Consider the following 72,089-nt stretch of genomic DNA (forward strand, 5'->3'; position numbering starts at 1 on the left):
CACGTTTTAGAATAAAAATAATAGGTAATATGGCACCCACTGTGATCCAGATCTTTAAATATTGGAGATATTTCACATACGTCAACATGACAGCAGCCGAACGATAAAAAACCTCTGAGGTATATTTTGTGATAAAATTAACAACACACGGAATTTTTCGATGGATGAAGCTATACAAAATGTATTAAACTATATACCGTACCCTCTCAGTAGCGGATCCGAGGGAGAGGGGGGGTGTTCCGGAGGTTGGAACCCCATTTTTTTAACGATCAATGCATTTGAATGTAGACATATACCCCACACCTACCATTATTCATATACAAAATAAATTAATAAGTGTTTTCTTTGTAGGCTAGTTCATTGTGATTAAATTTGTTTATGCTTGAATGTGCAATAAGGATAAGTCAGTAAAATTGTTTAATATATATATTCAGAACTGAAAGAGACATATTATATTGTATTATATGTCTCTGGAACTTCTCAATCAAACTTTCTCCGAAACACAAATTTCTAAATTAGTATCATTGAGGCTTTATATGATGTGTTGCTTATAAAATTTAACCAACTGACTATAGCCTGTTCTAGCATGAGACTGAAGATAACATTAAAGTCATGAACTCTGTTGTACCATGAGAATTAAGATAACTTTAAAGTCATGAACTCTGTTGTAGCATGAGACTGAAGATAACTTAAAAGCCATGAACACTGTTGTAACATGAGAATTAAAATAACTTTAAAGTTATGAACACTGTTGTAGCATGAGACTGAAGATAACTTAAAAGCCATGAACACTGTTGTAACATGAGAATTAAAATAACTTTAAAGTTATGAACACTGTTGTAGCATGAGACTGAAGATAACTTAAAAGACATGAACACTGTTGTAACATGAGAATTAAAATAACTTAAAAGTCATGAATTCTGATGTAACATGAGACTGAAGATAACTTAAAAGTCATAAACTATGTTGTAGCACGAGACTGAAGATAAATTTAAAGTCATGAACTCTGATGTAGCACAAGACTGAAGATAACTTAAAATTCATGAACTCTGTTGTAGCATGAGAATGAAGATAACTTAAAAGTCATGAACTCTGTTGTAGCACAAGACTGAAGATAACTTAAAATTCATGAACTCTGTTGTAGCATGAGAATGAAGATAACTTAAAAGTCATGAACTCTGTTGTAGCACGAGACTGAAGATAACTTAAAAGTCATGAACACTGTTGTAGCACGAGACTGAAGATAACTTAAAAGTCATGAACTCTATTGTAGAATGAGAATGAAGATAACTTAAAAGCCATGAACTCTGTTGTAGCATGAGAATGAAGATAACTTAAAAGTCATGAACACTGTTGTAGCTTGAGAATGAAGATAACTTAAAAGCCATGAACACTGTTGTCTAATAGACCACCTTCGAGTTCATCTGTCACTGGAAAAAACTCGTCAATTAGGCACGCCTTAATGACATCATTTACCAGATAGAGGGGATCACCTGTATCCCTGCACCATATTCTGTTTACCAAGCGTCTAAGTGATCGTCATTGTGTAGGATAAACTAGAAATGAAATTTGTTTTGTGGGTGCTTTAGTTACAATTCCCAAATGACAACAGCGCTGATTGTCAATTATGAGAATTTAATTTGTTGAATTATTCGTGCAATATAACATTATAGTTTCTCAACCACTCGCTCAACATTGGATGGAAGTTACCATGCCCCTAAACACAAGAATGATGTTCACTAAAACCAGATTTTTTGAAGGAAATGCATCAAACTCGAAAGTTGTCTATTGTTGAAGACTGTATTATTTTGTTTTACTGTACTGTTGGATTCCTGTCGAACTGAAAGACATAAATTGTCCAAACATTTTATTCATATAGATACTAGAAACACCATATAAAGAAGTTGTGTGGAACTATTTTGTAGGTACCAGCAGTGAGGTCACTTAAATGGCATGAAATTCAAACACCGTACACAGAATCATATTTATTTTGAACTGTAAATAAATACAAGCACATACATGTAGATGAATTCTTCCCTATGCAGCGGTGAATGAGAGTTTATTTAATATGACACATTGTAAATTATCATTCAACATGCAATGAAACCAGTCTCAACCAAACCCTGAGTAAACATACAATGAAACCGGTTTCAGCCAAACCCCGAGTAATTTTGCTGAAAAGTCTGGACTGGTTAAATGATCATTATTGAATTCATGTTGAAAGTCTTAAAGATAAAAGTTTTAGCACATATTAGTATCACATAAACTTAAGATTATCAATCACACATCAAAATGAGGTCAAGGGTCAGATGAACCGAGCATGTGGACATTTACACCTACTAATCATTCCATAAATCAAATATAGTTGACCACCTACTTTCAGTATCTGAGAATGAATCTACTATAAAAAGTTAAATTTGATCACTGACCTATGAAATGAAATTGAAGTTAGATGAATCTTTTCAGACAGACATAAACAGTCTCCATATTCCAAATAAAAAAAGTAAGTAATTAACATGATATATATTGTTGGCTCTAATCAATGTACATAGGTCATGAACAATCAACATATATCAGAAAGAAACTTTCAAACAAAAGGCATATTATTCTAGGTTTAAAAGCATTAGGTTCCTCTATATACTAAAATACAACAGTTTGTACAAATACAGGGGTGGATCCAGCCATTTCAAAAGGGGGGTTCCCAACCCAGGATAAAGAGGGTGGGGGTCCAACTATATGTCCCCATTCAAATGCATTGATCGGCCAAAAAAAGGGGGTGTTCCAACCCCAAGACCCCCCTGGATCGCCATTGAAATACTTTAAACCACTTGACACAGGATTGGAATTCTACTGTTAATCGGTCTGAGACTCCTTTGTTACAAGGGAGATAACTATTAAAAGGGGAGATAACTATATACCTATATAATCATTGCAGTTTTACTTAATAATCCAACCTATGAAAAGGGCAGATAACTTGATATCAACTTGAAGACTCACAAGGGTTTAGTTTACATAGGTTTCACTGTAAAGATAGCTTTTAATTGACATAATTTAAGGTTGAAGATTTTAACCTTTACCTCAAGTTGGAGGCAAACTGATTGAATAATTGATTTGGCTAACTAAATTGAAACATTGAACAATTTGTGATAAAATTTATGTTGTCAATGCAAAACAGCCCATTAGTAATTAATGCTATAATTTTTCCTTTGGATTAATTGATTGTCAATAACACTACATACACAGTATTTATTTATCTGAACATGCACATTTTCTATGTTCCATTTATAATTACCAAACACACACACACTTATAAAAATTTTGCTGTGTTATTTAAATTTTAATCTTCTTCATTGAATTTAAGATGAATGTGCAGTTTATTTCATAAGATAATTGTGCTTTCTACACAAAGAATGTAAAACAAAAAACATAATAATGGTGCAAATTAAAAAAAAATTCTATCCAAATGTTGTCAAAATTCAAATCATATAAAAACAAGATAATGTGGGCATATGCCAATGAGACAGCAATACAAAAGGTTGGATTCTCTAATTGTTTGAATGCCATGATGAAAATACAAAACTTTTATATCATTATTCAAATGATTTTCATTTTTTTTATTGCAATGATTTTTCAAAGTAAGATGTTTTGTTTAATGGATTTCCCCCCGAAAAACAAAATAGCAAATTCACTTAATTTTTATACATAACATATTAGTTATCATAACTGATTTCAAGAAAATACTACAAACACTGTCCTATATAAAATGTGAAATTTCCTAGGCATGTTTACAGAGTGAGGTATGATGATAATATAAGTAAAATATTTACCGGTACACATTGAAGCAGATGAATATTGCACCTTCTGGATTCAATACCAAATATATTTACAAGTAAATATTTTCGTTTTTTGTTTAGAAATACACTAAATGCACATTTTAAAAGAACACAATTCAGTAGAGAAGAATAAAGTGACCAATCACAAAGTACCTTGGAAAGTCAAACGGGATACGACTATGAAAATTATTAATTCACACAGAAGACTAATGAATTATTTCATACAAAAAGTTGTATTTGTCACAAAAAAATAAACATGATATGAAGTTTAAGCCTTTTTTTTTTTTTTTTAGCTAGTAGTCAATTTCATTATTAGAAACATATGTTTTGAAATTTACATCATTAAACTCATGGGCTTTTGAAACATTTTTGGTGCTACCAGATTTAAAAAAGTGTTTCTAAGTTGTAAATTTGTGACTAGGTTATATCTTAACCATTTAAACAGAAAAGCCCATAGTTTTAAAATCAGAGCAAATAATGATTTGAATGCATTTTTTTATTATAAAATTCTATGAAAAACTAAAATATAAACATAATAAAATTTGATTTTTTGTACATAAATTTATGAGGTAATACATTGAGTTAATGGCCTGGCCTGTCTTCCATCATTTTAAACAATTCATTATATTTTTGATAGAGGCATTCTACATGATGCTATTTTTTTCAAAACAAATTATTAAAATGATTACAAATCACGTTGTAAAATTAAAAATATTGCATCGTAGAAATAAAAAAGAAAATTATTCACATTAAATATTACAAATAAGACTGATCTGTTAAATGAAACTATTTTTTAAATAGAAATTGAACTGCATGAAAAAAAGTAGAATTTTTATTTCATCTTACTTCATAGCTGATATTGTCATATTTGACATTTTATTTACCTTTTCAATTTCTCATCTTGAATTGAGAAATTTAAGTAAAATGAGGAAAAAATTATCCTATTTGTGTCATATATATGAAATACCTGGATTTTTTAATGTGGCTTACAATACCTACACCCCTAAGTAGATATATATATATATATAAAAAAAGGATTTAGGGTAATAATACAATTATAAACACCAATTAAAAGTATGCAGTCATATCAACATCAACAGTTTGAAAAAAAACCATTATAAGTACCCAAATTTTCATGCCAATATATCTTTAACCAACATCTCCCTATAAAAAGAAAATACAAAAAAAAAAGTCATAAGTCCACAATTTATACCCATACATTTAAAATATGTAAACCTGCTTTAAAGGTTCAATGTTAGGTCACCCTTTCCTTGTCCAATTGTAGTAATACACCTCTGACTTCAACCCACAGGTCATCTCTCTTACAAGATCAGAAATATTTTGGTAATGACGGTGACCTTTAAATACAGGTATGTGTCTAACTTTCAATCCCAATTAAAAAGAAATTACCAAAACAATTTTATAAAGACCATTTGATGATACTCAAATTATGATTTGAACACTATATCAGAATAAAATGAAGAAAGCCTCATTATAACTTAAATATTTTAAGTCTTGTTTTTATACACCTACTTGCCCAGAAGTAAACTTCAACCCTTAACAATAAATTGATAGATTGTTTTCTGTAAAACTTCCAGTGGCCAATATTTCATGCTAATTTTGGACATCAATGAACAACAAGTAATTAAAATACTATAACTATGGATTCAGAGGTTATAGTGATCAACAAATACAGATGACAACAACCTATCAATAATACTCAGTCACTGAATATCTCATGATAAAATGAAAATCGCCTAGATGAAATGATACAACAATTAATATCGAGTATTTTTGGATTAGAAGACAAGACAATGAAACAAATCAGAAAAAAATCTACTGATACTAAAATTTCTCAATGGATTTTAAGAGTCTTATTTATTGAAAATTATCTCCCCTTTGTAGAGATCTTAGAAAATGTAATGCTACCTATTTGTCTACTTAAGACTGTAAAAAGTCATTTTTAGCTCACCTGGCCCGAAGGGCCAAGTGAGCTTTTCTCATCACTTGGCGTCCGGCGTCCGTCGTCGTCGTCGTCGTCCGTCGTCCGTCGTCGTCCGTCGTCGTCCGTCGTCGTTAACTTTTACAAAAATCTTCTCCTCTGAAACTACTGGGCCAAATCAAACCAAACTTGGCCACAATCATCATTGGGGTATCTAGTTTAAAAAATGTGTGGCGTGACCCGGTCAACCAACCAAGATGGCCGCCACGGCTAAAAATAGAACATAGGGGTAAAATGCAGTTTTTGGCTTATAACTCAAAAACCAAAGCATAAAGAGCAAATCTGACAAGGGATAAAAATGTTTATCAGGTCAAGATCTATCTGCCCTGAAATTTTCAGATGAATCGGTCAATCGGTTGTTGGGTTGCTGCCCCTGAATTGGTAATTTTGAAGAAATTTTGCTGTTTTTGGTTATTATCTTGAATATTATTATAGATAGAGATAAACTGTAAACAGCAATAATGTTCAGCAAAGTAAGATCTACAAATAAGTCAGCATGACCAAAATGGTCAGTTGACCCGTTTAGGAGTTATTGCCCTTTATAGTCAATTTTTAACCATTTTTCGAAAATTAAAGTAATCTTTTACAAAAATCTTCTCCTCTGAAACTACTTGGCCAAATTAATCCAAACTTGGCCACAATCATCTTTGGGGTATCTAGTTTAAAAAATGTGTGGCGTGACCTGGTCAACCAACCAAGATGGCCGCCACCGCTAAAAATAGAACATAGGGGTAAAATGCAGTTTTTGGCTTATAACTCAAAAACCAAAGCATTTTGAGGAAATCTGACATGGGATAAAAATGTTTATCAGGTCAAGAACTATCTGCCCTGAAATTTTCAGATGAATCGGTCAATCGGTTGTTGGGTTGCTGCCCCTGAATTGGTAATTTTGAGGAAATTTTGCTGTTTTTGGTTATTATCTTGAATATTATTATAGATAGAGATAAATTGTAAACAGCAATAATGTTCAGCAAAGTAAGATCTACAAATAAGTCAGCATGACCAAAATGGTCAGTTGACCCCTTTAGGAGTTATTGCCCTTTATAGTCAATTTTTAACAATTTTCATTAATTTGGTAAATTTATGTAAATTTTTACCAAATATAGTTCTCTGTTACTAATGGGCAAAGTTCATGATAGATATAATTGTAAGAAGCAAAATCGTTCAGTAAAGTAAGAACTTCAAACACATCACCATCACCAAAATACAATTTTGTCATGAATCCATTTGTGTCCTTTGTTTAATATGCACATAGACCAAGGTGAGCGACACAGGCTCTTTAGAGCCTCTAGTTTCATAATATATCACTGTTAACAATGGTCAAGCTCATTCCCAACAGATCAATATTTTTTCATAATTATTTGAATAAGAATTTATGCCAAATAATTAACAAAACATCACAGACAGTATCGGTTGCCATTTGAAAATAAAAATGTTTTAAGAGTATTGACATTTACTATCAATTCTGGCAATTTATGCTTATAATATTTTTTTTATCAAAAATTGTAACCTACAAAAAAAGTAAATGAAAAATACCCAATATTTTAAAAACATTTAGTAGGGTCTTAATTCTGAAAATTCAGATACACTTAAACCATATCATAGTGATAAACATCCGCAAAACTTCAATTTGTTTTTAAAATTTACACATATACATATAATATACACAATTAGCAAATATCTAAACCAATCATATGATCACAAGTTCTTTCATTACTGAAAATGATAAAAAAATGTACACCCATAATAAATAACGATAAAATATGAAGCATTCACCTCTTCTGGACCCCCATTCATATCACATGTACCTTCAGGATAAAACATTCATAAAACTAGTAACAAATATTGCTATATATTTCTAAAACAAATTACAAAATTGATCTAAAATCTTCTAAAATTTAGTTGAAAATGGTGTTACGTATTTGTGGCCCTGTCGAGAATGAGTCCCCTCAGTGTTAATTTCTCTCTCAGTGTATTATATATCTGAATCTGTTCCTCTGTTGTCAGTAACCAAATACTCTGTAAGATCTTCTGGGGGTTAGGTGCTCTGAAAAAAAAAATCATTAGATATTATTACAAATGAAATACATATACATGTACAATATTCATAGTGTAGGAAAATATATTTAACAAGCTTTAATTTCGAAATTCCTGTTTCATAGTGAGTACAAATAAATTTCATATTTTCCTACACTGTCTGAACATTGTATTTATCCTGCAATTTAATATGGAGCTTAAATATTTAGTTTGTTTCATCCCAATCATTGAATTTGTTTCTTAAACGACCAACATGATATAAACCCTGAGCTGTGACAAATACCAGGATTTGAAAATGGCTCACAGCAGAAGGGGCTTACAAGGAGGTTATAAACTTAAACTATAATACATTATTCTTTTTGTTTTACTTATCAATCAGTATATGTATAGTGAAAGATAAACTCTTAATGTGTTATTTTTGAGTACATTGTATTTAGTTTTTACAGCTGATATTTGATGATTTCTACTTTATTCATAATTTTTATGAATAGGAGACAACAAAAAATGTGTTACATATGTATATTTGATTTGTCTTTTGTTTTGATTTGAGACCTCTAATGAGCAGGGTTTCAGCTAGGATTTTGAGGGCTTTAGTCACTTTTGCGCGTGATAAAAATCAGCCTTATTTTTTATAATAGCAAGGGGTCTTGGACGTTTATCAAACTAGCTATACATGTATGTCCTAGTCCTTCAAGAACTAGTCTAGGATCTCTGAAGACTTAAGGATTGCTAATGTAGGCAGTTATTGGTAATATTGAATGAATTGACTGATGTGGTGCTAAGATATGAAGATAAGAACAGGGATCTGGTAATATGGTTCACAGCTTCACTTCAGTTATTTTCAGGGCACACCCCTGATCAACAAAAGTTGGGTGCCTCTATTTTTTAAACCACTGCACAAATGAACTTGTAACGACTTTTTCACTTCACAATCAAACGAAGTTTTCCTAAGGGAAATATTGAAATTAAAATAAAGTTGAAATGTCCGGGAAGATTATCAATTTTGTTCAAATGACGAAAATTGAGAGAAATGATAAAAATGAAATGCTGAAGACTGATTTAACTTTAACAGATTATTATAATGGTCATTTATGAGGTTTTATAATAATATTTGAGAGATTAGTGACCCATCTGATTGGCGGAGCATTACGTTTGCGCGCAAAAATCATTACGTTTGCGCGCAGCTTTCCATTACATTTGCGCGCATTTTTTTGGCAGGTAAACTCAGGTAAAATACAGGTAATAATTCTTATTTATCTATTAATTTGTTCAATTATTTATAAGTATCAGTACCCCTTCCGCTAGTCTTAACATGTTGTCTCTATGAAACATTCCCCCTTTCCATTCTTAATGTTATCATAAGGCACATATTTTGAAAGTATTCAATAAGTAATTTTCTAGGGAAAATACAGGTAATAAAATAATGCTTATTTATCTATTAATTTGTTCAATTATTTTACAGGTATCAGTACCCCTTCCTTTAGTATAAGTTTCATAAGGCAGGGGAAAAAGAGATAAAACCGCAGATTTTTTTCGATTTTCAAACACATTTCAATACATGTATGCAAAATTTTAAGAAAATCTGTGACATAGCCCATTCTTATATTAACGTTGCGCACGATGTTCCTACAACACGACGTTACACCACCACGACGTCAAAGAGAGTTTTCTGAAACTTTTGACGTACATTTATTCTCAATTTACAAGTTTCATTTGCTTTTTTTTTATGTAGTTGGTTGATTCTAAATCTGTCTCTATTAATTTTGTGATGTCTATTTACCATGAATTTATTTACCTCAAGTTGTGGAAATCGATTAAACAATTTTACCCTTAATTCAACTTAAAATGTTGCATTGTTGTAAGTAATGAACTTGAAGGAAGGAAAAATGGGACAGAAGAATATGGTTTTCAATAATTAAATGAATTATAACAAAACTTTAATCGCAGGCTGCTAAAATTGCATGGTGCATATCATCTGTCATTGTAAATTTTTCATATCTTGATCCAACCCTAATACAAATATATCTGACACTCTGCAATAAATAAAAACATATTTACCCTTGATTAATTTGAATTGAATTGTATTAAAAATTTGCTTGACACAACCCTTAAATAAAGTCATTATAACCCGATCTTGAAAATTATTTTCCCAGTCATTTGAAGTTGCTTGCTTTTAAAATGTACTAATCTTCTCCTGAATGGTCCGTATAATACGGGGTTGCATTAATTCGATGAAACTATTTTTGGCGCTGTTTCCGACAAGTCTTTCAGTTACATCCGTTTCATGCACGTTTTTTTTTCGACAACCAGCAATGTCTTTTTAAATTTCACCACGCGATCCGTATCAGGAATATACAATGGAACAAATTTTGCACATGTAACATCGAAAAAAAAGCATTTGTTTGGATTTTTACGACGTTTTTCGACGTTTGGACAAAATGGCTACCGTTTTGTAATGTTTCGTAGCATTTTATTCCTGTAAGACCCAAACATGCAGGTAATAAAACAAGAATCTAGACTTTATGTTCTGTTCGTGTATCTAACTTTTGTTTTGTTAAATTATAAATTACTTATTGAAATATCAGGTTAAAAACCCGCATTAATTGCTTGGACAAATGAAATATCAACTTGGACAATATGGCTACCGCTTGAAAAACGACTGTGTAGAGATGGTTTTATGGAATCTACAATTTTTGATTTCACACACAATGAGGCAAATGTTTGTTCTTTCTGAAGATGTTACAATTATCTCACATTTTTTAGACATTTTTAGCTATGTCTACTTATAAAACTAGTTTTCAGCCGTTTAGTCAACGAAAAACGTCATTGGACATTTTTCTTATTCCAACTTAATATGCAACCACCGAGTCAAACGAAATTCAACAAAAGAAAGGCTTTAATTTAACCAAGAACTGACACACTTCGTTGCTTCTGCCAAGTTTCGGGAAGATCAGAGAATAAGAAATAGGATAACTATACATAAGAGATAAAACAGTTGTTCAAAAATGTAACGTTGGACATCCGTTTTTTTCACATAGCTTTTTTGTTTTAATCCTCAAATATACTAGATATTACTAAGCATATGACCAAGAGCTATAAGAACATAAAGGAAAACTTATACTGAATTAGTTTTTATAGTGGTTAGTGTTTGTTAACATATTATTTTGTTTTGTGGAGGAAATTTCTAAGATTCTGTTTTAAATTATAGGGGTTGTAGGAACAGCGTGCGTGACGTTAATTGTAACTTGACCTTAAGCTATAACGGAGTTTTTACTTGCTTTGATAATTCAATATGAACAGTATATAATTTGACTGATAAACAAATTATTTTAAAATTAATAATTGATTAATATGAAAATACAAAAAAAATAGTTATTTATAACTTAATATAATTTTTATTTTTACTTTTACCTGAGATTACCTGTAAAATAAATGCGCGCAAATATAATCAAAAGCTGCGCGCAAACGTAAAATATTTGAATCCCCAAATGCGTGCAAACGTAGTGCGCCCCTGATTGGGGATAGGCGGATTACTTGTCATCAACTTTTTTAACACCTTTGGTAAACGTAAAATTACCTGAGGGTCATAAACTTGTCAGAAACATATAGACAGGTAGAATTCAAGTAATTTGATGTGTAAATATTTTTACACTTTCCAAATTTAAGTGACGAAATTGATATGAAATATTTTCGTCATTTCGAAAACCTTTTCATAAAATACGAAAGTGACGAGCGCTAGCAAAATCACTGCTAATGGGTCATGTGTAGATGAAATATGTGTTTAGTGTATTAAATAATAAATAGGCCTGATATCTTTGATGCTTTTAACATGTCAGTGTGTCGTCTAAATAAAGGAACCTCATAAACTGTTGTGTATGCATATTCGCAAGTGATTTTTGGAAATAGTTTTGTGTAAGCAGATCTTTATACGAATCAGTATATAATAAATAAACAAAACCATCTATGAGGTTATTATCTAACGGCATTCCTCAATTTTGAATAGACAAATATCTAAATCTATCACTTTGTAAAATTGTCTGTTTCGGATTGAAACGAACACCAATAGATCTATACAACCAAGCTATTACTATACCTGATAAAACTAGTGTAGTAGACATGAACAAATGTAGCCATGAGGAACTGACAGTCAAATCTGTCCATGATACCACCATGTCCTGGGATTGTGTCTCCAAAATCCTACAAATAGATAGTCATTATTGTTGTTAATGTCTCAAAATTGAAACTAAATTTTTTTGGTGAGTACAAGCCTGTAGTAATAATACACAACACATACTAGCATCATTTGTATAAATAAACCACTGAATGTTTGGTTTTTGGCTGCTTTTAGATGTATTTTGAATGGGGGGAATTGGATGCACTGAAGTTAATTAAATATTATAATAATTAGCGGTCGCATTTTTTTTTTATTATTTCAAAGAAACATGAAAAATTTTATTTTTTGGGATCAGGGTCTTATTAATTGCCTACTATGCTCTTCATGTTAATAATTCTGGAACAGTCTTAACAAAAATGTTGAAGCTTTCAAATCAAATCAAATGTTTTCTATTCTTTACATTTCAAGAAAAAATATAGAAAAAAACAAGTACCTTTGATTTGGAAATAAAATGTATATATCTCATAAACTTTTTGAGTTCTTTTTACTCATCAGATATAAATAGAAATAAGACTTATACTTCTTTTTTTTTAAACCTTTGGTTTATACTTACTTTGATTTTAAATGCTCTTTTGAATCCACTGGCAAAGAATCCTCCAAATGGTCCAATGACTGAGGCAAACAGTGACATACTGATAGAATGTAACATGAATGGATATAGTGTGATAGTCTTCCAGGGGATACCAAACTATAAATAGATAAAATATGATTGGATAAACTCTGATAGTCTTCCATGGGATACCAAACTATAAATAGAAAAAATATGATTGGATAAATGTCATGAATGTGTTGGTCTTCTATGGAATATTTCCCAAATCATAAAAAAAGATAAAATATTGTTGGATGAAATGTAATTGTTTTTCTTGAATGTACAATCAATATACATATATATATAAAATGAGACGGACTGTAAAATGAAATGGATTTTTAACAATAAGATAAAATACTAGCTAGTTCTGTCATTTATGTTTACACATGAGGAATGAAACAGTTGCCACCATTAATTAGGGCTTTGACAGTGGTAAATATACATTTTACTAATCTGCACTCTTTGTCACTAGTAAAACTATACTTGCAACAGTCAAACTAACAATTGATAGTGACAAATCTTAAAACTCATTACAGTTATTGCTTTTTTAATGAAATACTATCAATACTTTACATGAAGTGTTGCAATGTGGTCCAATCAAAAATAAATTTACATGAAATAATGCATTTAGAATAGAAGATGTTTGTGAAAGTGCTGATGGAACTATTCTATGGTTAGAAAATGTCAAGCTTGCAAAAGAATGAAATCTGTTCTGCAAATATCAGGAAAAAAAATACAAAAATTAAGATAATGACATTGAAACAGAAGATAGAGCTGCTTACAGATTAATGTTAATTCAGACATTTTTTGTGAGTATCAGTTTTTATAGATTGAGGAAAAATTGTATTATCATTCATATTTGAGTTTGGTTATTTTCCAAAATTGTGGACAAGCTGATAGAAAGTGTAAGTATATTTTGTTCAACATTTAAACTTCTGGTTTATCTATCATGATCTATACCCACAAAATCCACAAAGTCGGTACAAAAAATCTCAGCAAATCTGGAAATGTGAACCAAGCATTAAAGTTTTTTTTAAATATATTCATACTACATGTACTCAAATTTCCCACATCGTAACTAATGGCTCTAGAGAACCTGTTTCATTCACCTCCCATCTTTGCAAAAAAAATAATGGATTTCATTGATAATGATGGTGTAAGAAAATATGTTCTTTACAAATGTGCTTTCTATAAATTCATTGATGAGAACTATAAAGTTCAACAAAGTTAAAAAGTGTACAATCTATGTGATTTAAGCATTAATTCTGCTATGGACAAGTGGAAATATGGAGTCATTTTGAATTAATGTACATAATAAAGAAAAGATTTAAATGGCACTGATTAACTGTTGCTTTAAGGCATAAAGGAAGCTGGCTTGTCATGTTTTGGATTTTTTGTCAAATTTTCAGGATCCTCTGGTTTTTTTCATTTGAATGTGTTGAAAAAAATTGCCTGGTGACCTCCAGTTTTCTTTTTGTAAATCTTTTACATGTAATATGATAAACCATCTGTAAAAGTCTTATAAAATTTTAATCATTTTTTAATAGCTTTTGAGAACTTAAATTTGTCAATGATAAAGCTATGAAAAGTGAACAGAGAATAGTTTCCTGCCAAAATTTCAATGCCTAATATTTCGAAAACAAGCATGGTGACCTATATATTTTTTTTGCTCTTTGGATTCCTTTATTAATCCCCTATTAATATAAAGTAGTGTTTTGAAAAGTTAATTACTTTAAAAATGAGAAGCGAACTCCCTTAAATGGAGTTTTTCAAAATAGTTGTTGTTTTCATTGTAGTGATTAAAAATGTGACGTTTTTTTTTAGTTTCCCAAATACAATGAAATAGACATGATAGAGAATCATGCAATTAGAGGGACTGAAATAGATTTCCACATAATATTACCACTATTCTATTTCGTCCTCCTATTCATGGTGAAAATATAGGTTACATTGACCTAAATAACTAAAAGTTGATGTATCATCACCTGATCATGTGTATAAAATGATATAAGACTTAGAAAACAGAATATCTCAATTGTCATCATTTTTGAAATAATGCATCTTAATAGCTATAATTGTTTTAAAAAATTAAATAGACCAGTTTATATATACATTATCAGAATTGACAATTTAATTGTAAAAGTTAACCGACAAAGATGAAGACAATACATGTATCTCCCATCTAGGTGAGCTAAACATATACAACTATGTTATAAGTATTTCCAAGAAGTTCAAGAATGCACCGGAGTAGTATCTAAAGCATGTTTCTATTTGGTGTGTTTTACATGTTGTATACTCACAATTTTGCTCTGAAAATTTTTATACAAAATATAAATATCAATTGTTTGAATAAGAGCTTGAAACAGTGTATTAGAACAGCTCAAAGACACAGTATAATAAACAGGAATGTTGTTGTGATATCAATGGATAAACTTTTTGTATGGGAGTTTAATTTGTGCATCGAATGATAAATGAATCCTTCACACAAATATTTTGATTTGTACATATGATGCCTTTGGAATATTTTCATGCATATAAACTGATCCAGAAATAAGGGGAGACAACCCAGGTGTGAAATTTTTCATGTTTACAATATTTCTTTAGAATCTGAAGAACTATTGGAAATTTCACTCATCTTTCACCAAAATGATATCCATATCTTAAGATAAAAGTTAGTATCATTTTGATGTACACCTTTAAAAGTATTATTCACAAAGTATAATATATTCATGATATTTTAGATGGATCGTATGTTATGTCAAGTATTCAATTTGGAATTGTGATTTGTATAGAAAACAAGTTAAGTATTCAATTTGGAATTGTGATTTGTATAGAAAACGAGTTAAGTATTCAATTTGGAATTGTGATTTGTATAGAAAACGAGTTAAGTATTCAATTTGGAATTGTGATTTGTATAGAAAACGAGTTAAGTATTCAATTTGGAATTGTGATTTGTATAGAAAACGAGTTAAGTATTCAATTTGGAATTGTGATTTGTATAGAAAACGAGTTAAGTATTCAATTTGGAATTGTGATTTGTATAGAAAACGAGTTAAGTATTCAATTTGGAATTGTGATTTGTATAGAAAACGAGTTAAGTATTCAATTTGGAATTGTGATTTGTATAGAAAACGAGTTAAGTATTCAATTTGGAATTGTGATTTGTATAGAAAACGAGTTTAGTATTCAATTTGGAATTTTGATTTGTATAGAAAACAAGTTAATTATTTAATTTAAATTGAAGAATTGCATGTTATGATGAGTATTCAAATTGAAATAGTGAATTATATAATGTGCTTATTTATGACAGACATGCAAATCCTATTAAAAGTATAGCTCAATCATAAACTTGTGTATGTGCTATAAATTAAATACAAATAAATTCAAACATGAAGAAAAGCCCCATGCCAATCCCAATATTTGAACAGGTGATAAAATTGGTTTAAGTATAAAGAAGATTTTAAGTATAAAGCAGGATTTTTTTTAATCAAAGGATCATCTAACAAAAATACTATATTTACTGAGGACAGTCGCAGAGGTCAATGTAAATTTTTAATTTTTTTTTTATCAATCTTATCACCACAGAGTTCAAGGTCATAATCCTTCTGATTTTCAGTTTTTTGCTTTATCCATAATGAGAATTAATTTATAGAATTTTTATAATAAAAAAAACCAGGGTCTGTGAAATATCTGAAAAATATTGAACACTATAAAATAAACTTACTACACTGAATATCTTCTGTGCTACTGTTGGCAGATTGACTTCTGTTAATATAAACACGGGATGTCTCTCACACTCGTACGATATCTTGTTATTTACATCATCGTAAGAAATCGGACAAACAAAATAATCAAATTGCACCAGAAAATAGGACAACTACAAATAAAAAATAATATTATACAAATAATATTAAGTGTCAGACAAAAAGAAATTCAATGCTTTGTTTTCCATTGTTCATGGTTTTGCATTTTATTTTGTATGTTCTCACTTCTGACACAGAAATCAGACTGACTAAATGGCCTACTCATTTTGAGATTTCCACTTTGCTGTGACAATTTTCATTTTGTTTATTTGAAAAATATATAACTTATCAGAAAATTTCATGGGTTACTTGATTGTGCCTGATTTTCATATGATGAGGACCATGAAGACTAAAGCTTTCAATTAGTTAAATTGAGGTCTGCTGGTAGTCCTTTGTTAATACATATATCATTGTCATTTACTTAGTTTCTTCTGCTACCTATTTTGACATCAGACTCTGATTTCTTTCAAGCTGGGTTTTATTGTGCTAATTACAGTTATCATTTTTATTCTACATTTGCTAAAGGTATAGGGGAGGTTTGAGATATCACAATACAAGTTTAACTCAACTATTTTTTTTGAGCCTGTCCCTAGTTAGGTGCCTATGACATTTGTTAGTCTTGTACGTATTTTAATTGAAGTTCATTTATGTTTCGGAGTTTGGTGTGAAATCCATTTTCACTGAATATTGTACACATTTTTGTTTAGGGGCCAGCCGAAGCCCGCTTCTAAATAGAGGATTTTCTTGCTGTGTTGGAGACTAATACTTGGCCTTGGGTTGTTTTCTTCACTTTGGTTGATTTTGTCAGGCAGCCCAACACTTAGGACTAACATTAATCCAAAAATTTTGTAAATATAGGGAATTTATAAACTCAGCTATGTTTAACAGGGTGTTGTCAGTGTAATTGTCATGACGACAGAAAAGTAATGGCATCTTCACTCCAGTCAGAACCATCTTGTATCTTTGTGCCATTTCTCGAATGATCGAAATTCCGCCTGAGTCAGTGTATATACTTACTGCAAGTCCAAACACTACTGTAGACAAAGCACCACCAATAAATCCTTCCCATGTTTTCTTAGGAGACAGTTTGATCAGCGGTGTTTTACCAAAGAAAAATCCAAACATGTACGCCATGATGTCATTACAAATGATCATGGAAACTGGGACTAAAAGCCTGAAAAATAATGAAAAATATTATTAACAAAAGACATAGATTTGTAGCTCAGACAAAATCATCATGGGACGCAAAGATATTGAACATCAGTCAAAATTACATCCAAAACACAAAGAAAATAAAATGGTTAAAATTCAGACACAAACACAATAAGGATAATAAGTATAAAAAAAAATCTAAATATTAAAGCAGATCATATCTAACATTGGTGGATCTAGAAATTTTCACAAGTTGGGGCCCACTGACTGCGCTTCGAGGGGTTCCAGTCATGCTTCAGTGATTTCCTATATAAGCAACCAATTTTTTTCCCAAAAAGGGGGGGCCCTCCTCTAAATCCGCCTCTGATTCTATTGCAGAAAAATTTGACATTAGAAGTTACATTTTATTAATGTTTGTTTTGTTTCGACAATCAACCAATCTTGTAAACAGGAGGCATAATTGAAATTTAATATCATTTTATTTACTAACTCTTGTACTAACTGTACTAATTACATTTGAAAAGTTTATAGTGATTTGTCAAAATCAGTTGATTTTTTTATTGTATAAAAGAAGTTATACATTTTATCATCATGCACCAAAAATTACTGTTCATGTCATTAAACAATATTTTTTTTATTGTAATGGGTCATGAAGGTACCCCTACTACAACCCACACATAAATTGAATTAGATTAAATGGTGTTCTCAAAGATATGAAACTTTTAACCATATTTTCCTACTGCTTACAACTACAAGATATATACACTTATTTCAAACGGGATAACACATCCTCATTTTTACAAAAATGTTGTTAACCATGCCCGGAAATTTAGAAATGATCCATGTCAACTTGTCGCTTCTTTAAATAAACTTATTCTAAAAGGTTACCTACATGTATTCAACACTGTAATAAGATCATTGAATATTATTTTTAATCATGTTAATGGTATAAATATAAATTTTGTTATCAGTAAATTAAAGGCTAACTAAATATTACTAGTATGTTATATACATATATACATTTTCATGGATCTACAATCTGTCGATACCTGTAACTTGGCATTGCACAAGGTCATGTTTTTCTCTGGCTGTTTATGACTTCTTTACACTAAATCCATGGACGTTGGATGTGTACGGATTGATAGTTTAGTCTTAGATGCATTTTTTTATTAGTTGTTAGTGGCTTTGAACTAGTGGTCAGATAACTGCGAGTAATCTCAGATCTGTTCATTGTGTCTTTTTGTGTCGGGATGTATAAGAACCCGGCTGCGCCCACTTGTAATTTTATCCATCTGATGAGTCAAGCCTTTTTCAACTGATTTTTATAGTTGTTCTTATGTTGTACTGTTATAACACTGTCCCAGGTTAGGGGGAGGGTTGGGATCCCGCTAACATGTTTAACCCTGCCACACTATTTATGTATGTGCCTGTCCCAAGTCAGAAGCCTGTAATTCAGTGGTTGTCGTTTATTTATGTGTTACATATTTGTTTTTCGTTCATTTTTCTATATAGATAAGGCCATTAGTTTTCTCATTTGAATTGTTTTACATTGTCTTATCAGGCTTTTATAGCTGACTATGCATTATGGGCTTTGTTCATTGTTGAAGGCTGTACAGTGACCTATAGTTGTTTATGTCTGTGTCATTTTGATCTCTTGTGGACAGTTGTCTCATTGGCAATCATACCACATCTTCTTTTTTATTCATTCCTTACCAAATGAGACCCTCAAAAACATTCTGTATAATTAAGTGTGACTGTGTGACCACTATAAGTAAGGTTACGTGTGTCCAACCAAACTGAAAATAAATAAAATGCAGACACATACAAATTGGATATGGTATATGTTAGATTTTTCTAATCAAGTCTTTTGCAAAAATAGGCTTTAAAATTTGAAATACTTGTGATATGTCATTGAAATTATTTTGTGTAGTCATGTTAAAAGTAACATTATAATAAAAGTAATTTTCTTTTTGAACACCTTTTACCTGAATCATAATAAAGCAATTCTTAAATGATCATACTTGACAAATTTTGGGCCAAACAGGCTTTTTGTTGTTGGGATGTACAAGTACTTAGCCCCATCATGATCCACTTGTATTTTTGTCCATCTGATGAGTTATGCCTTTTTCAACTGATTTTTATAGTTCATTAGTATATTGTACTATTATACCACTATCTGAGGTTAGGAGAGGGTTGGGATCCTGCTAACATGTTTAACCCCGCCACATTATTTATGTATGTGCCTGTCCCAAGTCAGAATCCTGTAATTCAGTGGTTGTCGTTTGTTTATGTGTTGCATATTTGTTTTCTGTTCATTGTATTTTATAAATAAGGCTGTTAGTTTTCTCGTTTGAATTGTTTTACATTGTCTTATCAGGGCCTTTTATAGCTGACTAAGCAGTGTGGGCTTTGCTAATTGCAACAGGCCGTACGGTGACCTATAGTTGTTAATGTCTATGTCATTTTGGTTTCTTGTGGAGAAATTTCTCATTGGCAATCATACCACATCTTCTTAAATCTATATACTAACTGTCACTCCTTAGAGTTATCCATACACTTACCAAGGTGAACTGTTTTAAGTAGTGCTTCTTCTTCAAGCTGACAACAAAACCAACAAAGCCAGCCACGTACAAGGAAAAGGATATAAATCTGTGGTACGATACTAAGGGACGTAAAAATTCCTGTAAACATAATAAACATGGTATAGAAAACACAAAAATGTGTTGTTGGCAGTTAAAAAGGAGTAAAGAAATAACTTAGGAATAAAAATTCATTAGCCAATACATATCATCTTGATAGTTAAATTTTAAAACTTTCAACAAGCATTGCGGTTTAAATTTGAAGATTTAACTATCTCGAGTGGATATTAAATATCATAACACATTCTATGCAGTGGTACAAGCTTTCAAATCTACTATTTTCCCCATAAAATTTTACATAGTTTAGAAAAGTATTATTTCTAAAATGGTAAATGAAAATTCCTTGTCACTTTCTTGTATGTTAGACATAAGATTATAATTTAAATGAATGGTATTTATTTTTTTCCAAAGTAATTTGCAATGTATTTTTTTTAAATGTGAATTGAAATTAAGATACTTACTGTACGCTGAAGCAGAACCCCAAAGTACTGAATGAGACTTTCTCCGTAGAAAAAATAATTAGACGTAAACAGGAAATACCAACTCAACATACGGAACCATGGTAAGTTAAATGACTTGTAAACAATATACCCGATTGTAATAATCTCATGGAAACATTTGATCTGTACCATCAGTGTCTGAAAATAAATAATAGAAAAATGTGGTAACAAGCATTGCATCTAAATTTTCAACATTCAATTGAGGTAAACTAATGTTAGAGAATGGTTCTTTGATACATGTCAAGCATTTTTTATCTGTGCAAAAAAGATGTGTTTTTTTCCCCTTGATTATCAGAAGATAATCAGATTGTACCAGATGTATATATGGAAGAACCAGGAAAGAGATCAGAAAACAATTTCAAGATGTAAGTATGGACAAGGATAAATTTTAAAGTGTCAGCCCCCTAGCCACTTATGCAATATGAAATGGGCAAAATTATATCACAAGTTAACAAGAATATGTCTCAATTGGAACCATGATATCTTTGCACTTTTCCATGTGCTATGACCAGTGAAATATGGATTAAAACCTAATTTGGCAGTTCACATTATAATGAACATGTGTACAAAATTTCTAGTTGATGTGACAAGACCCAGAGGGAAAAAAATTGCTTTTGTTAATTGATTGAAAAATTGTATTTTTAATTAATTGCTTCTTACTGTTATCACATGGGCACTCATCACAGTTGCATTAAAATAAACTTCATATTTTTACATAAATAAGCCGTTAGTTTTCTCATTTGAATTGTTTTACATTCTCTTATCGGGGCCTTTTATAGCTGACTATGCGGTATGGGCTTTGCTCATTTTTGAAGGCCGTACGGTGACCTATAGTGGTTAATGTCTGTGTCATTTTGGTCTTTTGTGGATAGTTGTCTCATTTGCAATCATACCACATCTTCTTTTTTATATTAGGTTAAAAGTGAGTTATTGTACTTACAACAATAACCAATGCCAGTGGTCCTAAATAGATGATTAAAAAGAAGAAGAAAATCATCGCCCAGGAGAAGATTCCTCTTATAATCCAATTTCTCCATCTAAAATAAAAAAAAGAATAAATTTTCAAAGTTAACTCTATATGACCAAAACCTGCTTCTTTAGTATTCACAAAATCAACAAAGGCTTTGTGTTGAAGGCCATACTTAAATTGACCTATAATTTTCAACTTTTTACATATTTAGTTGTCTCATTGGCACCAGCTTATTTATATTATACAGATGTTTTATAAAGATTCAAACTGTATTCTTCCTTTTTTCAGTTGCTGATCAGGTTGTAACACAGTGTTAATTTTAAAGAGTCATCAGAAACAGTGTTCTTCATACAATTCCCCCCCCCCCCCCCCCCCGATAATAATAATTGCCATCATGATTATCACAGTGACTATCAGAATCATCACACAGACTATCATGATTACCAGAGACTATCATGATTACTGATCAGTGACAATGCATGCTGATGATTGTGCATGTGATTCACTTTTAAATACCTTTTAGAAGAAAAATCAAACTTAATTTGCCCTTAACATTCTAAATTTTAGTATCAGAGATGAGTCTTTGGTAGAAGAAACACATGTATGGTGTATTTTTTTTTTTAGCTATCTACCATGAGTTAAGCATCCAAAGAAATAGATGTAAAGTTTTGAGATATATTCAAGATATTTTACAACAGGGGCATCAAGCAAAATATTTTAACCTTCAATCACCTTCATTTATAGGTTAATTAAAGGTCAAACTCTAATAATCAATGCACACATGATATTTTTATCTGAAACAAATCAAAATCTCCTTCTCCATCATATAAAGACTTTGAATTGTCAGGAATCAATAACATAATTCATCAACGACATAATGCACTAATTAACAAGCCTATATAGATACATTTACATCAAGGAAGATTAGTTTATCATTTAAACAATGCAACAGTCAGCTAACCAGAAAAATGTACAAAATGTAATATGATCGTCTGCTTAATAGTTGAAACAAACATTAGGTACCTGCATCTATATCATGTAATTACTTTATATCTTAATCATGTTAATGCACAATAAAATCAAGCTGGTGGTACTGAAATGTTAGGATGTTATTTTATTCCAATGAAATGTCAAGTTCTATTTCAATTTACAAAAATGATTTATACTTTCCAACCTGAGGGAGTAATGACTGATTCTATTGTTTGCAGATTATCATTTGGCTAAGTGCAAAAGATGCAATTCATTTTTAGGCTCAACTTATTTTTACATACATGTTATCATGGTTAAATTAAATGAAATTCATGAAATTAATGAATCATTAAATTGAGAATGAAAATGGGGGATGTGTCAAAGAGACAACTGTCTATTGTAATATATTAATCAATAAACTGTTATCACAGAGATATGTCTTGCCTTTTTGTAATTTTGGGAATGAATTGTGCCAATTAATGCTAATACAATTGCAAACCAAATATCAATGACCTACCACAAGTGGATCCCCATAAATTGACCTAATCACAAACTCATACATGTAATGTAAGCAAACCAATCAAAGTCAATAGACCATGACTCAGGGGGCGGAGCCAAATAATCTCCATGGCAATGAGATGTGGCAATGGTAATACATCTGCATACCAATAATCATTGACATACCACTAGTGGTTCCCAATCACAAACTAATACATTGTTGACGCCGTAGCCGGAAACAGCATACGTATGTCTCGCTTTTTGACTCAGTCAAGGTGAGACAAAAATAACCCTTCTTATCACTTATGAGCCTCAAAGACGTGAAAACATCATTGTGTTTTGAATTCTATAGACCTCTGTGTTTTATTAGGTTAACATGGTATAGTACATATTAAGAGGGAAAGTTAAAAGAGGATGAGGTAGTGACCAATGAAAACTTTACCTTGGGTTGAGACTTTTAAGAGCGGAATCTAAAGCTTCAGTTGTTTTGTCTGATGATTGTGACAACTGCCGTGTTGTACTCAGGTCAGCACCAGGTGGCAGCTCATCATCTTCTGATTCAGGGTTACTCTGAGGTGGAGGCTTCTAAAATAAAAAAAAATAAAAAAATTATATAACATTTATCACAGTCTGCAACAAAAACTTTTCTGACTGCTAGTCCAAAGACCAATATTTAATCATTTTTTTTTATAAAGTGTCTTAAAAGTTTTGCAAAAAGTTACAAGTCAAATAACTTTTCCTAGTTTTGGGCATAAGACTAGTGGCTAATGTATGTAATGGTTAGGAATCAGGATGGTATCGACTGTTATCAATATAATTTCAATGATTGAAGTGTATCAAATAAATAATTTTTTTAATTAGTTTGTCAGTCACCAATAAGGCCTAAAATATAAATACAATTTATCTTGTCTATTAAAACTACTGTGGAGTCATTAATATTCCTTGGATACCAACTTTCATGGATTTCAAAGGGTACAGGGGAACCACAAATTTAAATGTTCAAATTTGCAAGTTTTCACTCAAACCAGTAAAATTAGTACCCTTGAAAATAAATGACTACACACTTAATTTTTTGTTATTTTCCATGTTTCCTTCATTGTCCTTTGTGAAATGAAAATAATACTTTATAAATAGCTTTATACTTATAGATTAGGTAGAGCTGAAACCAATTAACTGGATTTTCCCAAAAGTTTGAAAGCCAATGGTGTATGCCCTACTTAAATACTTGGGAAGCTTTATTTGCCTGAAGAACCTTCTTCTTAATACATTTGCATGTATACAAATGTAGTATAATAATATCTAAAATTATTTATATGATAAACAAACTATTTACATGTAACATGCTTAAAAGAAGTTTATTTTATAAATTCAATGTCAGTACGTATATATACTGCAGAAGTACTAACTAATTCTAAAACTAATATATTCATATAGCCCAACTCATTATTAAATTTAAACTATAATCATGCTAGTTTTAGAATTTAAAAAAAATTAGCATTCATGTATGATTAAAAATACACACATACAATGACATACGTGTGAAATTAATATTTAAAATACTAATACTTTTAAATTAGATATTTAAAATTCATTAGATATCATGATTATTGCACTTTTAAAATGTCTCTTACATCTCAGCCTTGTACTTGTTATATGTATAAAGGTACATTTACTAGTTACTCATGTTACTTAGAAATACTAAAAATAGTAACTTCCACATTACAAAATTCAACATGGATATGACTAAAATTACTGAACATTATCTTATTATCCTGATAATCTTAAATTAGTGGTCATTTTTTTTTTAAATAGATGTTACCACATTTACAGATTCACTGTACAGTAATTATAAAGTTATGTTTTGTAGTTCACGACTATAATACCAAATTTTAATCAACCTTTCTGATAATCGGTATTTTTTATAAACCAAAAGCTGTCACATGTATATTCATTAGCATATTAATCTATTGCAATAAAAAATCATAATATCTAATAAAATTTGTAGATTTAGCTAACTAAGTTCTTATATTTGTATAAAGTAACATTCGTTTATAGTGGGAAATTGTTTTAAGGTTGTATAAGCTACAATTAAAAATTGCTCGCTGGTCCCTTTCAGTGATTACCGTTAGATAACGCTGTTTCATTTGCCAATCAATCTATCATCAAGAGAAGATAATTTATTCATATTTTGTTCATAGTCTTTTTCAAAAATGATGAACGGTTCTTTATATTGGTATGTAATCATTTTAAACGTTTCAAATTTATGAAATTATATTCGTACATCAATGTTTTTGATACACCAATAACAAAAACTGAAATATATTGAATGTATACATTTTGTAAGTATTCAAAATTATATCAAAAACGTAAACTTAATTATAAAATAATGAACCTGTTAAGGGAAGATAATACTCGCATAACTTCTTCGAATTGGCACATAATACAACGGAATGTCACCCTTGCATACAAATGGCACATCAATAGAATTAATTAACTGCGCAATCATGCTCCACCTTCAATGATGAATATAACCAAAAGTTGTTAATCTATAGATAGTGAAGACTAATGAAAGCTAACCCACTGTAAAAATATTTCTTTGCAATTTTTTAAAACTTCCTCAGGAAAATGATCGAGTCACTTGACTTTCAAAGCTCAAAATTAACGTTTTTACACAATATTTGAATAAACTAGTTAAATATTATTCGCTTCTCAAAGTGTAAGACGCAATAAAAATCGTATGCTTGCACCATCCTACCGAAATACAGATTTAATTAAGTCCTGAACATTTCGACATTTCTTTGTATATTTATAGCAAAACCGGTTTTAACCAAGTCACAGGTTCGTGTTAAGATCCGACTTAATACCTATTTCCCGATATGGTCAGGTAAAATTGCTATTTTCATAGTGCATTTTGTAGTGGGAAACAACAACTGTTTAATTTTTATGTTGCTCAAATCAAAACTTAAGAAAAAGGACTATATCTGTATAATTGCTTGATCTCTGATTATCTTTTTAAATATTTTGTTCAAACTAAGTAATAAAGAATTGAGTACATCTTGAAATGTGTTTGAGTGTGAATGTATTTTTGAATGTGTCACAAACAAAGTTTTACTGGTTAAATGACAGCAAACATTTGAATTTAGTTGATTAGCTGAATATTAGGCCTTTATGACATAAACAAGATAAACATGTTAATTATAAATTTATAAGGAGAAAACATACATTTTTATAAAAAGGGTCAATAACATTAAATCTACAATCATACAATCTAAGTAAGTGATCAATAATTAGGCCAATTGTTAGCAGAAAAAAATCTGCATGTACAAAATACACTTCTATGTATATTTATGTATTAAAAAAACTGTATTTTTGTTTGTCTTACAAATAAATTGATAGGAATTTTCATAATCTGTTGATATGAAATGTAAACAAATTAAATTAAAATGCATGCAGATACATGTACATGTAACCAAAACAAATGGGCCTAGAATGAGGGGATCGGAACATTGACTTTTAATCTCACATATTGATTTTCATTATTCTTCTGATTTTAAAAAGCTGACAAGTTTGCTGTTCAAATTCATTTTATTTTATTTTTGAGAGATATTATTGATTTATCTGAAAATAAAGGAAATACACTATACTTTATAAATAAGACCATGAATTTTGTGCTCCAAGCACTGAGCAAAATTTTATGACTTCAACCACTTTCTCATTCTAAACTTGTTCTATGACATGTATAGTACATGTTTCAGGAAAGAGAATATGTGGCAGTCGTCTCAATCTGTGGCACTTTGTTAGATGAAAATAAACAAACTTTACCATGTTTGCTGAATAGTTATTTTCTAAGAAAGAAAAATCATTTCTGGCACTCAATATCCATTCTCATAAGTTGTATATCGGTACCATGCAGAACATAAAATTGCCATCTACATGCATATGTTCATGTCGATGATGTATGTACTTTATTATGCATGCAAAATTAACATTTTCTTGATTATGTTTTTGAGATGATACAAGTGGATACTTTATATTCTGTAACCTTCAATGAGCTAGCTGCAGTATCCTTGCTCTTGGATCTTTATGATAATATTTGACAATTTGTGGAGTTATGGTCCACACAAATAAAAAAAATAGAGTAAGGATCATTAGTTACAGATTCACAGCTTGATCAAGCATGCATGTGATATTCTGTTATAAACTTCAGTTCAGTAGCCTTAGATTTTATGGCAAATTTTAAAGCTAGGTAAGGTTAAACTGGAACATATATATTTGAGGCACTGGCTACGGTTATATGGAAATGTAACAATAATAAAAATAAAAATTGCCGGAATGGAAAGTTGGGTAAGGAGCTAGATTAATTAAACTTAAATCTAATGTATTTATTGAACAAATTTTAAGCTAGTAGAATTTATAACTCTCTTCTTAAGGTAGTATGGGTGTCTTCCTCCATCTTGGATTGTAAAAAACAGTGAACCAAAGGTCCAGATTTTCTATCATGTTAGCAAAATTTGATGCAGGAATGCAGATATTTAATATGAATTTTCATTTAAAAGAACCAATTTATAAGTTAATAACTTATAAATATTAATACTTTTGCAAATGATGATAATTTTTGTTTGTGTTTTACTTTTTTAAAATTGTCATTTTAAGGGGAGGTAACTCTAAAATAGTGCACTTTCTGTTGGATTCTACATGGAATTTTCCTATTTTGTATTTTTTCTGGAAAAAACTCACGGTGACCCTATTTATTCTTTAGAAATTCTCAAAGCATTGTCTGAAAGCTATCTTCTCCTTAACAATTCTATCATTTTGTTTAGTTTCTAACCACAAAATGGTGTTTTTTCCTGTATAATCCTTACAAAATGTCTCAATTTGTCGCGTCCTGTAGCTTGAGAAAATGCGCGGTGACCTATCATTTTCATTATTTATTTCAACATATATATCAATAGATACTACATTTTGGCAAAGTACAAATGTATGAACAAATTCTATCATTTTTATTTTAGACTCCCACAGGTACCTTAAACATTAATAGTAATTATTTCACCCATTTCTATCCTTATAATATTCCCTTCTGAAATACAGCCAGGAATGATGGAATAGAATCAATATATATTTATGATCTTATCCTATGTACAAATACATTATAGTTATGATGTCCCATGCAACAGCTGTCTTATATAGTAATAGTCTATCAGAATTACCACATTTATTTGCCTGGAGCAAAAACATGATCATGATAATTCCAAAATCTAGTTTCCATCAAGTTTCCTGATTAAAATTTATGAAGTTAACATCTTTTGTTTTGCACAACTGAAACTTTAAAATTGTTAATTAAGCATTGTTTCAGTTCAAAACATGTTCAAAATTGTTTGTTTTGATTTTTTTGCATCAATGTTTTTGATTCAGCAGTTCAGGTGGTCATGTTTTGGGACGTTGTAACAAAAACAATAAACGTTTGATGTCTCACCTCGTCTGAACTGCTAACATCTCCATCTTTCACTCTGTGTCTTAGTTCTGACATTTTGTCACAACTTAACTGATCAAAAAAATCACAAAGTGAATTAGGTCTGAAGTATTTTATATTTAGTTATGTGCATATCATCTGCTAGTCTCGTCGAAAACGAGAGCGGACTTTGTACAACACAGAGTTAACTCCCATTTCAATGCAGGTGCGCGGGCTTTTTAAAAATCTTTCAGCGTTAACTTCGGGAATCTTCTTCTTTTCAGTTTCCGCACTCCATCATACCAGAGACAATTGTATTATATGTCTCTGATCATACTAATTTGATGACTATGTGCCGTGCATGCGGATAAAATTTACAATTATATATTTACATCAAAAAATAAATAAAGAAATAATAACTTGTTTTTGATTTCCACTGTACAATAACATATTGAAGATAAACTTGACTATAATAAGTTGTTACAATATTACATGGTGTAGTATTGGTTGGGAACAGATATATTTAAATGAATCTCATCTGTGCTCTTGTCACGGAATAGAAGTTCCTTCATAACAAAAGTTCTAATAGGAAAGAATATTCTGGAATATTATTTCCACAGGAATAAATATTACAGTATATATGTTCCTAACGGAATAAATGGTATAGAAATCTGAATATTTGTCCCAACAGACCGAATAGGTAGTATGACAAATTTAAGTGGCGTATCTAGGCTATTTTTAAGTGTACGCCCCAACCTTGGCAGGCGGTTTGAGAGCCCCAATTGGATCCAGATTGTAACACCTACTGTAATTAGTAGGTTCGAGGGGAAAGCCAATTCCTTTCATTAAAAACTAACCAATAGCAAGTTGAACACACCTTAGAGAATATTTCTTTCTAATTCGTTTATGTTTAATATATTCATTGTGTTGATTTGGAATCTAGTGGTCATTGGTTTAAGAGAAAATATCCAAAACCAGTTACTTTAACATATGTTTAAAAGGAACCATAGGGTTAAGCAATTACTGGACTAAACTGTGACCCCATTTTTGGTGCAAATGTCTTTAATGAATAAGAAATGATAAATTTGCTTAGATGTTTAGGTGCATTATGAAAATTCGTAAAGGGTTCTCGCCCAGAACTACTGCGTGCTGCGAAAATTGAATCCATTAATTTGTCCATTACAGGATTTTCTTTAGAGATTTTTTTCTTGATGTGGAATATGAAGTTCGGCCCAATTTTCATGACAATCATGATCTGAAGGTTTACAAAATTCTCATGTAAAATATTAATCACAGACCGTCTGTTAACTGTTTAAAGATTAGTATGTATGTAAATTTAAAAAAATGAAATAAAAGTTCTTTCAAAATTTTGCTTCATATATTAATCACAAAACAAAGCTTCTGCCATAGTTTCATAAAATTCGTTGAAGGGTTGACAAAGTAATTGAACCAACTTTAACCACAGACTACATCAAGTGTTAACTGCAAACACAATCCTTTCATCAGTAAAATACGGGAAAATCAAAAATATGAATTCGTCATTATAGCTCTGGATACTTTTTAGAGAAAATGTCATAAAGGTTTGAAAATTTTTGATATCAAACAAAATTAACCACATTTTGAACCAAAATGTTGACACTGCCAACAAAATAAAGGTCTTCTGTTTCTTGCTTTCGCGACATGAATGTCACAGGCTCGGCTAAAAGTCAAGCCCCATATCAAATCACAGCTGATTATGAATTGCTTTGAACAAAAGGAAAGTAAAAAAAAAATCAAAATAGATTCAGACTTTGACTGACAGAAAATTAAAAAATAATCTTGTACTGTATCATTTGATCGAAAGTAAATATCGTTACTTTTATAAGTAATTATAGCTATTCATTGAAGAAAGAGTGCTTTAAACTAGATCTTTTTAATTTATATAGATTATTAATTGTTTTTACCAAATTTCAAGTGTACGCCCAGGCGTTTTGACATAAACGCAGCTACGCGCCTGACAATGTTTATAACAAAGTTTCCGTTGGGACTTCTGTTAGGCGGTACAAATATACGTTGACACTCTGAAGGCTTCAACTGTGGTACACTGGACAGCAGTAACTTGTACTGAAAGTTTTTGTTGAATGATTTTTCTTTGATAGAATGAGTCTTTTTTTGGCTGTATGTGCCTAAATGAGTGAATGCGAGTGTATTGTCCTGTTCAACTGTCTGCAGATGGTATTAACAAGTTAGTGGGGTATATTGCTACTTATTGACGATTTTTTTCCCGGTGACGGATGAACTCAAAAGTGGTCTATTAAGTACAGCTATTTGTAAGATTCAGGCAGGGGGTGATTCATGTATGTCTCAGAATTTCTTTATTCTTTTATATAATAGGCAGCTAAGATTAAAATAAAGTTTGCAAGCTTTTTTTTTTTTAATTTTCTTGAACGGTTGCTATGGAAACATGCAGCCATTTTTTTGAGGAATTTATGATGAAATCAGGCATGAAAATTGTAAAATGTTTACTTTAAGGTTGCAGCAATTTCATGATAATGACAATTTTCAGAACAAAAATAATTTCAACATAATAATTAGGCATTATTTGAAGTTTATATTTTGATGTTGAGTTTGTGAATTTTTTTTTGGATATTAGGCTAAAACGTTATTTAAAAAGGTGCAAAAATCTGTATTTTGACATTTTCTGAAAATAGCTTAAATATCATACTTTAAATCAAGAAAAATTGACATTGAGCAGAAAAGGCCATAATAAACTATGATTGCATCTTAAAGTTCATACATTGAATTATTAAAAACAGGAAAAAAACATCTGGTTTTTGTTGAAAATTTTTGTAACCATGGCAACAAAAATTGGTAAAATTCATAAAAATGACAAAACACAATACTTGTTCTTTATCAAAATTTTTGCTATTTTGTTTTGTATGAATGTAATTTAACAGACATTAAAACTTTGAAAATGATAAAAAAAAAATATATAAGCTTTAATATAAGTGCCTGAAAGACCATAGCAACCAAAAGAAAGCCCTAGCAACCGGTTTGATATTGCTAAATTAATTCAGAATCAGCATCAAATACATGGTTTTCTAGGTATTGGATACATATAAATGATGGAGTTTGAATAATATACACAACAGTTAGATAGTTAATTTACACTTGATCTGCTTTTGGTTACCATGGGAACAAAAAAGTTCAAATTTGATACAAACCATTATGTACCTTATAATATCTGTTTTGCAGCCCTGTAAATGGACTTCTTTCAGCCATAATTAACAAAAAAATCATATTTCTCTATATTTACCACTCATATCTCTTGATTTCATGAAAGGGTCATTTGCTTATTGTTATAACAAAGTATGGCATAGAATTTTTAGGCTGAGATACAGAGTTAATAATGTAGGACTGCTGAATTTGGTGCATGGTTTCCTTAAAAAATTGTATTCCTGGATTTTTCTCAATATCTCAAAATTCAAATTTTATTTTTGTGTAGAATCGTAAAAGTAAACGGTACGTCTAAACACTGCCAAGGACTCCTTCGTGCACTAAAGACCTATACAATGCCACTTAGGACTAGAAGGAGTGCTGTTATGTATATTATTTTTACATATTATGGCAGAGATAGATATTTAATGCAAAAAAATCAAATTTTATAGAAAAATAATCTCAAATAAATAGATATTCAACATTATTTAAACGGTTCATTCCTCCTATACCCATTTTTTTTTATAAATCTGGTAAGAAAAGTTGAAATTTCATGTGGGAATAGGAGGAAAACTTATGCAAACAAAGGATTATACTTAATCAACTTTTAATTGGCCAATGTTTTTTGGGATAATTAATAGGTTATTTTTGTATATGTCTGAATTTTGTATTTCTAATTCAAATAGAAATGAAAGAAATGGAATAAAATTGAGAATGGAAATTCTAAATAAGTGAAAGAGACAAAAACGTGACCATATAGCATAAAACAATCGAAATAAAGAAATGTAGCAAATTATCTAATATTTCTTTTATAACACAAATTCAAAAGTAAATCAACGTAAGTATAATAATATTAAACAAACAATACAAGTAAACAGCACTACAGCAATCACACATTGTAGCACACACACAGAAATCCACAGTATATTAGCCTATTAAATTTTATTAATCTATTCAACGTGAATAAGGTGGGTGGCTGCATCGCCAAACTGTACTGTTGTTACTTCTTGGTGGGGCATGAATGCTGCATAGTGAATCATGGTTGAGGCCTAGATTCCTCATGTTTCAGTAGTTTTATTTGTTGAAATGTTTGGTCGCGAGTTCTGGAATGTTTCGTTGACTTGCTTTGCCATTCCTTTAGATGATGTGTAGTCTCAGCCCCAGTATTGTGAAATGATCCCATCAGTATTTTGTTTAATAGTCAGTAAAGAGCATGCAGTCTCAATTAGTTGTGTATTTTTTTTATTTGTTGTTTTGGCTTTAAATTAGCTTTCAGTAACTGCAAGTACTCCAGATATGTTCTTAATGTCTTTTTGTTGTTGGTATGTACAAGTAGCCGACCATGCCCACTTTGTGTTTATGTTTTACAGGGAAGATTGGAATCCCACTTACATGTTTCACCTTGCCACATTCTGTATGTGTGTGCATTTTCCAAGTCAGGGGCATGTAATACAGTTGGTGTCATTTGTTGTTGTGTTACATAAAAACAATATATTAGTCACATTGATTTTGTTGTTCATTTGTGATTTCGGGCCCTTTGTAGCTGACTATGCAGTATATGATTTGCTCATTGTTGAAGGCGGTACAGTGACATATAGCAGAACCTAAATTTCAGTTCCTTTTGCTTTTCTCCAGATACTTTGTGTGTACTGGAAACAACAGTGGTTTGTGTGATAAATTATTATATGCTGCATTTCTTATTTCAGATTAACAAATTCAATGATTTTTTAATCGTATATCACGTATACCAATGCTGTCTATCTGACTTATTCTTTATGTCAAGGTACGCTTAGAAGAAAAAAACAGTTGCAAATAAACAGTGTATCAAATTTTTATTAAAATAATATACTTCAACAGCAGTGGCTGTTCCAGCCATTTAAAAAAGGGGGGCATCCAGAGCAAAGTGTGGGGGGGGGGGGTATGGGGGTGTTCCAATTATATGCTCTCATTCAAATGCATTAATCGTCCGAAAAAAGGGGGGTTTTCAACCCCCCCGGACCCCCCCCCCCCCCCAAACCAACCCTTTTCTTCCTGGATCCGCCACTGAACAGTGTATCAATTATATATTTTCTTTCAAAAAATACAGGTATATCTAAGGTGAATTTTTAATTAACCTTGACTGTTATAAAACCAATTTCTAATCAATAAAACCTTTTGAAGTATTAGTGAATTTTAAAAGTGTGAATAGGAGGAATACACCATTTAGACAAGTGCCCGTTTTTCTTTGATATGCCGAAAAAATCAATGAACCAATTGACACATGCCAAATAATATAACCGTTACTTATTAAACAATCATGATCTTTTTATTTGAAGTATTTGTTTTCCAACTAGTTTACAAAGCCTTCATATGGTACTATGTGGTAGGTGGTTTACTTACTGTTGAAGGCCGTAGGTGACTTATGTTTATTTATTTCTGTTTCAATTCGTTTCTTGTGAAGATTTGTCTCCATATAATGAGTTTCACCAATGTCCGTCAGTAATTTAGTCGTTACGAAGTTGGTTTCCATTTTCTAATTCTAGTTTGCCTCAACCAAATGTTATGAAACATATACATAATACTTATTACTACAAGACAGAGATCAATTTGAATTTAGTTGGCGTCACTTTAACTGTTCCCGAGTTATGCCCGTTTTGCATTACTTTTCTTTGTTTGATACTTTAGTGTTTTAGTCGTCACGAAGTTGGTTTTCATTTTTTAATTTTAGTTTGCCTCAACCAAATGTCACGAAACATATACACAATGCTTATTACCACAAAACAGAGATCAAGTTTGAATTTAGTTGGCGTCACTTCTACTGTTCCCGAGTCATGCCCGTTTATCGTTACTTTTCTATGTTTGATACTTTAAAAGTGTTAAAACCGAGAACCAGTTTATACGTATAGCTTTATCTGTATAGTAAAATAGCTGATTGCAGTATAAATATATATATAAACAAGTCTAAATTGAAAACTACGTTCAAACCTATGATTGCGTTGGATATATATATACCGAAAATTTGTGTTAACGGCATGTGGGAAAATACCTCGAGAACGTTTTGCAACTTCGCGGGAAAATATGAATGCCTATAATCAAATATGATAAGAAAAAAAAACATTTATCCGATAAGAGTTTCCGATATGCTCTTGCACTGCGCTATCATTAGAATAGTAGAAAAAAAGATCTACAAATAAATGAAAACTATATTTAGCTGTTTTACAAATATTATTGATATAATATATAACAACAAACCAGAGTATATATATACTCAGATAACAAATGATTATATCACTACAATTAATTTAATAGTTATAACAGTGAGGTTAAATTCCCTGTCATTTATTCATCATCCACAAAGTAATGTTTATGTACTTTAACCTTACTTTCAGGTATAGAGATTCAATCATTTTTCTGAGACAAGTGCTTGTAACCATCCACCAGAACTTGCGTCATCTAATATTCAGTATTTCAGTACTTTGATTCCCGCTACGTTTATCGCTTGGTGTTATTTTTTGACCCATGTAAGTAATATTTAAATATTTACTTCCATGGTTGACCTGTATTTGTATATTATACGGGAAGGTAAATTGAAGATAAAATCTAAACAACTTCCTGATAAGAAAATGGCGCAGATATCGACAACTAAATGTGGTTTGTGTAATACAAACAATGGCATGGATTTCTGCTACGAATGCGAGGCAGCAATGTGTGGGCCTTGTCGAACGACTCATGATAAAATTCCTGCGACTAAAAATCATTCAATAACAGACTTGAAACGTATAGATCGGTTAAGTTTCAGCTCAATTTCTATATGTTCCGCCCACAAGCAAGAATTTTCTCTGTACTGTACAACGTGCAAAATATTGATATGCAGTAAATGCGTGGCTACAAAACATAACGGGCACGACTTTTCTGAAATAGAGACTATCGTGAACGACGTTCGCAGTTCTGTAAAGAGACAAATTGCCGAAATGAAAATAAAACTGCAAAGTCTTACAAGCGCTATGGACGAAATTCGTTCCGTGGGATTGAAAACAGTTGGCGAAGATGCACAGCACCTTCGATCTAAAATAGATTCAGCAGTTATGGATGTTCAAAGCGTACTTGAACAGAAAAAAGAAATACAAATTTCAGAAATAAATGATTTTGAGAAATTTGAGAAACAAGAAATGCAGAATACAGTGGAAAGTAAAGAACGAGTCCTGGCTTCTTCATCCGCTATATGTTCAAGTTTAGAGACAATTTTAGCTGAGGAACATGGCATAACATTCTTAAATAGGTACAAAGCTTTAAAAATGGAAAATGACGAACTTGATGATAGTTTAAACATGTTAAAGAAACTAACACCATACAGCTGTAAAGAGCTAAACCTATCTGCTTTCTACAAGGAAGTTATAAAGGCAATTATCCAGGCAGCCAACAATGCGTAAGCTATACCTTATAAGTCAGTTTATCGGAAACAACCAGAAAAGTCCCGCAACATTTGAATTCACACACGATATCAGAATAAATCAAAACTTGGTTTAGAAAGCTTTCATATATTTAAGTTTACTAAAGATATAGGAAGATGTGGTATGAGTGTCAATGAGACAACTCGCCATCCAAGTAACATTTTTTTTTAAGTAAACTATTATAGGTCAAGGTACGACCTTCAATACGGAGCCTAGCTAGCAAGCTACAGAGAGCCCGGGATTAACGTTTTAATGGTACCAAACCTTCTGACAAAATAGTATACCATCACAACATAGAAAGACACACTATAAAATATCAATTGAAAGGCTTAACACAATCAAAATTAACACACAATTTCAATTAAAGAATACATTTGATCTGTGATACCTGAATGCAAATACATATGTTATAAAAAATTATAAGGGATAAAAATTAAGGTCACAGGTCAATAAACAGGTTCAAACAAAGTTAAAGTACAATATAGCACTGTTAAATATTAAACATTTTTTTAGAAAATAATCACTTTTGAAAAATCCTGCGTCATATTATACACAGGTAAATGAAAATAATTTTGTTATATTGTTAAGTACTTCTGTGTGTATAAAATATTCCAGGTTACTTTTCTTTGACGCATACGAATTTACAATATTCCATCATTGGGAATTGTTATAAATTCAAACAGTATGACAAAAAAAAAAAGAAGTCATACACGATTCAAACCAGTCAGTCTTACAATTCTTCTCACACGAAAATAAAAAATGTAGATCCTTTTCATTTAAACACAACAAAAAATTTCAAACAGCTACCCCCCCTAACCCACCCCCACCCCCCACCCCCATTCATATCTTAAAAATCCTAGCCATAGTATTTTCTATTAAGTAAGGGATATTAGAGATAAAAAACAGACCTGTTATCTGCAATTTTCTTTTATATCTAATATTTTGTTAATCACATTTCCAAAGATTAAGGGATGATGGAAAACCCGAAGCTGATCTACTGAAGGAAGACAAGTTAGAAAAGACAGAGTCGATGGTAAAATATCGTTGATGTTATATAAAATTATGTCATATGATTAAATTGAGATTTTGAGATATTTGAACATTTTACGTTAGCCGAGGATACCATAGATTAACAAAACTTCACTTAAGACAAAATCAAGTGGAATATTACTAGTAGAGCTTTCTTAAAAATTGACGAAAGGTACGAACAAACATAAAGGGAGCACGTATTACATTTCCACAATAACAGTTAAAAGGGTCTTTGTTTTATCCGGTAAAACAGCAGTCTTTTCTCAATCAAATTTATCTTTAAAAAATAAGCATATCGGCTGGCAAATAATACACGCTTTTAATATCAGAAAATAAAGAAAAATAGTGTCAATACACTTAAGAGACTAACTTCGGTGTACAGACAAATCACAATGTGACAAGGAATATAGCACAGGGAGAGCGGTGATTCACAAGTTATTAAATGAGCACCAACATATGTCATAGTATGAAGGTCATCTTTATTTATTATATCATTGTGGGCGTTGCAAATATCGAATAAGGAAGTATATTTGGGTTTTTTGTTTTTTTTTCTTATTTTTTCTCAGGGAAGTGAACATTGTATTTGCATTGATGATTTTTTTTGTTTTTAGAAGTTTGTGTTTCTTCTGTCGTCCCTATATTAAGTGTGTTTTGTAGTGTTATCTCCTTTCACCTGATGGCTTTATATTTTTACCTATCGCACGTCCCGAAATCCTATATCTCACGAAAAACCGAATTTAATAAGTGTCGTTGAATGTAGGGTAATGGTCCTTAGTAGGGCTAACATTAAGTGTGAAATGCCATCGAAGTTCCATGATGATTATGTCAAAATAAAGGATCCCTAAAACGAGTCTTACGTATGATTCGTCAAGCATACGTACCTTTCGTTATTTTGTAAGAAAGCTGTACTAGACGTTTTTAGTCCCTGGTCATCCTGTGGTATCCTGCTTCGGCTGAGAACGTACGGTTACTGTTTACGTCATAGTTAAATTTGGGGTCTTCATTGCGGTCCATGTTAACTTTTAGTCATGTCGATTTCTTTTTAAAAATAATCAACCATTGTGATGAAGAAAAAAAATGTACATAATTAATTACAGGATAAAGACAATCTGTCTTTAAATATTAGTTGTATTCGTTCTCGACTCTAAACTCGCTGACGTTCGCTTTACACCTATTTCTTAGCCTCGTACAAACACAGCTTATATTTAATGACACTAAACCGTTATTGTTATTTATACCGAAACTTTTCTCTACATACAATATAATTCCAGAGATAGTATAATAAGTTGAAAGATGCGGAGGCTTCGAACTAATTGCTTTCTTACTACCGAAAACCTAAAAAAAAAAGAGTGGGGATTCAGCTTGTAGCTTATCAATCCTGCACATCGTTTCATTTATAGCTGAAACTCTTGCAAGTTTGTAATGTATTAAAAACTTTAAAGCACATGTGATAATTCAACACCACTGTAAAAATGTTTAGTCATTATATGAAGCTAAAACTTTTATAAAAACATGGGGATATTTTATTGATGAAAAGAATAACTGATCCAAGAAATTAATGTTAGCAAATCTTTAATTCTTGGGTCAGTTATTGTTTCAGTTATTGTTAAACTACATCTCTTGGTTTTTTTTCCATACTAGGCTATTGATTAAAATATATTAGATCTCATGAATTTCGATGAAGTGAGATGCATTTTATTTTATGTTTTTACTTTTGCAGCATGTATATATCATTGAACTAGTCAACGGCACTTTAGGTAATTACAGTAAATAACGGTTATAACATACCACAGATGCATATTAACACAACAAAACCATTAATTTTGCAATTTTGTCTTTTTGAATGTAAGCATTATTTAAAATGAAAAGAGTATAAACAAAAAACATAAATATTACATTGGAAAGACAAACATAGCTTTTATAGTTCATATTTAGGAACATACACTTTTTATAAACAGGAATCATACAGAAAGAAAAAAAGTGTCATGGTATTTTTATTAGCCGGAAATGTCACAGGAAAAACCCTACAAATTTGTATTTTTCAGGTACTTTAATCATGTACAATGTTCAGGAGCAATTGTTCCATACTGTGCTTTGAGTAAAGGTCAAGTTACAGTTTAACGTCTATTACATGGGTTTTTCTTAAATTTTGCATACAACTTTGGCACGTTATTTATAATAATAAGGAGTGTGGTAAGATTTGCAAATGAGACAATGTAGAAGATACACAGCATTTGTAGCCTAGCACTAGATAAAATCTGTATCAGTATCTTTTCTTTGTAGCACCGATTTTTAGGTGTCTGCGAATTTATGATCATTTATTGTTGTCGCCTTTTTGCATACATTGGTCGAGCAAACCCGTTTTATTCGTATGACCTGGTTGTAAGTAATGCTCGTGGTGCAATTTTTAGGATGATAACTCAAAGGAGAAACATATTGATATTTGTCAATCATCAATTATAGAATCAAATTTATAACAGTGTGGTCGACGGTAAAACGTTTATTAGTAATTCTACTGAAACATTTACCTATAACTTGTTTGTCGTTGGCGATGATTTTATGCTCACTCAGTCTATCGGAGGCCTTCAAGTGGGGATTTAAATAATCACTCGATAAACATTTTGATACATAAAATGAAACTTTCTTTTCACAAATCATTTAAGGAATTTGTTTTAAATAATTGTTATACCATCACTTACAACAGTTTCACTTTTAAGAATATTAATGTCAAGAGCTGATATCAATCAATAATAATAAGAAAAAAAGTTTATTCATGGTATAAAAAAAACCAAAAACTTTAATTTAATGGGGACCCGCGTTATTTCAGAAAATATCCAATTGATTAAGAGAACAAAAACTTCTACGTTGTGATCATTTGAGAGTGGCCTACTATTTATTCAATGCTAACCATATGGGCTTTGTTTTGTTTTTTATACCATAACTCCACAGGCACTTGTCTCAGAAATTTTTTTTCCTATATACCTTATTATAACGGTATATAGGGAAAAAAAATCTGAGACAAGTGCCTCTGCATAACTCGGTTCGTTCATTCAGATATTTGTCAGTTTGCCTTGGCTCTTTATTTTTCTTACAAAAATTACATCCATGTGATGTATTCTTTTCATGGAGAATGAATGTTGCACCTTATTTTATTTGTTGTCGTTATTTTTTGTATTTTTTTGTATGATTGACGTATAAGACAACCTGACTCTTCTTCATACGAGATGGCAATTAATTTATGACACAAAATAATTGAATTAAACTTACAGCAGAAGAAAGATAATGAACATCGCTTTTATAGTCTACTAAATATCGAAGTCACAAAGTGGTCTTTTTAAAAATGATGTAAATTTATAAAAGAAACAACCAACAAAATAGTTCGAATATTTATATTGGAAAAAGAAACGGTGTGTAAATCATAACAATTATTTTATTTCAATGAAAATCAAACTGTTGAATTTTTCCGCTGCGAGAGAATTTTTAATTTTTTTAACTTGAGTATGGCCTGATAGTATTAACCTGAAATATAATATATTTATAGCAATTCCCTTGATACGAAAGATCTACATGTTGCCATGGGCTTTGTTTTTCTCTTTGGTTGGGTTGTTGTCTCAATGACAATTCAATTCTCATTTTTATCATAGATATAAGTGCATGTTAAAATAAGAATACGTAGATATGTAGTGTGATAGACAATCAGACAAATTCTTTCCAGGGACCAACATGCGTTAGCAAGCTATTGGGCCCCGTATGGCATTCGGCCATTACAGCAAAATACACGCTTTATAGAATGAAATCTCCAAGAGGTCTTGGCATGAAAAAAAAAAACAACACAAAATTTGTGCGAGAGAAAAAAAAAAAGGATACCGCATGAAAATTGAAAAATGGTCCATAACATTACTTTAGTCAACTCATTAAGTTGAAATTAAATACCTGGCGAATTTAAGCCTTCAATGGATGTGCTGTATGTTTAAAAAAAAAATTGGTTTGTTTGGACATTTTTATAATTCAAGTCTTGGTTTTAAATTATTTGCAAGTAAGTTTAAAGTCATGAACAAATAATCACTCACAGAAAGACGTCAAATCCATCAACGAAAGAAAAAAATAAGAGACGACCGACAACGCAGAATAGCATGTATGTGTTCCGGACCATATGAGTATTTGGACCATACGCATATGTCATGACCATTACATACGCGTTTACTCATATGGTCCAAACATACACGTATGGTCCGACCGTACGCGTATGACGGGTATGGTCATGCGCGTATTGTCCAAATACTCAAAAGGTCCGGAACATATTTCATTTGCGATCACAAAATGCACGAAGACGTCCATTTCTATGTAAATTGGGTCGATTTTAATATAAATTTATAAGATGAATGCGTTTCTGTTGCCAAATGTTTTTCACAAGTATAGTAGCAGTATAGCAGAATGGTTTAAGTTTCCTATATACACCAAATCATACATGTTGCCAATACAATAACGTAAATGCATGCAAATTTTACAAGGTTTAATCCAAATAGCTTTCTTACTATCCAATAACTTTCAAGTATGAAAAAGACAGGGCAGAAGTATATTTTGTTTATATGTTTTGTATTTGCACAACTGCTTTTGAAAGTGGATTATGCATACGTTCTAAAATAAAATAAGACCAGATAAAAGTTAAAAGATGACATAATTCGAATTGTTAAATCGCTTTGACATCCGAAAAAGATAATCAATCAATACATGCATTGCAACTTTAAAAGCCAGTAAGTCATTCTTTTTTTCTGAAAGAACATGGCTTTGCGATATCATATTATGAAAATTGATTGTCGAAACATAACAAACACACAAGTAAATGACGTTTAATTAATCAATATAAATCAAAACACAAATTCCTGATTAGTATTTCGAATTATTTTATATAGGAGTTAAGAACCTTTGGTGACCCCACGGTTTAAATGTCTATATTAAGGACATCGTGATTAATGGGCGTTATAGACGATCGTTCACCTAATCTGTCCCAGTCAATGGGACATTAAAGTGCGCCAATCAATGTCCACAGCCACACTGTTATGAATTCGGTTCTACGTTAAACAAAATAGTTGTTTTGAAAGTAACATGGCATTCAATGTTAATGATCAAACACAATAGAGATTTCAAATTAGTTGGATTTTAGTGCTCTTCATTAGAACAGAAATTATGAAATTCCACTGTACATAAAAATTATTGTGATGAAAGCAGAGATTAGGGTTGAATAAATTGATAATAAGAATATACAAGATTAATATTATGTTTTAGGTTTTGGTTTTAGTATTGCTGGTGGAATTGGTAATCAGCACATCCCTGGGGACAATGGAATTTTTGTAACAAAGATTATGGAAGGTGGAGCTGCTGAACAAGATGGCCGTCTGGCATTGGGTGACAAACTCATAGCTGTAATTATTAGGGGTTATTTTGAAAATTACAATTACACATAATGATCAAGATGACTATCTGACAACTGGCGACAAACTCATAGCTGTAATTATTAGGGGTTTATTTGATAATTATTTATTACAATTACATTTAATGATCAAGATGACTATCTGACAACTGGCGACAAACTCATAGCTGTAATTATTAGCGGTTATTTTGATAATTATAATTAAATATAATGATCAAGATGACTATCTGACAACTGGCGACAAACTCATAGCTGTGTAATAATTAGGGGTTAATTTAATAATTACAATTACATTTAATGATCAAGATGACCATCTGACAACTGGCGACAAACTCATAGCTGTAATGATTAGGAGATAATTTGATAATTATTTATTACAATTACATATAATGTACAAGATGGCCATCTGACAACTGGCAAAAAACTCATAATTGTGTAATTATGAGGGTTATTTTGATAATTACAATTACATATAATGAACAAGATGACTATCTAACAACTTTCGACAAACTTATAGCTGTAATTATTAGGGGTTTATTTGAAAATTACAATTACATTTAATGATCAAGATGACTATCTGACAACTGGCGACAAACTCATAGCTGTAATTATTAGGGGTTAATTTGAAAATTACAATTACATTTAATGATCAAGATGACTATCTGACAACTGGCGACAAACTCATAGCTGTAATTATTAGGGGTTATTTTGATAATTACAATTATATATAATGATCAAGATGACTATCTGACAACTGGCGACAAACTCATAGCTGTAATTATAAGGGGTTATTTTGATAATTATAATTAAATATAATGATCAAGATGACCATCTGACAACTCGTGACAAACTCTTAGCTATAATTATTAGGTGGTGCTTTTTGTCGTGCCTTTTACGAAAGTGGCAGAATGAGAGACATAAGGGTTATATTCGGGTGGCAGCAGTGGCATACACAATTTGCATTAAGTTTTATTTGTCAGAGGATAGCAGGAATTGAGGCTTTATACATTGTATGTTTACTTTTACGAAGTTCCTGTTGTACTTTTCCATATTTTCATGGTTCAGCAACTGCTTATTAGTTGGGTTTTATTTTCAAGTGTACTCTTCTCTTAGTTTGCGTAATAGGATAATTATATTTGGTGTATGCCTACATGCCTTTCAGACAAGAGTTCACCTTACCTCGACTTCACTTAATATACAAATTATCAAGGCTAAAATTACGTTATTAGGTCCAATTATCAGAATGTATGAGAAATAGGTCAATATATATATATGTGTTGCGTTGAATGATTGTAAGGTGTGCATTTCCTAAGACCTTCTGGAAGGGTTCATCAGACCTTGACTTCAATAATCAAAAACTTATGTTCTTCCTTACCGGGAACAGTTTTGTATAGCCTGATGCAATTTTTTGTATGGCCTGATATAGTTTTGCATGGACTGATACAGTATTATATGGCCCGATTCAGTTTTGTAAGGCCTGATACAGTTTTTTGTATGGCCTGGTACAGTTTTGTTTGGCCTGCGACAGATGTGTATGACCTGTAACAGATTTGCCATTGTGTTATGAAGAGAAGATATGATATGATTGTCAATTATGGGGGTGTTCAAACCCGGATCCCCTCCTTGATCCGCCACTGAAAGCTGATACAACGCCAGCCAATTAATCTGAAACAATTAAATGAGTTTGGATATAATCATAAATTGTGTCTCAATGATTCAAAATAAGAATTGTATGGTTTCAGGTCAATAGTTCAAACTTAGAAAATGTCACACACGAGGGTGCAGTGGCAGCATTAAAGACAACAACTAAAGTTATACGATTAACAGTAGTCAAACCATCTGATCAACCTAGTAAGCATAACGAAGAACAGTCTCCACTCAGTAAGTAACTGGCTGCTACTCGATGTCAGAGCTGTTATATCAAGCATACACATAACTTTTGTAATTGTGATTTTTAAGGTTGTAAGGTACACCTTTTTCTATTATATGTTGCATGTTTCCTAATGAATCTAAGATGTTACTTGAAAACTCAATAATTATTGCTTTTTTCTAATTTTTTTACTGAAAATAGTTTTTAGTAATCAAGTAATCAGGTTTTAGACTATTTGTAATTGTCTATATTATCTTTTATTTTTTATTTTTATTCTTTCTGTAAAGGATAACCACTTTAAATAAAAATAAACATCAAATCAGATAGAACAGTAATATCACATTCAAGTATGATTTTTGCTATTTAATTTTTGAATATTTTTGGAATAAATTTACCTAAACTGTACTACAATAGTCTATATATGACAGAATATATGCATAATATAATAGTTGTCTTGTGTATATGCAAATATTCTTAAAAATTAAGTTTATACAAAAGTGATATTGATGATGAGATAATATAACATAAACGATCAACACGACCTTAAATAAAACCTTCAGGCAATCCATATTTTACCAACGTTTTATCAAATTTGATATTTGCGTATTGAACTTCTTCAGACTAATATGATTCTATCCAATTGATCATCTGTTTTCCGATAGGAAAAATTCTAGCTTCTCTGAAAGTATGACTTGAATATGAAGATAAAAAGCCTTACCGATATCCAAAAAAAGACAGTACCAACCATTTCTACATTGTCTAATTATTCTTATCATTGAATTTCGTCAATTAACGGTGGTGTGACATGAATGACCTCGCCTGAAACTTTATTGAGCTATATAAAAAGATCGATAAAGATAAAATATTTGGTGGTCAGTGTAAAAATATGCAGGTTGAAGAAGAGTTGGGTTTTTTTTTTAGAAAGTACTTAACCTGAAAAAGAACTGGATTTTATTCTTAAAGAATCAAGTATTCAATGTAAAAACTTCCCTTAAATTTCAAAGTATGAACAGTTCCTTTGGTTGATATTATGCGAGTACGAAAAGTTAAAATGTCAGTGTCAAGATTTATAAGTAGTTGTTTTGAATAAGAGAAAATTTGCTAAAACTAAATATATATGTAGTAGTGATGAAGTTTATTTTTAAATATTGTTAAAATGTAAACTTTTTGTTATTTACTGGAAAGTAGAATGCTTCTGTTACATAAATATGAGCTGTTTTTGACCATACAATGCACATATATCGGATACCAGCATCACAAAGTGATGCTAAATTACTAAAATATTCACAATTTTAGTATTTTAGTTATAAGTTTCCGTCTTAAATGAAAGTGACCGCATTTGTGTTCATTCTTTGAAATGCAAGTTGTATTTGATGATAATAAATAACATAATTTGTATAAAGGTTGAGGATGAACACGGATGCGGCCAATTTCATTTTTGACAAAAACCATCTGAATAGTGACATTTTTTATCAATTTTTCATAGTTAAGCTTGAATTGGGGCGTTGGAAATCAGTTGAAATCTTTCACATTTACTAATTGAATAAACTGAAAAAGACACTTGTGTGTTTAAAAAGTGTCCACTGAAATCTTTCGTTAGATGAACCTGAAATTTGGTGCCAAAATCGGCCCTTGTACTGTTTTAATTTTATCTTATTTTTATGTGACAAAATATTCTATTCTATTTATTTTCAAACACCATCTAGTATGGAGTATAGTTAATTAAGTATTTGATGTATCTTTACAATTGCTGTATAATTAGTGTGTAAATGCTCGGAAACGGGCCCTTTAATTGGATTCAATAAATATTCTTATTCTTATATGCAACCTTTTTTCATCATTCAAGAATTCATATATTAACCTTGTACATGTCTTTCTAAAAATTTAGATATGGTATTTATCATAGAAATCGTACCGTAACGATAATTGTAGGGAACAGCTGTTGATCGATCCTCCTTTATGTATAGAAGGTACTCCAGCATTGCTGTTTTTGGTCAATATCTTGAATATTATTATCGATATAGATAAACTGTAAATAGCAATACTGTTCAGCAAAGTAAGATTTACAAATGAGTCAACATGACCGAAATGGTCAGTTGACCCCATGAGAAGTTATTGCCCTTTATAGTAAATGTTTAACCATTCTTCGTAGGTATAAGAAATCTTTTAGAAAAATCTTCTCCTCTGAAACTAATGGGCCAAATTTAAACAAACTTGGCCACAATCATCATTGGGGTATCTAGTTTGAAAAAATCTGTCCGCCGACCCGGCCAACCATCCGAGATGGACGCCATGGCTAAAAATAAAACATAGGGGTAAAATGCAGTTCTTGGCTTATAACTCAAAAACAATTATGTTCAGCTGAGTAAGATTTACAAATAATTCAATATGACCAAAATGGTCAATTGACCTCCTAAGGAGTTATTGCCCTTTATAGTCAAATTTTCACTTTCATTTTCCACTGAAACTAACTTGACCAAGTTCATTATAGATACAGATAATTGAAAGCAGCAAGAATGTTAAGTAAAGTAAGATCTACAAACACATCACCATCACCAAAACACAATTTTGTCATAAATCCATCTATGTCCTTTGTTTAATATTCACATAGACCAAGGTGAGCGACACAGGCTCTTTAGAGCCTCTAGTTCAGCTATCGAAGCAAAAATAATATTATTAATGTATTAACAATACATTGAGGATTATAAACAATTCGAGTTTCATGCTGCATTCTAGATGCACAAATATTTTTTATATCCTACCTAGGGGCTTTATCATTTTTCGATCTGTGCGTCTGTCCCGCTTCATGTTAAAGTTTTTGGTCAATGTAGGTTTTGATGACGATTTTCGACTTATGAGTTTGAATATCCCTCTCGTATCTTTCGCCTCTCTTTTTAAAAGAATAGTCAAAATCCTGACATCTTCAGTATGCATCAATGACAACCTACATAATAGTTATAGATGGTCAACTGTTATCTTTAGAAGTTTGCCATATAAACCTTGTACATTTTGTTGGACTTGGGTAAACCAATTAGCTTCTTGCATTTTGTCATGGAGGCATGATAAATACTTTACGTATATGATGATGTTCTATTTTATAAGACATTTAGTGAAAAAAATATCTTTTTGAATAACCAGCTCATATCCGGATAGGTTTTTGGGAGATCTCAAAATATAAAAATGTAAGCAATTTTTAAGGGCTTCTTTCTAAAAGCAAAAAGGTAAAAAGCTTTTAGACATGTACAAGAAGGATATTCAGTTGTAAAATAATCTAAAGCAATGGAACACTTTATCAATGAAGATAAAAGGGCCATGTTGGTATTTTTTTAATTGTTTACATTGGCTTCTGTATGCATTTGAAGTTTTATGTATGTGTATTAAAAGTAAAACCACAAAAATACTGTCTTTGACAGTAGCCTCTGACCTTTGTTAATCTTGTATGTTTTATTTAATTTTAGATCATTTGCAGCATGTATATATCATTGAACTAGTCAACGGCACTTTAGGTAATTACAGTAAATAACGGTTATAACATACCACAGATGCATATTAACACAACAAAACCATTAATTTTGCAATTTTGTCTTTTTGAATGTAAGCATTATTTAAAATGAAAAGAGTATAAACAAAAAACATAAATATTACATTGGAAAGACAAACATAGCTTTTATAGTTCATATTTAGGAACATACACTTTTTATAAACAGGAATCATACAGAAAGAAAAAAAGTGTCATGGTATTTTTATTAGACGGAAATGTCACAGGAAAAACCCTACAAATTTGTACTTTTCAGGTACTTTAATCATGTACAATGTTCAGGAGCAATTGTTCCATACTGTGCTTTGAGTAAAGGTCAAGTTACAGTTTAACGTCTATTACATGGGTTTTTCTTAAATTTTGCATACAACTTTGGCACGTTATTTATAATAATAAGGAGTGTGGTAAGATTTGCAAATGAGACAATGTAGAAGATACACAGCATTTGTAGCCTAGCACTAGATAAAATCTGTATCAGTATCTTTTCTTTGTAGCACCGATTTTTAGGTGTCTGCGAATTTATGATCATTTATTGTTGTCGCCTTTTTGCATACATTGGTCGAGCAAACCCGTTTTATTCGTATGACCTGGTTGTAAGTAATGCTCGTGGTGCAATTTTTAGGATGATAACTCAAAGGAGAAACATATTGATATTTGTCAATCATCAATTATAGAATCAAATTTATAACAGTGTGGTCGACGGTAAAACGTTTATTAGTAATTCTACTGAAACATTTACCTATAACTTGTTTGTCGTTGGCGATGATTTTATGCTCACTCAGTCTATCGGAGGCCTTCAAATGGGGATTTAAATAATCACTCGATAAACATTTTGATACATAAAATGAAACTTTCTTTTCACAAATCATTTAAGGAATTTGTTTTAAATAATTGTTATACCATCACTTACAACAGTTTCACTTTTAAGAATATTAATGTCAAGAGCTGATATCAATCAATAATAATAAGAAAAAAAGTTTATTCATGGTATAAAAAAAACCAAAAACTTTAATTTAATGGGGACCCGCGTTATTTCAGAAAATATCCAATTGATTAAGAGAACAAAAACTTCTACGTTGTGATCATTTGAGAGTGGCCTACTATTTATTCAATGCTAACCATATGGGCTTTGTTTTGTTTTTTATACCATAACTCCACAGGCACTTGTCTCAGAAAAAAAATTCCTATATACCTTATTATAACGGTATATAGGAAAAAAAATTCTGAGACAAGTGCCTCTGCATAACTCGGTTCGTTCATTCAGATATTTGTCAGTTTGCCTTGGCTCTTCAAGTCCAACACACAAATTCTCACGAAATTGGTATTTTTCTTACAAAAATTACATCCATGTGATGTATTCTTTTCATGGAGAATGAATGTTGCACCTTATTTTATTTGTTGTCGTTATTTTTTGTATTTTTTTGTATGATTGACGTATAAGACAACCTGACTCTTCTTCATACGAGATGGCAATTAATTTATGACACAAAATAATTGAATTAAACTTACAGCAGAAGAAAGATAATGAACATCGCTTTTATAGTCTACTAAATATCGAAGTCACAAAGTGGTCTTTTTAAAAATGATGTAAATTTATAAAAGAAACAACCAACAAAATAGTTCGAATATTTATATTGGAAAAAGAAACGGTGTGTAAATCATAACAATTATTTTATTTCAATGAAAATCAAACTGTTGAATTTTTCCGCTGCGAGAGAATTTTTAATTTTTTTAACTTGAGTATGGCCTGATAGTATTAACCTGAAATATAATATATTTATAGCAATTCCCTTGATACGAAAGATCTACATGTTGCCATGGGCTTTGTTTTTCTCTTTGGTTGGGTTGTTGTCTCAATGACAATTCAATTCTCATTTTTATCATAGATATAAGTGCATGTTAAAATAAGAATACGTAGATATGTAGTGTGATAGACAATCAGACAAATTCTTTCCAGGGACCAACATGCGTTAGCAAGCTATTGGGCCCCGTATGGCATTCGGCCATTACAGCAAAATACACGCTTTATAGAATGAAATCTCCAAGAGGTCTTGGCATGAAAAAAAACAACAACACAAAATTTGTGCGAGAGAAAAAAAAAAGGATACCGCATGAAAATTGAAAAATGGTCCATAACATTACTTTAGTCAACTCATTAAGTTGAAATTAAATACCTGGCGAATTTAAGCCTTCAATGGATGTGCTGTATGTTTAAAAAAAAAATTGGTTTGTTTGGACATTTTTATAATTCAAGTCTTGGTTTTAAATTATTTGCAAGTAAGTTTAAAGTCATGAACAAATAATCACTCACAGAAAGACGTCAAATCCATCAACGAAAGAAAAAAATAAGAGACGACCGACAACGCAGAATAGCATGTATGTGTTCCGGACCATATGAGTATTTGGACCATACGCATATGTCATGACCATTACATACGCGTTTACTCATATGGTCCAAACATACACGTATGGTCCGACCGTACGCGTATGACGGGTATGGTCATGCGCGTATTGTCCAAATACTCAAAAGGTCCGGAACATATTTCATTTGCGATCACAAAATGCACGAAGACGTCCATTTCTATGTAAATTGGGTCGATTTTAATATAAATTTATAAGATGAATGCGTTTCTGTTGCCAAATGTTTTTCACAAGTATAGTAGCAGTATAGCAGAATGGTTTAAGTTTCCTATATACACCAAATCATACATGTTGCCAATACAATAACGTAAATGCATGCAAATTTTACAAGGTTTAATCCAAATAGCTTTCTTACTATCCAATAACTTTCAAGTATGAAAAAGACAGGGCAGAAGTATATTTTGTTTATATGTTTTGTATTTGCACAACTGCTTTTGAAAGTGGATTATGCATACGTTCTAAAATAAAATAAGACCAGATAAAAGTTAAAAGATGACATAATTCGAATTGTTAAATCGCTTTGACATCCGAAAAAGATAATCAATCAATACATGCATTGCAACTTTAAAAGCCAGTAAGTCATTCTTTTTTTCTGAAAGAACATGGCTTTGCGATATCATATTATGAAAATTGATTGTCGAAACATAACAAACACACAAGTAAATGACGTTTAATTAATCAATATAAATCAAAACACAAATTCCTGATTAGTATTTCGAATTATTTTATATAGGAGTTAAGAACCTTTGGTGACCCCACGGTTTAAATGTCTATATTAAGGACATCGTGATTAATGGGCGTTATAGACGATCGTTCACCTAATCTGTCCCAGTCAATGGGACATTAAAGTGCGCCAATCAATGTCCACAGCCACACTGTTATGAATTCGGTTCTACGTTAAACAAAATAGTTGTTTTGAAAGTAACATGGCATTCAATGTTAATGATCAAACACAATAGAGATTTCAAATTAGTTGGATTTTAGTGCTCTTCATTAGAACAGAAATTATGAAATTCCACTGTACATAAAAATTATTGTGATGAAAGCAGAGATTAGGGTTGAATAAATTGATAATAAGAATATACAAGATTAATATTATGTTTTAGGTTTTGGTTTTAGTATTGCTGGTGGAATTGGTAATCAGCACATCCCTGGGGACAATGGAATTTTTGTAACAAAGATTATGGAAGGTGGAGCTGCTGAACAAGATGGCCGTCTGGCATTGGGTGACAAACTCATAGCTGTAATTATTAGGGGTTATTTTGAAAATTACAATTACACATAATGATCAAGATGACTATCTGACAACTGGCGACAAACTCATAGCTGTAATTATTAGGGGTTTATTTGATAATTATTTATTACAATTACATTTAATGATCAAGATGACTATCTGACAACTGGCGACAAACTCATAGCTGTAATTATTAGCGGTTATTTTGATAATTATAATTAAATATAATGATCAAGATGACTATCTGACAACTGGCGACAAACTCATAGCTGTGTAATAATTAGGGGTTAATTTAATAATTACAATTACATTTAATGATCAAGATGACCATCTGACAACTGGCGACAAACTCATAGCTGTAATGATTAGGAGATAATTTGATAATTATTTATTACAATTACATATAATGTACAAGATGGCCATCTGACAACTGGCAAAAAACTCATAATTGTGTAATTATGAGGGTTATTTTGATAATTACAATTACATATAATGAACAAGATGACTATCTAACAACTTTCGACAAACTTATAGCTGTAATTATTAGGGGTTTATTTGAAAATTACAATTACATTTAATGATCAAGATGACTATCTGACAACTGGCGACAAACTCATAGCTGTAATTATTAGGGGTTAATTTGAAAATTACAATTACATTTAATGATCAAGATGACTATCTGACAACTGGCGACAAACTCATAGCTGTAATTATTAGGGGTTATTTTGATAATTACAATTATATATAATGATCAAGATGACTATCTGACAACTGGCGACAAACTCATAGCTGTAATTATAAGGGGTTATTTTGATAATTATAATTAAATATAATGATCAAGATGACCATCTGACAACTCGTGACAAACTCTTAGCTATAATTATTAGGTGGTGCTTTTTGTCGTGCCTTTTACGAAAGTGGCAGAATGAGAGACATAAGGGTTATATTCGGGTGGCAGCAGTGGCATACACAATTTGCATTAAGTTTTATTTGTCAGAGGATAGCAGGAATTGAGGCTTTATACATTGTATGTTTACTTTTACGAAGTTCCTGTTGTACTTTTCCATATTTTCATGGTTCAGCAACTGCTTATTAGTTGGGTTTTATTTTCAAATGTACTCTTCTCTTAGTTTGCGTAATAGGATAATTATATTTGGTGTATGCCTACATGTCTTTCAGACAAGAGTTCACCTTACCTCGACTTCACTTAATATACAAATTATCAAGGCTAAAATTACGTTATTAGGTCCAATTATCAGAATGTATGAGAAATAGGTCAATATATATATATGTGTTGCGTTGAATGATTGTAAGGTGTGCATTTCCTAAGACCTTCTGGAAGGGTTCATCAGACCTTGACTTCAATAATCAAAAACTTATGTTCTTCCTTACCGGGAACAGTTTTGTATAGCCTGATGCAATTTTTTGTATGGCCTGATATAGTTTTGCATGGACTGATACAGTATTATATGGCCCGATTCAGTTTTGTAAGGCCTGATACAGTTTTTTGTATGGCCTGGTACAGTTTTGTTTGGCCTGCGACAGATGTGTATGACCTGTAACAGATTTGCCATTGTGTTATGAAGAGAAGATATGATATGATTGTCAATGATGGGGTTGTTCAAACCCGGATCCCCTCCTTGATCCGCCACTGAAAGCTGATACAACGCCAGCCAATTAATCTGAAACAATTAAATGAGTTTGAATATAATCATAAATTGTGTCTCAATGATTCAAAATAAGAATTCTATGGTTTCAGGTCAATAGTTCAAACTTAGAAAATGTCACACACGAGGGTGCAGTGGCAGCATTAAAGACAACAACTAAAGTTATACGATTAACAGTAGTCAAACAATCTGATCAACCTAGTAAGCATAACGAAGAACAGTCTCCACCCAGTAAATAACTGGCTGCTACTCGATGTCAGAGCTGTTATATCAAGCATACACATAACTTTTGTAATTGTGATTTTTAAGGTTGTAAGGTACACCTTTTTCTATTATATGTTGCATGTTTCCTAATGAATCTAAGATGTTACTTGAAAACTCAATAATTATTGCTTTTTTCTAATTTTTTTACTGAAAATAGTTTTTAGTAATCAAGTAATCAGGTTTTAGACTATTTGTAATTGTCTATATTATCTTTTATTTTTTATTTTTATTCTTTCTGTAAAGGATAACCACTTTAAATAAAAATAAACATCAAATCAGATAGAACAGTAATATCACATTCAAGTATGATTTTTGCTATTTAATTTTTGAATATTTTTGGAATAAATTTACCTAAACTGTACTACAATAGTCTATATATGACAGAATATATGCATAATATAATAGTTGTCTTGTGTATATGCAAATATTCTCAAAAATTAAGTTTATACAAAAGTGATATTGATGATGAGATAATATAACATAAACGATCAACACGACCTTAAATAAAACCTTCAGGCAATCCATATTTTACCAACGTTTTATCAAATTTGATATTTGCGTATTGAACTTCTTCAGACTAATATGATTCTATCCAATTGATCATCTGTTTTCCGATAGGAAAAATTCTAGCTTCTCTGAAAGTATGACTTGAATATGAAGATCAAAAGCCTTACCGATATCCAAAAAAAGACAGTACCAACCATTTCTACATTGTCTAATTATTCTTATCATTGAATTTCGTCAATTAACGGTGGTGTGACATGAATGACCTCGCCTGAAACTTTATTGAGCTATATAAAAAGATCGATAAAGATAAAATATTTGGTGGTCAGTGTAAAAATATGCAGGTTGAAGAAGAGTTGGGTTTTTTTTTTAGAAAGTACTTAACCTGAAAAAGAACTGGATTTTATTCTTAAAGAATCAAGTATTCAATGTAAAAACTTCCCTTAAATTTCAAAGTATGAACAGTTCCTTTGGTTGATATTATGCGAGTACGAAAAGTTAAAATGTCAGTGTCAAGATTTATAAGTAGTTGTTTTGAATAAGAGAAAATTTGCTAAAACTAAATATATATGTAGTAGTGATGAAGTTTATTTTTAAAGGAGTAGGTCCGTTAAGACATCTTTTTGGCCCCAAAAAATACCAGTTTTACAAAATTGTTAAAATGTAAACTTTTTGTTATTTACTGGAAAGTAGAATGCTTCTGTTACATAAATATGAGCTGTTTTTGACCATACAATGCACATATATCGGATACCAGCATCACAAAGTGATGCTAAATTACTAAAATATTCACAATTTTAGTATTTTAGTTATAAGTTTCCGTCTTAAATGAAAGTGACCGCATTTGTGTTCATTCTTTGAAATGCAAGTTGTATTTGATGATAATAAATAACATAATTTGTATAAAGGTTGAGGATGAACACGGATGCGGCCAATTTCATTTTTGCCAAAACCATCTGAATAGTGACATTTTTTATCAATTTTTCATAGTTAAGCTTGAATTGGAGCGTTGGAAATCAGTTGAAATCTTTCACATTTACTAATTGAATAAACTGAAAAAGACACTTGTGTGTTTAAAAAGTGTCCACTGAAATCTTTCGTTAGATGAACCTGAAATTTGGTGCCAAAATCGGCCCTTGTACTCTTTTAATTTTATCTTATTTTTATGTGACAAAATATTCTATTCTATTTATTTTCAAACACCATCTAGTATGGAGTATAGTTAATTAAGCATTTGATGTATTTTTACAATTGCTGTATAATTAGTGTGTAAATGCTCGGAAACGGGCCCTTTAATTGGATTCAATAAATATTCTTATTCTTATATGCAACCTTTTTTCATCATTCAAGAATTCATATATTAACCTTGTACATGTCTTTCTAAAAATTTAGATATGGTATTTATCATAGAAATCGTACCGTAACGATAATTGTAGGGAACAGCTGTTGATCGATCCTCCTTTATGTATAGAAGGTACTCCAGCATTGCTGTTTTTGGTCAATATCTTGAATATTATTATCGATATAGATAAACTGTAAATAGCAATACTGTTCAGCAAAGTAAGATTTACAAATGAGTCAACATGACCGAAATGGTCAGTTGACCCCATGAGAAGTTATTGCCCTTTATAGTAAATGTTTAACCATTCTTCGTAGGTATAAGAAATCTTTTAGAAAAATCTTCTCCTCTGAAACTAATGGGCCAAATTTAAACAAACTTGGCCACAATCATCATTGGGGTATCTAGTTTGAAAAAATCTGTCCGCCGACCCGGCCAACCATCCGAGATGGACGCCATGGCTAAAAATAAAACATAGGGGTAAAATGCAGTTCTTGGCTTATAACTCAAAAACAATTATGTTCAGCTGAGTAAGATTTACAAATAATTCAATATGACCAAAATGGTCAATTGACCTCCTAAGGAGTTATTGCCCTTTATAGTCAAATTTTCACTTTCATTTTCCACTGAAACTAACTTGACCAAGTTCATTATAGATACAGATAATTGAAAGCAGCAAGAATGTTAAGTAAAGTAAGATCTACAAACACATCACCATCACCAAAACACAATTTTGTCATAAATCCATCTATGTCCTTTGTTTAATATTCACATAGACCAAGGTGAGCGACACAGGCTCTTTAGAGCCTCTAGTTCAGCTATCGAAGCAAAAATAATATTATTAATGTATTAACAATACATTGAGGATTATAAACAATTCGAGTTTCATGCTGCATTCTAGATGCACAAATATTTTTTATATCCTACCTAGGGGCTTTATCATTTTTCGATCTGTGCGTCTGTCCCGCTTCATGTTAAAGTTTTTGGTCAATGTAGGTTTTGATGACGATTTTCGACTTATGAGTTTGAATATCCCTCTCGTATCTTTCGCCTCTCTTTTTAAAAGAATAGTCAAAATCCTGACATCTTCAGTATGCATCAATGACAACCTACATAATAGTTATAGATGGTCAACTGTTATCTTTAGAAGTTTGCCATATAAACCTTGTACATTTTGTTGGAATTGGGTAAACCAATAAGCTTCTTGCATTTTGTCATGGAGGCATGATAAATACTTTACGTATATGATGATGTTCTATTTTATAAGACATTTAGTGAAAAAAATATCTTTTTGAATAACCAGCTCATATCCGGATAGATTTTTTGGAGATCTCAAAATATAAAAATGTAAGCAATTTTTAAGGGCTTCTTTCTAAAAGCAAAAAGGTAAAAAGCTTTTAGACATGTACAAGAAGGATATTCAGTTGTAAAATAATCTAAAGCAATGGAACACTTTATCAATGAAGATTAAAGGGCCATGTTGGTATTTTTTTAATTGTTTACATTGGCTTCTGTATGCATTTGAAGTTTTATGTATGTGTATTAAAAGTAAAACCACAAAAATACTGAACTCCGAGGAAAATACAAAACAGAGAGTCCACAATCAAACATGTCAATTGGCAAAATCAAAAGCTCCTCCACATCAAATGAATGGACAAAACTGTCATATTCCTGACTTGAAACAGACATTTCCTTATTTAGAAATTTAGGATTTATTGCATTTTTTTTTATATAGTTTTAGTTTACATATATGAACTTAAATTATAGCATAAAATTCGAGATGTTTGTAAACTCTTAAATCAAATACATGCTAGAGGAATAGGGGGAGGGTTGAGATCTCACCTTACATCTTTAATAACCCCGTCGCATGTGTACGCCTATCCCAAGTCAAGAACCTCTTGTCTTTGACAGTAGCCTCTTACCTGTGTTAATCTTGTATGTTTTATTTAATTTTAGATCATTTATATGCTTCGGAGTTTAGTGTGACGTCAATTGTCACTGAATAAGTACACATTTTTGAAGCCGCTTTCGGGTGCGTGATTTTCTCGCTATGTTGGAGACCCATTGGTGGCTTGGGGATATTTTCTGCTCTTTGATCGGGTTGTTGTCTCTTTGACACATTCAACATTTCTTCTTTCAATGTTATAGTTTTAGCAAAGTCGATTATGGAAGGTGAAAATACATGATAAATAAAAAATATTTCAATCGTACATTTTCATTTCCATTTATTGCAACAATTTGGTTTGAGAGGACAACAAATCCTGAAAATGAGCTCGTAATACCATGATTTAAGATAAGAACAAAACAAATACTATATTTAGGATCATCGCTAAATACGGATATTTTGGTGTTAAATTTTGCTGTTACACAACTTTGGAAATAATTCCGAATTACTAGAAACATATATATATTAGATATACTGTTCTCAGGATTAACGAATGTATCTCCGTCATGCAATCTCGGATTCTTCGTCCGCCTTTTGCTATACTTTTTGTCCTTTTTGGTTTAAAAGCTTTTAATCTTCTGATTATTTTATTTTTTATTTTTGAAATAATTTGACCTCGAGTATCACTGCAAACACATCTGTTGTAGCAATGCACATACCTACATATTGTTAATATTGCATGCAAATTTCATAATAATGAAATCAGTTCTCTCTAGCCATCTCGAATAGAATATATCAAACAGCTCTTTTAAGGGTGCTATAAACAGTTTCGTATAAAAAACTAGGGGTTATTCCCCGACTAAAAATAGACATGGAGGGAAGTCCCTTTTTATCAACATAATTGGTGAAAAAGTATCATGTTTTATTTATTTGATTGTAAAAATAAGTTAATTAGCTTCAATTAAAACAGGTTGAATGATTAAAATAATTTAAAAAATTTAGATTAAATACACATGTTTTGAGGGGAGACAAACTGTATATATCTTTATTCTCACAAACCAAATTACAAAGGTATAGAGATAATTATACATATTTCAAAATTACATAAATAAATAATGTACGAAAGTAGATAGAGGCATTCACAATTGTTCACCCAGAAAAATTCAATTTGTTATTGATCTCTTTAATAAGTTTACATAGTTCGTTCAGTTCTGAACATTTTTTTGAATTCATAAAGTCATAAAACTTCAATGTATTTGGACTTTTTCTATAGTAAAATGCAATACATTGTTTTCTACAGTTATCAAAAGCTGAACAATTAAAAATGTAATGGTATTCATCTCCAATGGCATCTGAATTACATAATACACATTTTCTGTTTTCTCTTTCTATTTTTTGCCATCTTCCAGTTTCTATTGGAAATTTCATGTTCAAAGTTCGAAATTTAAAAAATAAGGATATTTGCCTATCATCCAAAATATAAAAAATATTTTTCAAACTCCAAAGTATCTTTAAATAAACGATAATTTAATGCTTTTGGTGATTCCTGTAGGCTTGCTAGCCATTTTTGTTTGAATTGATCTATTAAATTCTGTTTGATGGTTACATGTAGCCATGTTTTATTTACAAAAAAGATATTGTCCCATACATATGACAAGCCACACGTGTCTAAAATTGACTTGACTTGTTTTAACCATAAAATATTTGTACCATATTTGGCATTTGCTAAGTTATACAAAATAAAAGGCAATTTGTCAGGTTTTCCGGTTACCAACTTGAACCAATAATTTATCATTCGTAACTTAATTGAAATATCAAATGGATATCTTCCCAATTCACCATAAATCATAAAATCAGGAGTAGACTTTTTTACTCGAAGTAATATTTTACAAAATTTAATATGAACCCTCTCGATTATTGAATTATTTCCAAAACCCCAAACTTCGCACCCATACGTATTGGTTTAACAATTTTATCAAATAGATCAAGTTGGCATTCAATTGACAGATTATGTATTCTACCTTTTCGAATAATATCGTACATAGCATGTGTTGCTTTTTCACATTGCTATTTTTTAGCTCTTGAAAAATTTCCTGATCTAGACAGTAATACACCAAGATAAGTAAATTCACTCACAATATCTAGTATTATATTATTATACTTAAAAACAATATTTTGCGGTAGTCTACCTTGTGAAAAAATTACAATCTTACTTTTTTCCACATTTACTCTTAGTTTCCATAACTCACAATATTCATATAAGGAGTCCAGTTGTCTTTGTAAATCTATCTGAGATTCTGCCATTAAGACAGTATCGTCAGCATATAAAATGACAAACAATTTTAAATAAACATTTAACTCTATTTCTAACTCATCAGAGATAGTACACAAACCTTCTATATTATTATTCTGTAAAAACAATTCCAGATCATTAAGATAAATGGAAAAAAGCAAAGGAGAGAGATTCTCTCCCTGTCTAACACCAATGGAACAAGGGAAAAATTCAGAAAAATCTGATCCAAAATGAATACGTTATTTGATATTATTGTACATGTTGACAATAACGTTATACATTTTTCCGTTAATCGAATGTTTAATAAGTTTTGACCAAAGACCAGACCGCCAAACAGTATCGAAAGCTTTCGCAAAGTCAACGAAAGCACAATATAGTTTCTTCTTTTTCCTCTTTAGCAACTCAAATAAGATGTGAATAACAAATATATTGTCTACTGTGGAATAACCTTTTCTGAAGCCAGCCTGGTTTTCATTTAATAATAAATAATCCTCTAAGAAAGAACTCAATCTAAGATTTAAAACAGATGTGAAAAGTTTTCCCAGGCAGCTGAGTATAGTAATTGGTCTATAATTTTGGGGATCAGATTGGTCACCCTTGTTTTTATAAAAAGGTATAATATTTCCCATAAGCCATATTTCAGGCAAAGTACCAGAATCAAAAATCATATTAAAAAGTTTCACATAAACGGGTATAAAAATGTGTGATGTGCTTTTAATAAATTCGTTGATTATTAAATCATCGCCACTAGCCTTTCCGTTTTTCAAGTCTCGTATACACTTAATAATCTCATCTGCGGTAATTTCTGAATTCAAAACTTCATTTACACCTTGAATGTCATTCGGCTCAGTTGTGACGTCATTTGTAATCTCGGCGTTATTTAAATTTTTGAAAAAATCAAACAATACATCTAATGCTATATTAGGTTTTTTTCTTTTCCCTCCCCTATTTAAAATTTTCCAATATTCCTTCGGATTTTTTGTCCTCAGGTTTTTCATATGTTTTTGAAATTTTTTTCTATATTCCCTCATCGATTTATCCATCTGGCGTTTATATTCCCGTTCTTTCTTTTTCATTTCTTCCCTTTTTACTTCTGATCTATTACTGTTATAATTTCTCTTTGCTCCCCTGTAAATCTTTCTCTTATTCCAACATTGCTTATCAAACCATGGTTTGTTCCCCCTTTTTTTCCCTGTACGATTTCCTAAGCTAGCATTATATGTACCTAAAGCATTTTCTGCAGCATCCAATAATATGCTGTTAATTTTTTCGACTACTTCGTTAATTTTGCCTTGAGATAAATGGTTACTGTCAACTGATTCTAATTCGGCAACAAAATCTGAAATTTTATCCTTGTCGATAAATTCTACGAAATCTTTCTTTTTCTCAACATCCCATTTCTGTACCCGTTTAACTTCTCTTGCATTTTCCACGCTGTTCTCAGCAAAATTCAAAATTTAAAGATAATATTAACGGAGAGTGGACATCTGAGAAAAGCTTGGAAAAGTCTTGAACATACATATTTACAACGAAACATAGAAAATCATGAGTACAAATAAAATAATCAACAACACTGGCCTGACGACAAGTAAATTTGCCTTCTTTGTCACCATTTACTCTACCATTAAGTATAATTATATTATTGTTTTTACACATTTCTAACAACATGTTACCATAAGAGTTTTTACTTGTATCCATACTACATCTAACTTTAGACATATCATATAATTCTAGATTGTTTAAAATATCTACATTATCAGTATCAACAATATCATGCTGACTATGAACAATTTCAATATATTCTACATCTCGACTAGTTCTACTATTAAAATCACCATCTAAAAGTATATACTTGTACTCTACAGAAAATTTCAAAAATTCTTGTTCTAATTCATTAAAAGCATCAGAAACCTTGTATACAGAATTTTCTGGAGGGATATAAATATTTCCTATCATGACGTCTTGGTCAGTTTTAAGTAAATCGGAAGAAATTTTCCACCAGTATACTAAACTACTGAAATTTTCAACTGGCTTTACAAAATTTTCCAAGTGTGACTTATAGCCGAAAGCTATTCCTCCCGATTTAACCCTTGCTATATTTTTTCTATTTTTCAGATGAAAAGTAAATCCTGGAATATCTATCTTATCTAGATCATCTGTTTTAGTTTCAACAAGAGAAATAAAATAAAATTTCTGAACCATATCTATAAATTCTGGATAATGCATACGTTTAATAACACCACAACAATTTAAAGTTAACATATTAATTTTACAGTTACTCGTTCTAGTTAAACATTGTTCACTGTCGGGTAAATTTGTCATACCATTACACTTGTTCTTTTCTGGGGGTCCCTATGAGTGATCTGTTGATTTTCGCGATTCCCTTCGTCGTCTCTTACGTGACTGATAGTCTTCAGGGGTATTTAATAATTCTCTCCGGTTGTTAGGCGATGGAGAATTTATAGTCTGATGGTTGTAAATTACTCCGTCTACATAAAGTATGTCTCTAACAAGTCTCACACGATGTCCATCTGCTTTCATCTCTTTCATAACAGGATAGAGACTTTTTCTGGCTTGCTCGATGGCTTCTGGAAACTGTTTATTCACACCGTATTGTTTTCCCTTTAGTCTATATGTGTTTGACATAACCATTGCCAGATCGTTGTGGTAAATAAACCTTGCGACGATAGGTCTAGGTCGTCCGCGTTTTCCAGGTTGGGCTCCGCTACCGAACCTATGTACGTTCCCTAATTCAAGCTTGTGGTATATGTGTAGCTCATCTTTAATAAAACCGCGAATCAAGTTTTCTGTGTTTTCGTTTTCTGGTTCTCTTAGGCCTGTGAAAATGAGATTGTTTTTCATTGAGCGACATTGTAAATCAATTATGGTATCTTTAAGCTCATCATTCTCTTCCTTAACCTCGTTGATCGAAACCTTTATTTCCTGCTTTAACTCGTGTGACATGTCCTCAAAATCATTTACCGCCTTGCTCATCGCTGTTCTTATTCCGCTCACTTCTTTTACATTACTCTCATGCTTGGCTCTAAAATCGTCGATGAAATCGCTAAGTTCTTGCATGTTTCTATTTGTCTCACTGTTATCTTTCTTCATTTGCTTCATGTCCCTATCAATATTAACGTTTTTGTTCTTTATAGAAGCAATATCAGATTCGGTTGTAGCACTCTTGCTTTTTAGCTTATTTACATCAGACTCCACGTTGCTTACTTTCGTTTTTAGCTCACCAAAGTTATGTACCATTGTATTTAGAGTTCTGTTTATCTGTGTAACTTGTAGCATCCCTTTTTCAATTGTGGTTAATCTTTCGTTCATTCCAACCATAAGCTGATACACGTTTTCAAGTGTTACACATTCTTTAGTTTCTCCATACAATACTTCTCTACTTTCATTGATCAAATCCGCTACTGTGTTTGTGCTATCCATGGTCGCACTCGTATGGAGCCTCAAATCGACTCGGATATGGATTGTATTGTTTATGTATTGTAAATACCCCGGGGCTCAGGTAGGTTTAAGGTAAACAATTCAGGTATGTAAACAAGCTCTCTCGGGTATTATCAATAACTTTAAGTAATGTCACTAGAATTTCTAAGTTTTTCCAAAAAAAATATCGTCTTTCAGCAGAAAGTGAAAGCGGGAGCTGGATCCCAAATCCCATCGTTAATCATGCTCTCAGTTACATTTCGAAAAATCTCTTGAAATTATATAAAATATCGACTTATCTGCAGAGCGATTTCGTACGTGCCTCCATCGTACATTCGTAGCTCTCTCTAGTATCCCTCAAAATATGACGTCATAGAAAAAAACTGTTGATTGCACCCTAAATACTTTCGACAATAAATCAGAAGTTGTTGTACCAAATTAATACAGAAAGGAAAGTTGGGAACGAACTGTGGGGAGAAAAACTCGTAACAGTATTAGCCCACAGTATTACTATAGATAGTTCTGCTGTTCATCCTTTTCTTGGGATCTATGCAAGATGTACATCATTTAAGGAATTTATCGTTGATGACATATGTTATGTATTCACAATTCATAGACTCTTGTCTATTGCTGAAGAATATATGTGTGTTGGGTTGCTGTACCCCACATCTACATTTATTCGTATTTAAGATTAATTCTGTTTTCTTTGCAGACAAATTCACTGTGTTTAAAGGAGTAAATTCGGTAAGACCCCCTTTTTGGCCCCAAAATATATCAGTTTTACAAAATTGTGAAAATGTAATCTTTCAGCTATTTACTGGAAAGGAGAATGCTTCTGCTACATAGATATGGGCTGTTTTTGACATTACAATGCACATATATTGGGTACTAGCATCATGAAATCATGCTAAATTAATGAAATCCTTACAATGTTAGCATTTTAGTTAAATTTAAGTCGGTTTCCGTCTTAAATGAAAATGGTCGCATTCGTGTTCATTGATCTTCATTCATAATATTGAAATGTAAGTTATATTTGAGGATAATACATAACATATATCAAGGTTGAGGAAGAACACGGATGCGGCCACTTTCATTGTTGACAAAGAAACATCTGAAAAGTGACGTTTTCTGGCATATTTGATAGATTTTTCATATTTAAGCTTGAGTCAGAGCGTTTATAATGACTAAATCAGTTAAAATCTTTCACATAAACTAATTGAATTATTCGGACCTACTCCTTTGTTGAGATTTGTATGTGTATAACATGATGCATAACAGAGGTCACTTTGACGACCATCCTACTTAATAACTGTCCGGAGAAATGTTTGAAGAAGGTATAAATATGGATAAACACAATGTTTACCTTTCTGAGGAACATAAAAGTTACGCAATAATCGTATGACCTACATGATGTCAAAAGTTTATGATAAAATCTGTCACTACATTGAACTCAGATTCGATGTAATATTTATTACTAGACGTTTTAATTATATAAAAATAAGAAGATGCGGTTTGATTGCCAATGAGACAGTTTTCCATAAGAGACCAATTGCAAATGTCCTGACACGGAAAGTAAAATCTATAGGTAACAGTACGACCTTCAACCATGCGTAAAAAGCCGATATCGCATAGTCAGCTATAAAAGACGAAGCGACAAATGTAGAACAATTCAAACAAGAACACTAACGCAAACGGCCTGATTTCGTATGGACAAAATAATGAACGAAAAATAAATATGATGTACAGCAACATACGACAACCACTGAACTGCAAGCCCCAACATAAAGTATGTGGCGGAGTTAAACATGTTTGGGAGTTGACAGCTCTCAAACCTATAACCAGAGACAGTGGTGTAAAGTCAGTAGAAAATAGCTTTACCCAAAATATCGACACGAGGCGGGGTGGGCCGAGGGGCGGAGATGGTCTGCATTGTCGAAATTGTGATTATACTTTTTAGTAGAGTGTATCCCCTATGACGATGATTTTTACCAACTTTTTGAATCAGAATTAAGAAACTGAATGGGTCTATCAATGCCTATGCTACGTCAATCTTTAAAGACCCAAATGTTGCAAAACACCTATCCTACCTCCATGACAAATATGTTGTTGTCCCCGCAGATAAAGCCCCAAACAACATCGTTTTTGTGTGTAAAACTCATTACATTAACTGTTTGATAAACGAATTAGGTAGTGACCTTTTACTTGGAAACTCAACATATATCCTCACGACACCTACCAAAGAGGAAATCCTGGATAATCACAGGTCTGTTCTATGTTTCTTTGGAATTTCAACCAAAGATAAAGAACTGGATCTTCCATCACTGTATTGGATACCTACACTACATAAGTGTCCTTACAAAGAACGGGTATATTGCTGTGTCTTCCAAGTGCTCCACGAAACCTCTTTCTAAATTATTAACATCTATTTCATCAGCAATCAAAGACGGGCTTCAAAGTAATTGTGAAACTGCCTATTCTAGAGGTTGCGTGAATCTGAAGCCGACACTTAAAATGCGACGTCGAAGAGGGTCTTTAACTTCGATTAATTTTTGCAAGTTTTATTCGGTTTTTTATATTGTTGTTTGATTCTGGTTCTGTTCGTTTTGTGATGTCATTTTATCAAAAAATTACCTCGAGTTGTGGAAATCGATATAATAATGTTTACCCTTTAAGTTATTTCAACTTAAAATGCAGTACTGTCGCAAGTAATGTAGGAAGGAAATATGGGACGGAAATACATGTATACGGTTTTCATATTTTTTTTTTATCATAGGATGTTTAACTTTCAAGTTGCATATTATCTGTCATTGTAAAATTTCTATATCTTAATTCATCCCCAATACAAATATATATGACACTCTGCAAGTAAATCGAACATTTTTACCCTTGGTTAAATTTGAATAGAATTGTATTTTCCCTGACACATAAGTTGTCGAAATACACCCCTTCAATTACTTGAACCTTGGCTTGAGAATTATTTCCCAAGTCATCTTCAGATATATATATTTTAAAATATAGTAATCTACTCCTGGGTCGTCTGCGAAAACAGCAAATAAAAATATAATCCCGTTTTTTTTTTTACTTCGATGAAACGGTTTTCGTTGCTGTTTGGGATTCGTCTTTCAATAACCTCCATTTCATGCACAAGTTTATATTGACGAAAAGTTCCGGCTTCGCTAGTACAGGAATTACTTTCATCACGAAATAGCAGGACAAATCGCGAAGTAAAACATTCCGTGAACTGGTATTAAGTGTTTTGATTTTGGTGATTGCACCTAACTGAAGTGACGACTTTAAATGATCTATTTCGGAGTACTTCCGTAACATAAATTTCTATTTATTTTATAAAATGGGATTTCCCCCCCATTTCCGAATTCTTTTAAATAAATCGTTAAAAGCTATACAATTATTAAAAATTGCAAAATTTAACCTGTGTCGAACCTTTTTCCCCGGGGGAGTCTTTAGCAACATGCACTATTTTTTTTCGGCAACAATCATAAACATCTTTCTCCAAATTTCATAACACGATTTGTTTAAATTATCATAAACATTTAATTGAAACTTTAGCACATTTAACGTCGGAAATTAGCGTCTTTAGGATTTTAGACGTTTTCAGACATTTGGAAAAATTGGCTACCGTTTTGTAATGTATGGAAGCATTTTATTCCTTTAAGACCCAAATATGTTGTTAATAAGGAAAGAATCTTGGCATTTTTTACTCTTCGTATATCTAATTTTTGTTTTGATCAATTATAAAAAAAAATACGCCTTAACTTCTTTGAAAAATTAAATATCAACTTAGACAAAATGGCTACCGTTTGAAAACGACTGTGTAGAGAAGATTTCATTGAATCAGCAATATTTGAACTCACATGAGGCAAATATTTGTACTTTTGTTAGATATTATTATTGTCTTACTATTTTTATTCATTTTCTACTATAATATGCAGTCGAGTCAACTGAAATTCGGTAAAATAACGGCTTTAACGCCACAAAGAACCGACACATGTCGTTGTTCCTGTCAAGAATCAAGAAGATCAGGGAATAAGAAATAGGATCATATACATAAGAGTTAAAACAGTTTTTCATAAATGTAACGTTGGATGGGGAAATCCGTTTTTTTTTCACATAGCTTTCTTTTTTTTATCCTCAAATATATATACTAGATATTACTTAGGAGATGATCAAGAGCTGTAAAAACATAATTCAAAACATATATTGAATTTGTTTTAATATTGGTTCGTGTTTTCTAACATTTTTATTTTGTTTTGCGGATGACATTTCGAAGATTCTGTTTTAAATCCTAGGGGTTGTAGGAACATCGCGCGTGCCCAACGTTTGAAAGTAGAAATAGAGCTATCAATACTTCAATACACCCTTATACCAAGAAGCCATGTAGTTTGCGCTTATTTAAAGGGAGGTGGAAAGCTTGGCTTGACTTGGTTGTACAATTTCAGTCCTCTAAACATTCCACATTTCATTCTTCCAACATGTGTGACTGCACATTCTATAACCAGTAACTTGTTAATCTAAACGATTATGTGTGACTGTAGAGCCCTTGTACTATGGGCCATGTTAATCTAATTTGGTATCTATAACATATATAAGTTTATCACTGAAGGTATCCAAAGAAGGTAACCAAAGATTTTGCGACGATGCAAATATTAAACTTTACAATATAAATAAATATCTTTAACCAATGAATTCAAATAGCAAAAGCTATGCAATTAACAAATATATACTTATTAAGCTTCATGTAAATTATTTAACAATAGAATACATTAAATATGAAATTTAGAGTTTTACCAAGGGAGCTAATAAAAATAATATAATAACACTGTCTGCCACACAGCATTTCGGGGACTCTCCCTCTGGCATTTTTCCTCCCTCTTTTATAGCTGACTATGCGGGGGCTTTTCTAATTATTGGGGGATTTATGATGACGTATAGTTGTTAATTTCTGTTTCATTTAGTCTCTTGCCAATCTTCTTCTTCTTCTTTAAGTTTTCCAGTTTTCCATCTGAATAAAGATGATTAATAACTGGTGCATACGTGGCCTATTGTCATAATAATCATAATACATATTCTTTTATATATAGCGATGTCGTTATTACGACATAGCTATGTCGTTACAAAGACATAGTGATGTCGTTATTACGACATGATATGTCGAAATTACGACATAGCGATGTCGTAATAACGACATGTTATGTCGAAATTACGACATGCTTTGTCGTAATTACGACATAAAATATTTTTTTTTTGAATGGCCCTTATCGGCTTCCGTATGAATCAGATGTGGATACTTAAAAATTCCAAAGATCTTTTAGAGTAAATACAATCTGACTCTCTTTAATCTTGTAACAGTATTAAAACATTTGACTTTTCTGCTCTTTACACAAGTATTCCATATTCCAAACTAAAATACAAATTGAAAGAGTTGGTATTGCTTTGCTTCATAAAAAAGAATGGCCAACGTAGATGCAAGTACCTTGTCTTAGGGAGGGATAATTCCTGCTTTGTAAAGCAGACGCGAATTTAGGGGGGCCCAGGGGCCGCCCCCCCTTTTTTGAAAAAAAAATTGGTTGCTTATATAGGGAATCACTGAAGCGTGACTGGAGCGGGCCCCCTCTTAGGTCAGTCAGTGGGCCCCCACTTATGAAAATTTCTGGATCTGCCACTGTAAAGGATCAATCTGATTCAAACAAAAAACTCTCTGAAACTGATATTATCAAGATGCTTGATTTCTTGATTGAAATCATCTTTGTTACGTTCGGAGGACGTGTTTTCTACAGTCTGTCGGCATTCCAATGGGAACAAACTGTGCCCCTCTACTTGCGGACTTGTTTCTTTAGTATAATGAGGCTGACTTCATGCAGAAACTTCTTAAGAAGAAAGACAAGAAATTCGCATTATCCTTGAACTCTACTTTCCGCTATATAGATGAGGTTCTTTCACTAAATAATTCAACGTTTGGTGACTATGTGAAACGAATCTATCCCATTAAACTAGAGGTAAAGGATACTACAGATACAGTTAAGTCGGCCTCATATCTTGACTTACATCTAGAAATTGACAATGAGGGTTGGTTGAAAACAAAACTTTACGACAAAAGAGATGATTTCAGCTTTCCAATTGTGAACATTCCATTTCTAAGTAGCAACATTCCAGCAGCACCTACATACAGGTTATATATCTCTCAATTGAAACGATATTTCTCTTGTTTACCAGAGCAGCAGGTTTATCACTGGTACCAGTTTTGAATTTTATCATCCGAGAACTGAGGAAGTGTTATTCAAGTTATGGCCTAGCGTCAGTGTGGGGTCGTGCTCCTCGTTCACTCTAATTTTCCTTCGAGGAACTTTTGTTACTTCTGTTACCAGAAGAACACCTACTTGCCAATATAAAAAGTACCAGCGGTTTGTATCGTTTTGCTAGACCTCGTTTATTGTTTTTTCCCCTGCGGCCGATTTGATCCACATAAGATTTTTTGATTTAGTATTAAGGAGTTGCGGAATGATTGCCTATGAGACAACTCAACTGTAAAAACAGCATTGGTATTAGCATCTAAAGTAACCCGTACAACCTTCAACAATGAGCAAAACCGTTACCATATGCGGCCTGTTTTATTCCACACAATATTTCTTAAACTAATTTTGATCTATAATTATTAAGAGAAAAAGTAACATTACAAAACATTTAAACTTTTTTCAAGTAGTCATTGGACCATGAAATTGAAGTCAGGGACAATGGAAATATGAAAGACAGAAACTTCCTAACATAAGGTATCACTTGTCTGTCAACAATAAGGTTGTGAATTTGAACCACATAGTTATTTCATATCAGTCAGACTTGACTTCAATTTAATTGACCAGATCAGTTTCATAGGTGGATCCTGGGTGGACAGCCCCCCTCCCCCGCCCCCTTTCGTGGGAAAAATTTGTTGATCATATAGAGAATCACTATATTTATATAATAGCCCCCCCCTTTACACAAAGTTCTTGATGTGCCACTGAGTTTAAAACTGTATAGTTTACCTTAAATGACTTGGTTAAGTGAAGAAATATCTAAGTGACCATTTGATATTTAAGGAAAACCTTTCTGAAGCCCTTTTTTCTGTCATACATACCATATAACATTTTTTCGACTTTCATGTATTTATTTTATCATTTCGGTTGAAATTAAAAAAAAAAAATGTGGTATAATTGCCAAATTGAAACAATTCTTCACAAGAGACCAAAATGACACAGAAATTAACAACTATAGGTTATCATACGGCCTTCAGCATTGGGCAAAGCCCATGCCGCATAGTAAGCTATGAAAGGTCCCGAAATGACAATGTGAATCAATTCAAACAAGAAAACCTATTTATTTACAAATAGTGAACGAAAAACAAATATGTAACACATAAACAGACGATAACCACTGAATTACATGCTCCTGACTTGGGACAAGCACATACATAGAGAATGTGGTGGTGTTAAATATGTAAGCAGGATCCCAACTATATATAAATTAATCCTCAAGAAAATCTTTATATAGATAAATTTGTAATGATTAAGAATTTGACATAATGTGTAGACACCTATAACTACTAGTATTGTTGAAATCTTTATGTTGTTGCTAAATGTCATTAGTTGGGTTTTTCTTGTTTGATTGCTGTGTTATTGACGTATTTAAAACCTGAATCTCCTACAGTTTTATTTCCATTTTGGTGTATTTACAAAAAGGTGTATGCAAAATCATAACTAAATATAGATGTATTGCTTTTCTTCCCCTAGGTAATATGCTTAGAGTAAAATGAACCAATGAGAAATGTGCCTCAATTTAGAAAGTTAAGTAAACTGAAAAAAAAGTTTCACTTTCCAATCTTAAACTCTCCACAGTTTTTTCCATTTTTCGTTCAATAAATTGTTTATATTTATTGACAGGGGTTCACTTATAATTTGTATACGTTTTAGGTCACGGATTAATGTGATTTTAATCATAAAAAGGGGAAATATTCCAGTTTTCAGACAATACTTTGAGCAGTTATGAAACTTTGGTGATCTATTAACATAACCTCTCATTAGTTTTTCATGAATTTGTGATATGAGATTGAGAAGTTGTCATTTTTTATTATTCTTTGAAAAAGCGACGGGGGTAACATGCGCTCATGGCGCAGCTGTTTATTTTTATTTTATGGAATTACACCCTTTCAAAGTCTAGGATCAGTTAAGAGTACATTTGAACTTTGCAGTATATCTGAGGTAGTTAATGCACACCTTAGCTGTGCATGATACTGATCTATGAAAGATTCAAACAAAAACTACCCAACCTCCACTCCTCCCCCAAAATACAACAGTGTATATATTAAAATTTCAATGAGCAAAGACAGTCATGACAGTACTGAGAGTGAAACAAAGCAAAGCATGCAGTTATATTCCCATTAGAAAAAAACATTATTAACATAATTATATGTATTTTTTTTACATAAACTATATTATACATCATTTGATTGACTGTTATATGTGATATTTGTCACCATGGCAACTGTTGTAATAATACTTAACGATTGCAGTTTAGAGCTTATATATGCTTCAATGCATGTCTTTTCATAAAGGTTTGGAAACAATTGAGAACATTGAATTCTCCATACTGCAGAACTCAACAAATAATAACTCTGTTTCCAAGGGGAAAATACGTTAACATGGTGATAAAATTCATGAGAGCCGCACGCAATGTTTTATTTATTTTGGTCAGGTAGTATTCATACTTTGATACTACAATGCTAGCTATGATTTACATATTCTCAATTTTTGGAAAAACACACGAGAAAATTTGATAACGAGAAAATTTGATAATTTCAAAATACTTTTCGAAAAAAAAGAAAGTTTTTTAATAGTTTTTAACAAAAAATCTAACAGTCGGGGTTGAACTGCAAAACTAACTAAGCT

General features: G+C 31.5%; 1 protein-coding gene across 2 annotated transcripts; it reads right to left on the bottom strand.

The window, feature by feature from the left end:
* Positions 1–7,394: 7,394 nt before the first annotated feature.
* LOC134724503 (phosphatidate cytidylyltransferase, photoreceptor-specific-like) lies at positions 7,395–28,814 on the bottom strand. 2 transcript variants are annotated; one of them, XM_063587556.1, is made up of 11 exons: positions 28,640–28,814; positions 23,609–23,751; positions 21,670–21,766; positions 20,691–20,867; positions 20,152–20,271; positions 19,304–19,386; positions 17,456–17,612; positions 16,360–16,512; positions 12,600–12,734; positions 11,966–12,069; positions 7,395–7,882 (listed from the first exon to the last, which is right to left on the bottom strand). In XM_063587556.1, the coding sequence occupies exons 1-11, from the start codon at positions 28,691–28,693 to the stop codon at positions 7,750–7,752; spliced, it is 1,356 nt and encodes a 451-aa protein (XP_063443626.1). In that variant the 5' UTR covers positions 28,694–28,814; the 3' UTR covers positions 7,395–7,749. The 2 variants fall into 2 exon arrangements, 1 of the variants encoding a protein (XP_063443626.1); XR_010108439.1 differs by having other exon boundaries at positions 7,806–7,882; positions 12,600–12,792.
* Positions 28,815–72,089: the final 43,275 nt, after the last annotated feature.

This window comes from Mytilus trossulus, chromosome 7 (assembly GCF_036588685.1).
Source record: "Mytilus trossulus isolate FHL-02 chromosome 7, PNRI_Mtr1.1.1.hap1, whole genome shotgun sequence".
Classification (NCBI taxonomy): Eukaryota; Metazoa; Mollusca; class Bivalvia; order Mytilida; family Mytilidae; genus Mytilus; species Mytilus trossulus.

Excerpts from the sequence above, each read along its gene's own strand:
- LOC134724503 (XM_063587556.1), bottom strand. The coding sequence starts at position 28,693 with ATGTCAGAACTAAGACACAGAGTGAAAGATGGAGATGTTAGCAGTTCA. Across the intron at positions 21,767-23,608 it reads CTTAAAAGTCTCAACCCAAG|ATGGAGAAATTGGATTATAA; the intron begins GTAAAGTTTTCA and ends TTTTTATTTTAG. Across the intron at positions 17,613-19,303 it reads GTTTTTGAGGGTCTCATTTG|GCTTTTAGTCCCAGTTTCCA; the intron begins GTAAGGAATGAA and ends ATTATTTTTCAG.